The 51,738-nt window shown below is 39.2% G+C and overlaps 7 protein-coding genes across 13 annotated transcripts; 6 read left to right on the top strand and 1 right to left on the bottom strand.

Annotated features, from left to right (window-relative positions):
- The first annotated feature begins 514 nt into the window (after positions 1-514).
- On the top strand, positions 515-16,393 carry LOC149001086 (LEAF RUST 10 DISEASE-RESISTANCE LOCUS RECEPTOR-LIKE PROTEIN KINASE-like 1.2). Of its 4 annotated transcripts, none has more exons than XM_089140739.1 (4): positions 515-1,492; positions 14,483-14,518; positions 14,647-14,937; positions 15,039-16,393. In XM_089140739.1, exons 1-4 carry the CDS (start codon positions 682-684, stop codon positions 15,962-15,964), a joined length of 2,064 nt encoding a protein of 687 aa, XP_088996865.1. In that variant the 5' UTR covers positions 515-681; the 3' UTR covers positions 15,965-16,393. The 4 variants fall into 4 exon arrangements, with proteins under 4 accessions (XP_088996865.1, XP_088996866.1, XP_088996863.1 ...); XM_089140740.1 differs by lacking the exon at positions 515-1,492 and adding an exon at positions 3,133-5,260; XM_089140737.1 differs by lacking the exon at positions 515-1,492 and adding an exon at positions 6,483-8,816.
- Positions 16,394-17,735: 1,342 nt separating this feature from the next.
- Positions 17,736-20,926, top strand: LOC149001085 (LEAF RUST 10 DISEASE-RESISTANCE LOCUS RECEPTOR-LIKE PROTEIN KINASE-like 1.1). Its single transcript, XM_089140744.1, has 4 exons — positions 17,736-18,781; positions 18,980-19,042; positions 19,163-19,429; positions 19,581-20,926. Exons 1-4 carry the CDS (start codon positions 18,013-18,015, stop codon positions 20,504-20,506), a joined length of 2,025 nt encoding a protein of 674 aa, XP_088996870.1. The 5' UTR covers positions 17,736-18,012; the 3' UTR covers positions 20,507-20,926.
- Positions 20,927-22,153: 1,227 nt separating this feature from the next.
- Positions 22,154-25,111, top strand: LOC149001084 (LEAF RUST 10 DISEASE-RESISTANCE LOCUS RECEPTOR-LIKE PROTEIN KINASE-like 1.2). Of its 2 annotated transcripts, none has more exons than XM_089140743.1 (4): positions 22,154-23,155; positions 23,451-23,483; positions 23,593-23,826; positions 23,977-25,111. In XM_089140743.1, exons 1-4 carry the CDS (start codon positions 22,351-22,353, stop codon positions 24,930-24,932), a joined length of 2,028 nt encoding a protein of 675 aa, XP_088996869.1. In that variant the 5' UTR covers positions 22,154-22,350; the 3' UTR covers positions 24,933-25,111. The 2 variants fall into 2 exon arrangements, with proteins under 2 accessions (XP_088996869.1, XP_088996867.1); XM_089140741.1 differs by having other exon boundaries at positions 23,581-23,826.
- A 2,232-nt stretch (positions 25,112-27,343) lies between these two features.
- Positions 27,344-30,377, top strand: LOC149001083 (LEAF RUST 10 DISEASE-RESISTANCE LOCUS RECEPTOR-LIKE PROTEIN KINASE-like 1.1). The gene is made up of 4 exons (XM_089140747.1): positions 27,344-28,222; positions 28,418-28,450; positions 28,717-28,959; positions 29,559-30,377. The coding sequence occupies exons 1-4, from the start codon at positions 27,433-27,435 to the stop codon at positions 30,353-30,355; spliced, it is 1,863 nt and encodes a 620-aa protein (XP_088996873.1). The 5' UTR covers positions 27,344-27,432; the 3' UTR covers positions 30,356-30,377.
- Positions 30,378-32,531: 2,154 nt separating this feature from the next.
- Positions 32,532-35,418, top strand: LOC149001082 (LEAF RUST 10 DISEASE-RESISTANCE LOCUS RECEPTOR-LIKE PROTEIN KINASE-like 1.1). Of its 3 annotated transcripts, XR_016170820.1 has the most exons (6): positions 32,532-33,430; positions 33,544-33,576; positions 33,689-33,931; positions 34,063-34,845; positions 34,878-35,090; positions 35,284-35,418. XR_016170820.1 is itself a non-coding variant. In XM_089140746.1 (5 exons), exons 1-5 carry the CDS (start codon positions 32,578-32,580, stop codon positions 34,895-34,897), a joined length of 1,920 nt encoding a protein of 639 aa, XP_088996872.1. In that variant the 5' UTR covers positions 32,532-32,577; the 3' UTR covers positions 34,898-35,132. The 3 variants fall into 3 exon arrangements, 2 of the variants coding, with proteins under 2 accessions (XP_088996872.1, XP_088996871.1); XM_089140746.1 differs by lacking the exon at positions 35,284-35,418 and having other exon boundaries at positions 33,701-33,931; positions 34,878-35,132; XM_089140745.1 differs by lacking the exon at positions 35,284-35,418 and having other exon boundaries at positions 34,878-35,132.
- A 1,083-nt stretch (positions 35,419-36,501) lies between these two features.
- LOC149001081 (50S ribosomal protein-like protein) lies at positions 36,502-37,500 on the top strand. Its single transcript, XM_089140750.1, has one exon. It carries the CDS (start codon positions 36,810-36,812, stop codon positions 37,341-37,343), a length of 534 nt encoding a protein of 177 aa, XP_088996876.1. The 5' UTR covers positions 36,502-36,809; the 3' UTR covers positions 37,344-37,500.
- Positions 37,501-40,131: 2,631 nt separating this feature from the next.
- LOC149001080 (nicotinamide adenine dinucleotide transporter 2, mitochondrial-like) lies at positions 40,132-48,653 on the bottom strand. The gene is made up of 9 exons (XM_089140749.1): positions 48,211-48,653; positions 47,774-47,866; positions 45,654-45,760; positions 44,358-44,406; positions 44,042-44,154; positions 41,988-42,082; positions 41,070-41,158; positions 40,891-40,985; positions 40,132-40,770 (listed from the first exon to the last, which is right to left on the bottom strand). The coding sequence occupies exons 1-9, from the start codon at positions 48,281-48,283 to the stop codon at positions 40,546-40,548; spliced, it is 939 nt and encodes a 312-aa protein (XP_088996875.1). The 5' UTR covers positions 48,284-48,653; the 3' UTR covers positions 40,132-40,545.
- Between the last annotated feature and the right edge of the window lie 3,085 nt (positions 48,654-51,738).

Here is a 51,738-nt window from a genome sequence, read left to right as displayed (position 1 = left end):
GAGCTCAACATTCCCGGAGTTACTAAGTTCAACACCCTGGCCCTGCACACCTCCTCTTTCCTGTTATTATTCAATGGCCAAATCCATTCAAGGCTAATAAGAATATACATTCTCAATCTTCCTATAAAAGAAAAAGGATATACACTCTAATGATATGATATATCATATCATAAGATACGAACGTTTATTTTCGGGTAATCATCAAATCAATCACAAGGATTGAGATTTATGAGCTCAGAAAATGGAAAAAGATAAAAAGGATAAAAGGATAAAAGGAAAAAGTGGAGTAGAGAGAAAGATGCAAAAGGATCTAAATCTCATTATTCTTACTTACTGCCTGCCAAAATATAATGAATCTGAAAGCAAGATTATCCTTTTTTTTAGGAATAATGATGATAATAATGTTAAATCTTGGAGAACTTTTACTAATTTAGTATAAAAGAAGAAGATGTTGTTTCCTCTCTCCATCCATCCATGTAGATAAGGATCCGGATTCTCTTTGCATCACTTATCAGTCAAAATTGGAACTCCCAAGCCAACGAATTCAAAAGAAATTAAAATAAGTAATAAATAAAACCAAAATGGGTTGAGTGATCATGGCTAATAATAGGTAAAGGTCATTCACATTCTTTTGATTGTTAACAAAAATTTCTTCGTCGCAGAGCTTTCCTCTGCTAGGCGATGATGCCTCCAAAACCCATCCATCGTTTGTTCTTGCTCCACCTCTTCTTCCTCCTCCATCTACTCTTGATGAACGGATCGAATAGCAATGCCCTAATGAGCTTATATTCCAGTCTCTGCAATTCATCTCATGATTGCGGTGACGGCGTTGCCATCAGGTACCCATTCTGGCACCTCGGCGATTCAAATCCCCAAATCTACTGTGGTTACCCTAGCTTCGGCATCTCCTGCTACGGCGTTAAGCCCTGCATCAATATCTCTGACGATTACTATTACATCAAAAGCATCAACTACACCGCCGAGACTTTCACTGTCGTGGACATCAATGTCGTAAATCAAGAATGTCCAAGGCCGACTCAGAACGTTTCGCTCTCATCCATTCCCAGTCTAAAGTACACCGAATTGGATCTCAACCTCACCTTCTTCTCCAATTGTTCTTCCCACCCTAAAACAACCGCCCGGTTGTTTCCCTTCCCGTGTCTCTCGTCGTCGTCCTACGTATCCATGGAGGCAGAGATCCTGGGTGGTGGTGGTGGTGGTGGGTTCGATTGGCAACTCCATTGTGAGTTTAGCGTGGTGGTGCCGGTGACCAACAGTTCTGAGAAATTGACGGCGACGGGACTGAGCACTGATTTTGCCGGCGCCGTGAAATCTGGGTTCCAGTTGAATTGGGGAACAGAGAGACTCTGCTATGAGTGCGAGGATTCCGGTGGGCGTTGTGGGTTTAATGCGACGGCCGACGCGTTTCTCTGCTTTTGCCCCATTAATGGAGGTGGGGGAGCCTACCGAGGTCCCACTTGCCCAGGCCCAGGTACGTTTCCTCAATAACATCAAAGCCCACACTTATATACATATATATATATAACGCGCTTCTTACCTTCTCTCGCTGGATAATGGAGATGGTGTTTATTTGGATAACTACTGCCGCCTCTCAAGTTCATCTTTTTCTAATTTTTTATTATTATTTCTACCACAAAAGTATTAATTTATTCCATTATTTTACTGTTTCTTAGTGTAATAGTTGTTTGTAGTGGGAAGGCGTTCAAGGTTTATGTTCACCTAATAATGATGATGATGGCTTTAATCTGATTGATATTTAAATTGACAACATTAGATTAGTCACTAGCCTGTGCAGGTCGGATTCTAGGAATTTGCCTGTATATGTAGATTTAGATCTCCATAAATGATAAAATGTATCTAGATCCTCTTCAATTCCTCATTTAATTAGGAAAATATTTACTTTACATATAATGATAGAAGCCAAAGAACCAAAAGCTCGATGGATAGGATCAACCTGAAACAAAAGAGTATAGATGTTTTCCACGTGGGAAAAATATAATTATTAGAATTTGATTCCATAGTGGTATAGATATCTTCTTGAGATTTTCATTAAAAAAATATCTGATAACATGTGATTAATCTAAAAAATGCAATAAATATTATAATGTGTGGATGAGAAAAATCTTACAATAGGTGTCTGGAAACTTAAAAGATTTTTTTTTTCCTTCTAATTTTGTAAGCTCATTAGTTAGAGGATTCAAATTCGGTGGTTCTGGGGTGCTTCCACTTTTAGATTTCATTTGGCACCTCCACTGCAACTACTACTGGAAGTAAGGACCTTAATTAATTAATTAATTGCTTTGGTTTGCCTAAGCAAACGTGGTATCCATGATCCATATCTTTTCTATGGTTATTCTTAGATTTAATCTAATTATTCAAAACCAATTTGCAGTCTTATAGCATTATATGTAGTCGCCTCTATTTCCAAAAACTATAATTTTCAGTTATCAATTAATATGTATGTGTCAATTTGTACCAATTAGGACCACGAGATAAGATAGAGGCTTCCATGTCTTTTGTTCCTCTTACCTCACATTGATATGCACTGAGGGAAAGAATCATTTTCATCATGGATTAAGAAACTTAGTCTCCCCCCCCCCCCTCTACTTTTGTTAATTTAAATATCTATGCTTCAAAACCCGGCTGGCTTCAGTAGGTTATAATTTGACACCTTAGGTAGTTTATCAAATTGTTAATTAATAAGTTCTAAAATATGCTAAAAATAGTTACAACATCTATATTGAATCTAGGCTAGCGGCAGAGGTGTCTTCTGTTATGATTATTTTTTCATTTTCTTTTCTAGATTACACAAATTGTTTATTGAGAAAAATCTCATATTAGAAAATTTTTAGGAGCAGAGTTGATTTTATATTGTAGATACAATATGAAAGATATCTCTTGCCAACAAAATTAGATATTTCAACATTAATTTGCTTCCATAATAGAGGATTTTTTTATTTATGATCTAAGGTCATATCACCTACTTCACCTACAAGCTCAAGTATTTGAGTTGGATAATTTAATATGATTTAATTTGGTTTATATTTTACATAGTTATTTTAAAAAAGAGGTTTTATTTCCCTCTAGAGAGAGTTGGAGTGGGGAAAATCTACTTTATGTCTAAATCGTTTAGGATCCACGCACCATCCTTACTAGGTATTTTTAGTACTAGATATTACATTATTGTAAGCAAGGAGATTCGAATAGTTAATTATATATATATTTTATATTATTTGTTAGTCATACAAATATGACCTTATATAACTTGTGTTTGGTTCTAATGATGAGAGACCAGCTTCAGCCTCAAACTTTTGATGTTTAGTCCCTTAGATGGTTGTAGGTCTATTTTGGTTGGTCCAAAATAACTTAGATTATTATTCTTCTCTAATATAAGTTTATTTGTTAGATTGATTGATGATGCCTAGGATGCTGACCGTTTAATATTTTGAGCACCCGTGATAATGCTCCACCATTAATTCAATTATAGGACTTATTTAATAATTTTTATTATTAAATGCAGTTTCCTAGACTTTTCGAGACCTTGGAAAGCAATATTGGTAGAAATAAATAGTTGATATTTTAGTTATGAGTATAGAATGATATAGACAACAACATATGGACCACACTCAAATTGATTAGTGGTAGAATTAGGGGAGTGATGAAATGCATTCCCTGTGGAGGTATGTATGTATGATGGAGTGATTAAAATAACGAAAAATAAAAAATAATTCGGATTTTAAATACTTCCCATATTTATTGATTGATAAAAATGTATTTTCATTTTTAATACCATTAATTAATTAATTAATTAATTTCTTTAAAAGGAGTATCTATTAATATCGATAGTTCATTTCCAATTATATTGTTTTTAGGGTATTATGAGCATAACAATTGTTTAAAATAAAATAAAATAAAATAAAATAAAATAAAAGCACACCTAATCAATACTATAGTCAAAGATAATAATGATAAAAAAAGTAGTTGAAATTAGTATTCGCGCACATTAAGGATGTTGGGGACCTGGGGTCCCGTCCCGAAACTAGACTGGTCAACTTTGGAAGCAGGCAGAGGCAGAGTCCATTTGGCGAGTGGAGATTTCAAATCTGATGGATGGATTATTAATATTATTAGTCCAGAGTTCCGGACTCCAGATTACATTACACTTCACACCAACGTACTGTGCTTTAATTTGTTTTTCATTTTGCTTATCCTTCTTTTATTAGGTATCCCTCCTCAGGCCTCAGTACCAGACTACCAGCCACCACCACAAGTCTACATATATAGTATATATTCTTTCACCAAATTAAACTAACTAACTAGTCCACAATTCCTTTAAATTCTTCGGTAGTTCGGTTCCGATATGTCTATGATCATGATGTCGATCATCAGTACCTGTGCCTGTACCTGTTAGCTCGAAATTAGAATCAATTCCTTCCCAAAATGAACACCAGAACCTTCATGTTATTCTTCTTCTTGGTCATCATCATCATCATCCTCGTTAGCATATCTGCATGTTGGGGGGGTGAAGTAGTACGAGGAGCTGGAGATAAGTATAAAGACTGCGTCGGCACGTTCGAGTGTGGAAACATTAGCGGAATTGGATATCCTTTCTGGGGAGGGTCTCGTCCAGACTACTGTGGTGTTCCTGCTTTGGAGCTCAAGTGCTACCCAGAAACTAACTCGGCGACGATCGAGACAGGGGGCATAACGTATCAGGTTTTGAGTATTGCTTGTTGGCCGGCCAACACACTGACGATCGCTCGAATGGGTTTCGGTAATGGAGTCTGCGTGCAGGGGGATCAATTCCATAACACCACCCTCGATTTCAATCACTTGGATTACACGAGCAAGGATGTGAATTTGACATTGTTCTATGGTTGCGACTCTTACGCATCACCCTTCGGTGTTGGTCCAACTCCCATACATCAGATATGCAGCAGCAGCGTCAACGGAAATGGAATTCCCGGTTGGGTCTACTTTAACATCAGCAGTGGAGGAGGAGTGGGATCAGACCCAATCTCGGGATGCGAAAGCAGTATTGTGGTCACAGTGCTTGAAACATCGCAGCAGGGCCTCGGCCCCGTACCGTCCAGTCTCACAATCGCCGATGCGATAAACAAAGGGTTTGAGGTGAAATGGACTGCCGATGTGGTCAGCTGGTGTGAATATTGCAGGGGAAATAGTGGGAGTTGTGGGTATAATTCCACTTCGAACCAACCCATTTGCTACCCCAGCTCGAGTAAGTTCTCCTCTTTCCGCTTTCCATAATTTTTTGTTTTGTTTTGTTTTGTTTTGGTAGTCCTTCATGAATTTATAGCTAAGCTTAATTTTCCCTCTTGGCAAGGCTGGGTGGTAACAATTAGAATCAATAAATATATATAAACATATATATATATATATATATATATATATATATATATATCTGAACCGAAATAAAAAGCAGTTAGGAACCACTAAGCAGGTAAGAATTGCTGGATTTCAAACCCTTGAGATCTATCTATCTATCTAGATGGTAGATGGTGGATGGTAGATGATTGATGCCGTGAGGTTCACGGCGGCTGGGCACCATATGACTGACTATATCTATATATGCCGGCATTGACCCTCCTCCCATCATCATAAGTAGTCGTTGAATAAAGAGAGAGAGAGAGTGAGATGAGATGAGATGAGATGAGATGAGATTGAGTGTCCTTCCTTCCTTCCTAGCTTGGACCTAGTCACCTTGATGCGGGTGAAGAAGCTGGAACCTCCCTCTTTGCTTGTTTCATCAAGTTTTACACTTTTACTTGGATGGATGGTCCGTTTCGCAACTTATTTTCCTTTTTGTTTCCGTCGGAGAGAGAGAGAGGCTTGATCCGGAATTAATCAAAGCTTTACACCACCGGGAGGGGAACCACGACCTCTCCGTTGAATACATACTAATTAATTTAAGAGAGAGAGAGAGAGAGATACAGAGAAAGAGAGAGAAGGGGGAACCCCTCACCGTGGCCTTGGTTTCTCCGACACTCAACATTGGAATGTTGTTATCCATGCATGAATTGTGTCATGTCATGTGCTAACAATGTGAGGAACAACCCACAAGGCTAAAGTGATATTATCATCAATAATTTATATATAAATCTATCTATATTTTTATTCTTTTTCCAATTAAATAACGTGCTTTTATTTAATAATAATGAAATAGTATTAATAATAATCATAAGCTAAGCCTAAAAGAATAAGCGTGAGGAGGATTTAAAAATTTGAACCCACTTGAGCGACGCCAGGGAGGGAGGGAGGGAGGGAGGGAAGGGTATCTTAATAATACATAGGTTGCACTTTGCAGAGCAAAAACCAAACACACCACATACATTTTGAGTCTAATATTCTTCGTCACAAGTTCATTTTCTTGTTAGTTAGTTTCTTCTAATATATATATATATATATATATATATATATATTCTCATCTTAATTGGACCCATGCATTCTGTTTATTCTTTTCTTCTTCTCATGCCATCTCTCCGTCGAGTCACATATCGCTCATTGTCAGTCAATTCATGTTGTGTTCAAGGCGATGCAAACAAAGCAGATAGAATAGAATAGACCCCCACATGACATGACTTCCATGAGAGGTGGGCCTCCCTCCCCATTTGAAATTTAAAGATTTATTAGTTTGAGTAATTTTTAGCAAATCCATGTGCCCATTTAAAGTTAGTTTTCTTGTTTGTTTCTTGTAATTTTTTTTCTTCTGTTTTTCTGTCCTCTGTCCTCTCTGAAGCAAAATTGGCCAAAGAGCAATAGAGGTGTTTATATATTGGGATGTGATGTGACTATTACATGTGCATCGAGAAGAGTTGAACCCATAGACTTAGAGTTTTCATTCTTTCTTAAACCATGCATAATAACCCTACTACACAGATTAGAGCCTTCCACTATAATAAGAAGAAATTACTACTCTTTCCCTTCTTCATAGGCCGTCAGGCATTGATTGGCTTTTTAATTTGATAAACTCGCCGATCCCAAGCCAACAACCATCAAGGTAAACCCTGTCGCGTGGCTTTTCTGTCATGTATGTTCTTAGCAACTACTTTCCAACTTTCCATCAAAGAAAAAGAAAAAAAAAAATGCTCTAGAATGTCTTTGTCCATGGTGGCGGTCCGCTCCAAAAGTATCCACGTGTTTCCTACTTGTGAAAATTCTTTTCGATTAATCTAACCATTCATTATTCACATACAGGAGTTAGAAGTAGAACGAGTCTCCCTCCCAAATCCCAATTAGACTTTAGGGTCTTTTATATATATTATATTATATTATATGTATGCCAAACTTATTTTATGATTTTATTAGGCTCGACGACACATGTTCTTCACCTAAAGCTAAAAAGTCCAGTCTGGTGGGTGTCCGGCCTTTTCTTTCCCAATTCCAATGCAGGACAGGACGGGACAGGACAGGCTTATGAATTATGATCATCACCAATACAGAAATGATGGTCAAATGGGAATTATTTCTCCTCTAGTGTCCAAGGCTAATTCAGGGTTTTAAACAGCTCAACCTAACACACGGCTAGCCTCCTTGCATGGAATGCAATCACACACTTTTAATGGATTCAGAGGATTCAAATAAGAATTAATCCCAATTAGGGGATGATGCCATTTTCTCCATCCAAGAAGTTTCCTGGAAATTCCAAAATTCCAAAATTCAATTCAATAGTGCCGTTATTTGCTTGGTGCAAAGGCTGGCCTAGCCTGGCCTGCCATATAGTCAATAGTCATAGAAACCCAATTTTCAATAATAATAGATTATGCAAGTGAGGTGACGTCCTTATTTTATCCCCAGACAATCAAGAAGCATTCATTCTCCATAACTTGATCAGGTCTCTGTGTGTGTTCTGTATACTCTTCTTCGTTGGTTGGTTTTGAGTATTGATCCAAGAGAACAATATATCAAGTTAATTCTTCCGATGCATCCTCAGCTTTTCTTCTTGTTCATAAGCGCCATCTTCTTCTTCTTCTTCTTCTTCTTCTTCTTCCCGTTGTCATCTTCCTCGTCTGAATATGACTACAGATATTCAAACTGCTCGCCCTCTCTGTTCGACTGTGGAGATCTCCTGAAGTCGATCAATTACCCTTTCTACGGAAATGGAAGACAAGATTACTGTGGGTACCCAAAATTCGATCTTCTATGCGACGAAAAACCGAATCCTACGATTACGCTCGAGAATCAAGACTATGATGTTTTGAACATCACTATTGATAAAAGAAACATGAATATCGTCCAGCATGGCTTATCTGAAGATACAATTTGCCTTACTTCTGGTGGAGGCCTTGCAAACACAAGCTTCAATTACACCATCTTCAGTTATGCTTCTGGTTACACCAATTTGACTCTCTTCTTTGGTTGCACCAGCAACTCCTCCGCCTTCCAGCTGCCCATTAATGGCAACCCGAATAAGCAGCAAGCTCAGGTAGGTGACGTTACTTGCCCTCTTGATGGAGGTGGTGGTGGTGGTGGCGTCGTTCCATTTACGGTCGGATTCGACCCAGTCCAAGCGAAACAACATGCCACTAGTGGAGGCTGCAACAAAATTGTCAACGTTCCTGTTCGTGAGGTGGATGCAGTGAAGATTTTAAGCAACTCGTCAGCTCTTGGTAGTATTCTGGTGCGTGGATTCGTATTGCAGTGGTCCATCATCGTTGATGAGAACTGTACCGTCTGCATGGACTCGGGTGGGACATGTGGTTATAACGCCACTTTGGCCAAACCTACCTGCTTTTGCACCCATCAAGCTTACGATACAAAGTGTCCCCAACTCCAAGGTAGCTTCTACGTCTTGTTCTTCTCATCTCATCTCATCTCATCTCATTTTCATTTGGTTTCTATTCTGTTCTTGGCTTCTTGGCTTCTTGGCATCTACCTCAGGAATCTTCGCCACGGTTTAAATTAAGAATCAGTGATTGACCGATTCTGAACCGAATCAGAATCGGTTGTGACTCATCTCAATTTCTATCGCTTCAAATAATTGACCCACACTCAAACGTCGTCGTTAGGGTATAAGTTAATGACCACCATCAACCCCAAGTAGGATTTGGACTCAAAATTCTAGTTTTCAGAGTGGGTAAGGGGGGCTTGTCTTGGTTAAATGTTTGACTTGACTAATTCTGTCCCGTTTGATTTTATAGAATACTCCTTTTGATAATAATATAGAATCATATTATTTTTAGTCTTTTGATTAAAATTAGGGTGTGGATATGTCTAATCTAGCCCTAACTTATAGGATTAAGCTTAGATTTTGGATTTTTTTTTTTTATTTAAAAATTATTGTTAACTTTTTACTAGGGGTTGAAAAGTATTATATATACTATAGGGAATGTCAAACTAATGACCTTTTTATTAGGAAATAAAATGCCAGTCGTTACTAATTGAACAACTCTTCGATGATAGATTTAGGATAAGTTAGGAATTTTAGAAAGCACAACCTTATTGCAACCCTACCTAAAACCTTGAGATATACTCAATTTTTGATATGATGGAGGTTGGATTCTAGAGTTGAAAGTCCCTGGTAGAACCACTTGAATTCTGAAGCATAAAACTGTTATTAGTAATGATCAGGGGGTTGTCCAACATATTGGATTCATTCATTTGGTGGCACGTTGGATCGAAGTTGTTTCATGTGAATAAGTAATGTTTTGGATTAGATTCTTTACAATTATTTGAGGTCCAGTGAGAGTGAAAAGGGCAGGGAACAGCTGATGAGGCCAATCAGTGTGTTTGGAACCCACTATAGATGCAGGGGTCTTTGGTTTTTCTCCTGATTGAGGGGGGGAGTTAAATGCAATGGATTTCTTGGGAAGGATTTTGACATTTGACATGTGGTGCCATTCCAATGGAGGGGAGAATAGGATTGATTTTGTTGACAAATTTAACAAGGTTCACTTCAATGGAAAAATAGGATTGAACAAAGAACGCCGCTTTACCCATTCAACTGGGAAAGAATTTATATTGGAAATAGACCGTAAACTTAAAAAAAAACAAAAACAAAAGTTGAAAAAGACATTGATCTCTATCCTGATGGTAACATCCTGACCCTTCAACAATTGTGCTATCGCATTGATGAGATTGGCAGATTTCAATTTTGGGCGATTCAACCGAGGTCAGCTCATGATATGATTTGACCAATGTTAATCGGTTTCACACTGGTTCATATCTGATCCGGATTAGAATGCCCAAAACCAATTTCACTGACTCTGGTTCCCAATTTCACACTGGTTTTGGGTTTCTGTGTTGTTCTCTCTCTCTCTTAATCTAATCAATTCACTTTGGAATATGCAAGGGGCAATCTTGCTCTCCGAAGTCTCAATTCATCATATATATACTTGCCGTCCGTGTCTCTATGATAAAGCAGAGCAGGAGACGTAGTACGTGTTTCTTTGAATCTTTTTTCGCAAATCCATCGTTTTGCGTTCAACAAAGCAAAACAAAGCAAAGCAGATTCAAACCACCCACCATAATTGCCACTGTTGCACACTCGTATTTTCCCAAGATGCCCTAGCTTGCACTGCAAGGGAACACCATTGTCTTTTAAGACTCAAGAGTCAATACCCAATGGAAGAGTACAAACTACAAACATAGCTTTCTCTCCTCTCCTAGTGGGCTGGTCCTAGCACTACCTAGCTAGCTAGCCACTTTGGATCCGTATAAGAGAAAAAACCCGAAAAAGATTATTCCAATTGTGTGGTTCATGCTCATACATCTGTGTATAAAAGGTGATTCCTTTGAAAGTTGATTAAGGCTAGCTTTTTGTTTATTTTTCCTTCCTTCCTTTTTATTAATCATATTCTCAATATTGGAGTTTGTTAGATAGTGAAGAATTTCTTTTTCTTTCTCTTTTTCTTTCTGCACTGATGATGTGATCGTTAATTTGATCAAACTCTGGATTCATGATTAATTCTTCTGATTCCATACTGATCATGTTCAGTTATACGATGTAGATCGATCGATATATGTCCAAGGCTCCAAGGCAAGGCAAGGCAAGGCAAGGCATATATAATATATATATACATATATTATGCTTGGATGGAACAGAGTATGTTGCGTCCAGATGCGCCATTAATTATTTTTACAAATATATATATATATATATATATATATTATATATATATATATATATATATTTTTATATTTTTTTTTTTTTTTTTTTTTTTTTATTTTTTTTTTTTTTTTTTTTTTTTTATTTTATATAGAAAGATGCTTTTGTCCTTGGTTAGTTGGGGACTTTGGAGGGAAAGGGAACTTTTACCAATTTCTCTATTCTAATCTATTCTAAGAGTCTAGATCTCCAATCAATGGAGACATACCTGAAATTAGTTCAAACCAGTGGAACAAAGCGAAGCTGAAAAAAAATAAGATGGTGTCACAAAGTCAAACTCGCACCAACCCACAAACCAGCAATCACCGATTCGCCATTCAACAATGATTCTTCTCATCATCATCTTCCTTACATCTCCCCAATCGCGCTTCATCTGTTGTTACTACCCTATTCCTCCTCCTCGCTTGTGTTGTTCTTCTTGATCCCTACTTCCCAAGAATGAGTTTCTCATCTCTCGGTGACAGGCACTTGTTCCCTGTATTATTGATCAACTCCATCCTCTTTCTCTTCCTCCTCCTCCTCCTCCTCCTCACTGCGGAAGCCAAATCAAAGGAGGATCCGAAATTCGAAGCTTGCGAGCCTCAAAGCTGCGGCCATGGGAGTCCAAATATAAGTTTTCCTTTCTGGATTCCTCTGTTGCATAAGAACTACTGCGGGTGGCCAGGCTACGAGGTAAGCTGCATGGACAACGATACAACAGCCCTTTTATTTTCCGACTCAGAATACCTCATCAAAGACATATTTTATGATAACCGGTCGCTTCTGGTGGTGGACATCGAAGCAGAAGAAGCAGAGTCGAAGTCGAAGAATAGTTGCTCTGTTCCCCTGCATAATTTCTCCCTCGACGGCACTCCTTTCCAGTTCGGCCACACTCTCGAGAATCTCTTCTTCTTTTACAACTGCTCCAAAACCATCAACTCGGCTGCTTACCAATCCTTCCAAATTAATTGTTCCAACAGTAGTGTTACGGGGAATCATTCGTACGCCGTGTTCGAACAAGATTTGGGTTTGCCAGACCTGAATTATATTCTTCAGACATGCAAGTCCACAGTAAGTACGCCCGTAGACATAGACGCGAACAGTAAAGGAGCGAGCAGCTATTCGGATTATTTGTTAAGTAGAGGAGGAGGGTTGCTGCTGAAATGGAGTGAGAATACTAATTGCAGCCAATGCGAAGCTAGCGGTGGCCGATGTGGATATTACCAGAAACAGTTCTTGTGCCTTTGCCCCACTGGATCCTCCCATGCCCAAATCTGCACTGCAGGTAAGTGACTCATCATCATTATCATCCGCCATCGCCAATTCACCTTCTTTCTTTCTGGTTTTTTTCTTTCTTCTTTTTTCTTTTTCTTTTCTGATTAATCATCCGTTAGTTAAACCATATAGAAATAATATTGATATGTCAATTGTCAAGTAGGGCGGGCGGGTTTACCTGCCGTGGACCTGGTGGTCCAGTTATTGTATGCTATTCTATTCTATTCTATTCTATTCTATTCTATTCTCTTCTCTTCTCTGTAGAGTTGGGGTGGGGTCCCAGTAGAATTCAGGATCTAGGCATCTGTCTACTTTAGCATATATCTGACGGTCAGGATGTAATGTCCATTTGCTCAAATAATATTAAGTGATTATTCATTAGACAGTGTTGAAACTTGAAAGTTAGAATAATAATATATATATATATATATATATATTTTGGTAAGAAGTTAGAATAATAATATTAGTACATGTATAACGGGTAAATGAGAAGAGAATCAAAAAATAATTCAAACTTGTTAGGTGAACCTTGGTTACCGGAAATTAATTAATCATAAGTCACGGGTCCTCCTCATTGCATCCGTATTTAGTTATTATTATATCTTAAAATTCGCTGAAATGGGTCTCTGCCTTTATTTGGACGGCTGTGACTTTCCCTCCCAGTAGCCAGTAGTCGTTGTTTAACCTTTTTCTTTTTTTTCTTTACTTCTATTTTATCTTTAGGCATCAAAGAACAGCCGTAAGTCCTACGAAACCTGAACCCAGAAAAAAACAAACAAATCCTACGAAACCAAATCAAATCCGAACCCTTTATACTACTGCCCCGTTGTTTTTCTCTCACTTTCTCTCGCAAAATTCAAAATGCAGCGGACCTAATCGTTCCGGGCAGGTTCTCTTCAGTGACATATTTATGTAACAGAACAGACTACTGCTGTACTGCAATGGCAAAAGTATTCACAAAAACTAGTTTACTGATGAGAAAGGAGCTAGGTTTCATACTGGCTGATCTGTAGAGCAAATACAACAGTGGCACCAATAGTTAAAACCACGAATAAGATTCTCCATGCACACTAGACAAGAAATACATGCATGCTGATTTGGAAAACAAAAGTTATATAGCCAAGCTATACTTGCTTGGAAAAAGTTGAAAGTAGTTTGTATTTTTGTTGACATGATTTAGTGTTAATCTTTATTGATGTGATTGCCCTCCCATTTCTCTTCATTATTGACATGACTCATTCATCTTCCTCCTCTATTGTATAAAGAAAGTGATCAGAGGATCATTTCCCACTCACCTGAATCCAAGTGGACGTATAAAACTTGTCCTCCAGATATGTTCCATCATTTATTTCTCGTGTTTTCTGTGCGTAACGGGCATGTCATTGTGAAAGGCCTCAATCTTAATATTTTATTAGAATGGCTTAGGTCATGTTTCTTCGGTTAACATGTATATTCTATGAAATGGGTTATGTTTGATGAACATGTATTAGTCATTAATTATATCCTCGACCAAGATTTCACAGAAGAAAGAAAATTCACGATTGAGGATTTAGATGATGTTATTATACAGTAAAGTCATACATCCATCTTTTTGTACATAATTTTGCTTAATTATGTTATTGGAGCTTGCTTCATGTAGTTTGGATACAAACTCAAACCGGTCCATGAATAATGTTCCACATACATAATGCATGTGAGGTATCCAAATGGAGTTCATCATGTGGGGCCAATCTCTAGTGGATTTTATCTGTAAGTCTTGCATTCAGCTCCACTCGAACCCAAGTGATATTTCAAGGGGGTTTCACTTTAATGTTTTATTAATACTAGTTGTTGTCTCCCATTTATAGTATTACTTGATGATCCCAAATTGAATCTATGACATTAGTCCACACTTACTTACAATCCCGATTTCTGAATCACTTATATTTGAATCTAAATCCTGCAGAAGTTCTTTAACAAACTATTCTAACTATTCTAGCTCAACTTTTTTTAATCACTGACGATATAGAGATTTTGGTGGCATTCAGAGTTTAATGTCCAAACAAACTAATGTGTGTTTTTTTTCTGATGATTGTGGGGCAGGCAAACATCTTTCTGCTGGAGCAAAGGTTGGGATAGGTAATCCTCGTCTTTATATTCTATTCTTTAGATTTAAATGTTCCAATTCATTGTTATAGACTTAAATCTCTCCTAAGATATTTTACCAAAAACTCCTACTGATCATTCTATTTCATTCTCCCTCTCAGCCTTTGGGTGCATTCTTGGGGCAATCCTTTTATTAGGCGTGTGCTTTATCATATACCGACGACGCCATCCCAAGGAAGGTCCCTTCACCCCATTCAAAAGCAAAGGCACCTCCATTTCTACGACTCCTCTCTCGAGAAAATACCCTTCCAAGGCCTCCTCCAAAGACATTGAAAAGGGCAGCACCTACTTCGGAGTCCATGTCTTTACTTATGCTGAACTTGAAGAAGCCACCCACAACTTCAATTCCAGTAAAGAACTTGGAGATGGAGGCTTTGGCACTGTATACTACGGTGAGCGAGCTAAAACATAGTCCCCTACGTATTTTTAAGTCCAAGATTTCTCCTGCTTTAGAACCTTACTGGAAGCTATTTCTTCAATTTTTATTGTCCAGGAAAACTCAAGGATGGTCGCGAGGTTGCCGTTAAGCGCCTTTACGAGAACAACTACAGACGTGTTGAACAATTCATGAATGAAGTTGAGATCCTCACGCGCTTACGCCATCAAAATCTTGTCACACTCTATGGTTGTACCTCAAGACATAGCCGTGAACTACTCCTTGTCTATGAGTTCATCCCTAATGGTACTGTGGCAGATCATCTTCATGGTAATAGAGCAGAAGCTGGGTCAGTGACTTGGCCAACCCGAATGAGCATCGCCATAGAGACTGCAAGTGCACTGGCCTACCTCCATGCTTCTGACGTTATACACCGTGATGTGAAAACTACCAATATTCTCCTTGACAGCAATTTTGGTGTAAAAGTTGCAGATTTCGGGCTCTCTCGTCTCTTCCCCAATGATGTCACCCATGTCTCCACTGCACCACAAGGGACTCCAGGATATGTAGACCCTGAGTATCACCAATGCTACCAGCTTACAGACAAGAGTGATGTTTATAGCTTTGGGGTGGTCTTGATTGAGCTCATATCATCCAAGCCTGCTGTAGATATCAATAGGCATCATCAAGATATTAATTTGGCTAACATGGCTATCAACAGGATTCAAAATCAGGCATTGCATGAGTTGGTTGATCCAGCTCTCGGGTTTGAAACAGATAATGCAGTAAGGATGATGACAACATCAGTGGCAGAGTTGGCGTTTCGTTGTCTGCAGCTTGAGAAGGAACTGAGGCCTTCCATGGATGAGGTGTTGGAGACCTTGAAGGGAATTGAGAAGGAAGACTACACAGTGGAAAAGCCAAAACTAGTTATTCAGACGGACAAAATAGGACTGTTGAAGAGTATTGATCCACCATTTTCACCAGATTCCGTTACCGAAAAGTGGGTCAGTCGATCCACGACACCTAATACCAGTGCCTAGGCTTGAATTCCTTTTCGCAGTATGCGTTGAAGACTTTTCAGGTACATGGGAAGAGTATGTTTTACTATTATCACAATCAGATTCAAATGAGTTATAAGATTGTAATTTACCTTTAATTTTCCTCTGCCTGTTTTTTCCCCCCTTAATTTTGCTGTTCTCAAGGTTACACCAGTAGCATCACCGGTAGCAGCAGTATTATGGCTTGAGAACGTGCATTGTAAATAGTAAATAGAAAGAGCGTGTGTGTCATTTCTGATTACTTTGATGTGTAGAAAATCTTTGGAAGTATACTGTGATCGCAGGAATCTTTTTCTGCCTTTTTTTTCCCTTGTGAACTCTAGAAGACTGTATTAGCTTTCTGTTATTTGGCATTAGTTTTCCAACACAGATTATAATAAAACTTATCTGCTTGAGAGTTTAAACAGCAAATGCATTGATTGAGACTGAAAGAGGAAGTGGATTAAATGCTGTACATTCCATAAATACCTATGCCATAGTTTTCATCCTTCTTGCTTTTACCATGCCTGCACCAATGAAAAGAAATGCTATCACTCAGTCCTCTTTGGGTTTGGGTTTTAAGAAAAAGACCTCTAAAGATCAAATTACCCTTTATTATAGATTGCCACTTCTTCTTCTCACTATACCTTCCCTCTAATAATTGATTAGTTATAATTGGATTGGTCAGTTGATGTCCTAGACTAATCCAACTTGTTGCTAAAAGTAACTATACAAGACTAGTAAGAAAAATCAGGTGCCTGTAAGGTGGATAGAGCAGAAATATGTATAGCTGAGACTTGAGAGCTGAGATTGAGGGGATTAAAAGGGTAAAAGAGCATATCGAAGAAAATCTTTTATTGTTACCATGCGTCTCTCCGATTGAAGTTAGAATCCTCTTCATCTGCAATTTGCTATGGAATCATTGAATCTTTAAAGCTGATGGAACAAAAAGGGAAGTAGGCTTCCAAAGAGCGGAGAAATGCTATATTGGGAACAGGGGAAAACCAACGCTGGGGTTTGTTTTCGTTTTCGTTTTCGTTTTCGTTTTCGTTTTCGTTTGGAGCGGGGGAGGACCTAGAGTGAAGTCACCATCCGTGGCTCCACCATTGGCTCCACCATTTCCAATTTTCCGTTTTCAATTAACGCGTTTTTCCTTTCTCTTGTCTGCACCTTCTTTCACTTCAGTCTTTCTTTCAAACTTTTTGACTGTTAATCAGTCAGACAACAAGTCCAACAGCAAATAAAGTAAAGCATACTAGAAAGAGTAGTAGAGTAGACAAGCATTCGCCACCAGTTCCTTACTTCCTTATCATTGCTCGATAACAAGAATAATAATAATATGGGTGTCGATGCTTATTTGGTGCTGTATTTGTTGTAGCATTATTTTTAAGGGTATATTGGGCTTGACCCATCCCTTACTCAGGATGATCCTGTCTATTGCATGTATGACAGTTTGGTCACTTTTCCACTCCTTGGTTTAGTGTGAACCTTGTGCTTTCATGCAGCTGTGTGTATTTTTCTTTCTTTAATGAATGAATTATTGTTTACCAAAAAAAAAAAAAACAAGAATAATAATAATAAGTACCTAACTATTGTTTATGTTATGTTTATCACCAAGAAAAGTCTCCCAACCCCAGGCGAGACGTTTCAGAGAAGAGAAGAGGCCCCATGGCCCCATGGCCCCATGGCTGGCTGCTGATGACTTTTCAATAATGTAAGGTGTGTGGAAGACTAGAGAGAAGACTCGAGATGGAAGTCTAAGTCTTGCTTTGCCGTTCAATTGGTAAAGACTGATTGTTTTGTTTAATTAGCTTACGCTTCCACAATTGATCATTCATTCATGGGCGTCGATATCATATAGGAAAACCCTATCTATCTATCAGCTTTCCGGTCAACTAGCGCCTTAATTGGTTCGTCTTTCCTGGCAGTGGCGATTACAAATACATTATATGGATGGTTAGGGAAGAAAAAATAAATAAAAAATCGGAGGATTGTTTGTGCTGCTAAACAATCTTTAGATTGAGATTGTTTGTAAATCCTTTTCCATCGGAATGGGTTCTTCTCATCTCTGGGTTATTCTTTTCTTCTTCTTACTAATTGCTTCACAGCAGCTCTCAGTCCGATCAGCTGAAGATTACCAGTACGGAAGCTGTGCTGACTACCAGTACTCCTCCTTCGACTGTAGGAATTTGAGCACCCACAACTTCTTCTCTGATTCCCTAGAGGAGGAATGTGGGCTAGGCATCATTCATTGTGTGGACAAGTCGCCTGTACTTACTATTTCTAAGGATGATGATCCACACAGGTTTGAGGTCAAGAGCATCGACTACTCTGATAATACGATTGTAGTTCATGACCGAGATTTCACGAAATTCATAGGACAGAACAAGTGCGATGCCCTTTACAATTTCTCTCTCCCACGGCCTTCCTCCTCTTCCGTTCCAATTTCCTTCCAATTGATACAGCAGCCTCCTCAGAATAATATTACCTTTGGAATTTGCAATTACACCCACGACACACCCCCCCAACACGATTACAATCAAGGCCGGGATGGTGTCAGATTCTGCGGAGAGAATCGTGTTCTGCACTTCTTCAATCAACAAACCCCAGGAAAAGAGTTACTCCATCTAGATGGCTGCAAATTGGTGGATTTTCCAGCAAATTTGTCGGTGCAGGCGAATGACCTTTTCGATCGGTTGTCTAAAGGGTTCCGTCTTCAGTGGCAACTTAAAGCAGCCTGCCGAGAGTGTCCAAGGAACAATGCTCTCTGTTTGAAAGATAACCAAGGACAACTCCTCCGTTGTGAGAATGAAAATCAAGGTAAACAAGATGCACAAAATTGTACTGTAATTAGCAAATATTTTAAATGCATGTCTTCCATCTGAAATCTGTCTCCTTGGTTCTTCAACATCCCAATGCCCTTTTGGATGCTTCTTTGATTCTTGTCCCGTGCGATATATATATATATATATCAATGATACCTCCTAACTCTAAACTAATGCTGTGTGTAATTTGTAGGAAGTGTCGCAGACACAAACAACTCAAACAAGTCGACGGTGAAGAAGAAAATTATAATAACAGGTAGTATTTAAGTTTCCATCTCTTTGAATCATGAAGTTGCAGTTTACCTTGGTTGGTTGCTGTCAAGTCATTAGAAAAATATCTGAAAACTCTCCTCTCTCTCCTTGGTTATCTTATCAGGCGTCGTCTCAGGAGTTGGGGGGTTACTCCTTATTTGCCTAGTAGTATTCTTTCTCCTCTACAATCGACACCGCCGGAAAGGAGCCGGTTTTGCCCTTTTCAAGACCAGAAACTTGTCTTCGTCTTTATCCCCTCTCTCTGCAGCCATCCCTTCCTATTCCAACTATGGGGTCCCCGTCTTCACCTACGAAGAGCTCGAAGAAGCCACTAGCCTCTTTGATTCCAATCAAGAACTCGGCGATGGAGGATTCGGCACTGTATACTACGGTAAGCACAAACCAAACCAAAGCAAAGCAAAGCAAAACAACAACAAGAAATACTCTTTCTTCCTTCTTCCGTTTTCTTCTTCACTTCACACAGGAAATTACATTTGATGCAAACCACCCAGTTTTCCTTGTTTTCCAAAATCCCTAAACAGGGAAGCTACGGGATGGACGAGAGGTTGCGGTGAAGCGACTCTATGAGAACAACTGCAAGCGAGTCGAGCAGTTCATGAATGAAATCGGAATCCTCGCCCGTTTGCGGCACCCGAACCTCGTCACTCTCTATGGCTGCACTTCACGTCACAGCCGCGAACTCCTACTGGTTTACGAATTCATCCCCAATGGAACCGTTGCGGATCATCTCCATGGAGACAGAGCAGATTTTAGCTTTCTTCTATGGCCGACTCGATTAAGCATAGCCATAGAGACAGCGCAAGCACTCGCATTCCTCCATGTTTCTGGTATCGTTCACCGTGACGTGAAGACTAACAACATCCTCCTCTGCCAAAATTTCCAAGTGAAAGTTGCAGATTTTGGGTTATCTCGACTCTTCCCAACCGATGTTACCCACATCTCCACGGGTCCACAGGGGACTCCAGGCTACGTGGATCCAGAGTATCACCAGTGCTACAGGCTTACAGAAAAGAGCGATGTTTATAGTTTTGGAGTGGTCTTGATTGAGCTCATATCGTCATTGCCCGCTGTAGATATCACTAGGCATCGCCATGAGATTAACTTGGCTAACTTGGCAATCAACAAGATTCAGAATCAAGCTGTGGATGAGCTGATTGATCGGCGACTGGGATATGAAACCAATGTGGAAGTCAAGGCAATGACGACATCGGTGGCGGCTTTAGCATTTAGGTGTATACAATATGAGAGGGAATTGAGGCCTTCCATGTTTGAGGTGTTGGAAGTGCTTAAGGGAATCCAGAATGAGGACTACCTGAATAACAGGGGAGATATTCCCATGGAATTTGCAGTAGCTGAAGGGGCCTCGAAGAATACTAGTACTGATACTCCAGTAACTCAACCACCGCTACGGTCGGCCCCAGCAGTTTCTCCCAATTCTTTGAATTGATTAGTGGGCGAGGAAAGGAATTATTAGTTCTCTGGTGCATATTAGACAACAACTCGGATTCTGCACGCAACCACTATGTACACATCAATTTCATTTCTCATTCATTGTGGTAATATTTTTGCGGCTGTTTATGCTGCTATCTCTATGGTTCCGTCCACGATTTGCTGTTTGCTTCTCTCTGGTACAATATTAGTAAAGCTGATATGGTCTGCACATACATAAATAAAGGCATAAAGTAGCGAAGGTACCACTATTGTATGAGTCTTAATATTGGATAACTCAGAAATGACCTAGCTCATGAACTCCCCCCAAGGCAATGTCAAGACTAGAACGCAAAATTTCAGTACCAAACACCTAGTACAAGGTGAGTATGTAGTGTTTTTGGATCCAAAAAATATACTCTTAAGACCAAGTTCCTGAACTTATTATGGCATATAAATACAGAAGAAAGGGAAAAAATAAAAAGCGAAAGAAAACCATTTCGAAACCTCCCACGTCTGATGAATTCTGATTTTTCCTCCCTGATAGTTTTAGCAACGGTGAGACAGCTAGGAAGAAAAAGGGAAGGCATATATAGCATCCCTCCCTTGAACTCTATGGCTTGACATCAAGTGGTGCTCTTACATCTTCCATCATACATTATGTGTATCTATCTTTCCCCTTAAAAAAAGACATATCTTATATATATCCAAGGTACCTCTACCCTTAAAATGATTGTCCTCATCCTTTACAAAATTAAAATTACCAATTCCAATTGGATTCGAAAACTGGAATTGGTAACCGGAAATTGTAAATTGAAAAAAAAAGAAGACAATCACCAATCAATATTCGGATAGTTTATTGACTCGGATTATTATCGGTTATCCAATAAAATGTTGGATTCGAATTCGGATGCCTTTTTTAAATTTCTACCGGATTCAGATAGTGGTTTTGTTAATTGGATTCGGATTCGAATACTGATGTTTCTGAACCGAATCCAATCCGTTTACAGATCTATCTACCTTCCATGTGTCTTAGGATAAATGAAACATTTTAAATAGAATAACATAGACATATATATATATATATATATATATATATATATATATATGGAATGACGCGTTTAATACACCACCGACACATCATTCAGTCTTTACCAAGAAAAAAATATACATACCCATTAACCTCCTTGGAACTATTTTCGCAGAGGACACCTTTGGGTCTGGGTGCTACACCGGTGGGTACTCTTTTTAAGGATTTTGTTTTGGCCCTGTCCGATATATTTACAAAACTCTTCAATTCAAAAAGTACAATCGTCGGATCAAGATCTCGATCTGGATCGAACTACAGTCCTACTCCTACTCTTAATAATCTCAGCCACAACTTACCAAAATAATAATAATAATAATCTCAGCCACAATAATTGGAATTGAACAATCAATCCCACCGTATACTTCACGCATGGCTATGTGATGACGTGTATCACACCACTTATGGTGGTGGTTCTTGCAGAAGATCTGTCTGGGATTGTTGACCGGTCCTGAAGAATCAAGTCTTCTAGCTAGGTGGTCAATTGTAATGAAATTGGTGACATATGCTGTTGGCTGGCTGGTATTAGCCTATTAGGATCCAAATGAAACTAGTGGTTTCAAATTATAAATTTTAAAAGTCTAAGTCAATTTGCGTGTTTAGTGGGAAGAATAGGAAAGGACTTGGTCACCCTCAGTGGTGGTGAGAACCCAAGTCCAGAAGACTCTTGAGAGAGGAGAGGAGAGGAGAGGAGAGACTTGCATTGGCAGGCAGATATATGCCCAGCAGCTAGCTAGCTCTAGCTGTTTTGAGCTAATACAGTGCGCGCAGATCGAATGAATCAAAAGATGGGCTCTCGGATATGTCCTTTGCCCTTCAACCCCTTGTCATTAGTTTATGTTTTTTCCTTGTTCCTTGTGATATTGCAGCTTTCTTTTCTCTCGGCTAGAGCACATAAATTTGCAGATATTTGTGGTCGTCACTCCCAACCCTCCTCCTGTGGAAACTTAAACATCAGTTATCCCTTCAGTTTTGGGGGATGCGGATTAGAAACCATCCTTTGTATAAATGATTCCACACGGACCACACCACTGCTTTTCTATGATAAAGAATATAGTACATACGCGGTTCATAGCATCAATTACACCACCAACACCATGTTAGCCCATGACCGGAGGTTCACCGAAGACTGGCAGAGTGATGATGAAAAATGCAAAGCCCTCTTCAACAATTATACAATGCCACCCATTTTCCGTTATCTTTCTGCTCAACTGATAACCCCCAACCTTACTCTAAGAGTATGCAAGCGCCGCTCATCAACTGATGACTGCAAAATTGAAGCCTTACCAGCTGATGATACACCTCCACCTGCATCATCCAGTTTCCAACGCCGGCAATATGACTGCAAACTGGTTCATCTGCCTGTGGATGTGCCAAAAAATTCCACATTCCAACATGGTCATCCGGTTGATCATGTTTCACAATTGCTCTCTAGATCTGTCGGATTTATTCGTCTTCGATGGAGCCTTCCTCAAATATGCCATCAGTGTCAACGGAATAGAACAGTATGTTATGCGCCACACCCAACTTACGATAATCGGTTCTGTATAAATCCCAAGGATGGATGGAATCAAGATAAAGGTAACTGCTGAATACTTTTAGATTAGAACCCCCCCCCCCCCCCATCTCCTCCTTCTTCTTCTTCTTTTCTTCTTAATTTCCCAGTAGTTCATTAATTGAAAAATGTAATTTATTTTTGCACAACAAGAAAGGTAAAATAAGGTTGGAGGTTCTATACTCTTGTGCCATTAGATTATCTTCTAAAGTACGTAGTTTCTAAACTATTTGATATAATTTTATTTTATTTTTATTAATTCCTTTGGCTCATACAGTGTTTTTTTTTTGTTTTTTTTTGGGGTAACTTTTGTTAATGCAGCTTACAAGAGCCAAAAACAGATTATTCAAATTGGTAAGTCACCCTTAATTATACTTTTTATTCTACAAGAGCCAAAAAAAAAAAAAAAAGGCTTCTAATTAATATTCTCCTACTGATCCATTAATCTCAGGTATTCCCGTAGGGGTCGTGGGAGGAATCCTTTTGGCAAGCTTCGTTTTCTTCATCTTCTACAAATATCGGATGGCACAAAACCTTGGCCAAGTCCGCAGATTTATCTCCTTGAAGACAGACCTGGAAAAGGGCAGTACCCACTTTGGAGTAGCAATCTTCTCATACGCAGAGCTTGAGGAAGCCACCAATAATTTCAGTTCTACTAATGAACTCGGAGATGGCGGCTATGGCACTGTTTACCAAGGTAAGGAATAAGATACATCCCATGTCATTAATCAAATTAAGGCAATCTTTATCTTATCCTCCCTACGTACCTAGCTAATCAGTATTCGCTTTCAAGTAAATTAAAATTATGTCCAGACATTTGATGATGAATTGTTCTGTTCGCAATTAGGCAAGCTTCGAGATGGAAGAGTTGTTGCGATCAAGCGCCTTTATCCTAAGAACTCCAATAAGCATCTTGAGAGGTTCATGAATGAAATCGAGATCCTCACTCGTCTGCGTCATCAAAATCTTGTGGTTCTCTATGGGTGTACTTCATACTACAGCCGTGAACTCCTCCTTGTTTATGAGTGCATTCCTAACGGCACTGTTGCTGATCATCTCCATGGGCACAGGATGATGGTTGGATCACTCCCATGGCCTGTCCGGATGAGCATAGCTGTGGAGACTGCAAGTGCACTATCCTACCTTCACGCTTCTGGTATCATACACCGTGATGTGAAGACAAGAAATATCCTCCTTGACAATCACTTCCACGTGAAAGTTGCGGATTTTGGGCTATGCTGCTTGTTCCCTATTGATGCTTCCTACATTTCCACTGCTCCTCAAGGGACTCCAGGCTATGTTGATCCTGAGTATCACCGATCCTACCAACTTACAAACAAGAGTGATGTATATAGTTTCGGGGTGGTCTTGATTGAGCTTATATCATCCAAGCCCGCTGTAGATATCACTAGGCATCAAGACGAAATTAATTTGGCAAACATGGCACTTAACAAGATCCAAAATGGAGCATTGCAAGAGTTGGTTGATCCATGCCTTGGGTTTGAAACAGATTGCAATACAAGGACGACGGTAACAGTTGTTGCGGAGTTAGCATTTCGTTGTCTCCAACAGGAGAGGGAGTTGAGGCCTTCCATGGATGAGGTACTGGAGATTTTAACAGCAAGTGTGGTTGATAAGGACTACAAAATGGATAACGCTGCAAAGGTTGTTGACAATATTATAGCAAGTTATGATGTGGAATCACTCAAAAATACACCACCATCAGCAGCAGCTTCGCCAGATTTTACAACTACTAATCAATTGATCAGCGAGCAACAGATACCAAGTACCAATATTGGTTAAATTGGAGGTTTTAGTAGTTTTTTTTTTTTCTTTTCCTATTACATTTATACTCCTAGAATTTATTAGGTAGTTCACTTTAATCAATAGTATTTGCCAGGAACAATAGTGGTGGTTTTAGTTCAGGGGTAGATAAAATGCTCTCGAAATAAAAGAAGATTTTTATTAGTGTTTTGAAAGAATAGGTCATGGCTTCCCAATATGAGAGTACAAATTTGAACTAGTTGTAGGACCCAAATGGTTCCAACTTCCAAACTCTGTCAAAGTCAATTTACGTGGAGTTTGGAGATACCCAGCTCGATCAGCAAATCCAAGATGACCAGGTATTAATTAAATCTCTGTCGTTTGGTTAATTTCTAACCTTCAAAGGCTCCTTAATTTGTTATTGCCTTTCTTTTGTTTTGGTAAGAAGACACTTGATTGAAAGGAAAATCTACAATTACAACTTATAGAAAGAAAATCAAATAATATAAATAGCCTAATAGGGGGTGTGTACATATAAAAAAACATCTTGAGTTAGTGCTCCTTCCTTGGCCAACGTGTTAGTTACGAAGTTGGCTTCTCTTGGAACATGATTGAATGAAATAAATTCAAATGATGCTGCCAGAATGCTAATGTCTTTGATAATAGGATAAAGTTTCCAAGACACCTCTTGGGGGTACTTTTGAATGATAATAATCAATGCCTGATTATCACTCTCCATCATTATTCTTATCACTTGAAAATCATGCGCCCATAACATTGTCTTTCTCATTGCCAATGTTTCCAAAGTAATAATATCTTGAGATATTGATCCCTGTCCAAATCCAAGTAACATTTTTCCAAACTGGTTCATAGCAATGCGGCCATATCCTGCTTGCCTCTACTCCTGATATAATAAGCCATCCACATTGATTTTTATAAAGTGGGGAGGGGGGGGGGGCTATCCATTTGATAATCCCATAAGTTGTAGAAGACACAAGAACTCGAGGCTGAGGAGAGTGGTAAAACTGTAGGCCCTTCCAAATCTTGAAACATAGCTGTGCTGGTTGAGAGTGTTGTTACCTTTCACTTCTTCATTATTACACTGGACCTTCATCTCACCTTAGATAGAGCAATTCAATTCTCAAAGTAAAGTTTTCGATTGAAACTAGTTCTGTGGAATGGTAAACATCAGCTATCACAAGAATGAGCAAGAACCTTGAAAGATCAAGAACACACTAAATGAGATCCGTTTGCTAAAACTGAAGTTTGATTTTATCTCCTTCACCCATACATTAAGAGAAGGAAATCATGATGCTGATAAATTAGCCTCCCTTGCTGCCTCTCACCATTCTACTAACTTTATTTCTTCTATCCCCCCATATTACATTGCAGTTTGTAGTTTGATGCCACTGGATGTTCCTTCCCTAGAGGTTTCAATTTCAAATAAATGCCACATTTTACCAAAAAAAAAAAATCAGCTATCAATTTATTCGTTGTGCATGTAAATGGTTCTACTTCTACTTCCACATGCATCAGATATCTATCACCCCGAGGAGATGGAACGAAGAAAGTACATATATATGAAGTCCAAAGCATCAATAAATGTAATATCCCCATGAACAATTTTACTATGACATGCATTATGTAGTATCATGTGTCTTTGGTTTACCATCTAAACAGATCGTCGTTAATTAATATAACTCTTATTTTAATTTTAATTTTAATTTTTTAATAATATAACACATTAAACTGTAGGAACTGTTAAATGATTCAGATTCATTCGAACCATGCAGTTTCTCGCGATCAAATTAAAGAGTCAAGCCTTGTCGGTGAATTGAAAGTTCAGATCATTAAAAATGGGATGTATCTCTATTTGATTTCGACAGGTTAATGATCATGTATATTTTTAATTTCCCAATTACAGAAGAAAAGAAGAATAAAAAAAATACATAAGAGTTTTGTCTTACCTGGATCAATTTTGTTTTTCATGAAAAAAACATTTTAAATAGGACAAAACTCGTATCTCGTGGATTTGGTTTTGAATTGAGTTGGATTTTATTAAAGTAATACAATAAAAATCAATTGGAACGGTACGTACGTTGTGAGTGTTGTGACTTGTGAGTGACGGAAACCGGCCGGATTAAATTAAATTCGATTAAAATTGACAAGAAACGGACCGGGAGAAAGGTTGGACCGATCCAAGTGTAATGGTGGTCCGTTTCAAATCGACAAGAAACGGGCCGGGAGAATTGAAAGATTAAAACCATAAATTTCTTACCGGATTCACCAGACCAAAGCAAATCGAATCCATGGAAATAGATGCCAGCCAAATAATTTCCACTTGGGATCCTTGCTTGCTTAGAGATCAATCTATCGGAATTGTCAAATAGCTTCTTTTATAAGAATGAATATACGAAGAGCTAGCTAGTTTGGTTTAGTTTAGTTTAGAGAGTTGAAATTAAAGAGATCTTGCTAGGCCAGTTGATGCCTAGCTTGTTTGTTGGTACTTGGTAGTTCAATTAATTTTGCAAGGGATACGATGCTCCGCTTGCCCTTGAATGGCTTCCTTGACGTTCTTCTCTTCCTGGTAACGTCGACGTTGCATCTTTCTTATCATTCTTCAGCTAGATTAGATTCACAATTGTCATATTGTGGGGATCAGGAGCTCTGCGGTGAGGTAAACGTCAGTTATCCCTTCTTCATCAACAACTGGGGCTGTGGACTAGAACGCTTTGATTGTTCAAATGTTTCCACTGCACTGGTGATCGATTCCTCGGATCAGAAGAATGATGAAAATGATGTGTTTGAGGTTCACAGCATCGACTACAGCAGCAAGACGCTATTAGCTCATTACCTGAGGTTTACCAAACCAGACTTGCTCAACGATAATGACAAATGCAAGTTCCTCTTCAACAATTTTACCACCATGCCGACTGTTTTTCATATTCTTTCAGTTCAGGTGATAAGCCCCAATCTTACACTAAGAGTCTGCAATGACATCGATCATTGCAAAGTTGAGGCATTACCAGATGTAACAGTAGATGATGGACCTGCGCTTTCACCCGTTAATAATGCTCGGGATGATCTTCGTGGCTCTCCGTCTCACTGCAAACTGGTTCAGGTTCCAATGGATATTGTGCTACCTACCTCAATATTCCAATATGGCCCTGTTCATCCTGTCTCGAAATTATTTACCGTTGGGTTTCGTCTTCGCTGGATCCTACCCGAACCATGTCATCATTGCGAAAAGAATGGAACCTTGTGTGTCTGCTACGACGATGAAAATGTGATCTGTTCAAATATAGAAGATGGATTGAACCCAGTTAAAGGTATGTAGTAACTGCTAATGGCTCCCCTCAGATCGAGTAGTAGAACCCTTTTAATTCTTTAAACATCTTTGGTTCGTTTTGTCGATCATGGGTATTTTTTGTGGATTATATTTGGGTCATCGTCATCAATTAGTTTATCTCCTAACCTTCACTGTCTACTAAGCTAAAGGAAGTGATTTTTGCTTAACGATGCAGGAAACACGACCCAAACACCGTTCATCGGAATAGGTAATTTATTCTACACCATAATGCGACATGAATTTTTCTTTTTTTAGGGGATCAAAATTATGCGACATGATCAAAGCTTCAAAAATTAACTTCCTGCAACTCTCTCTCTCTCTCTGTCTCTCTCTCTGTCTGTCTTTTGGTCTTTTATTTGGCTAGCTTATATATTTTTAATCCAAAACTCATGTCGATCAACACCCAAGTTAGTCAGATTCATAGCACAGGGAGTTAATGAAAAGTTTCTAAGTATGTTCTTTATCCATTCTTAGGTATTCCAGCAGGAATCGCAGCAGGAATTCTTTTGGCAAGCTTATTTGGCTTCGTAATCTACAAATACCAGACCAAAGACAAGCATAAAGTACGCCGCAGCTTCTCCTTGAAGGCGGACCCGGAAATGAGAGGCATCCATTTTGGATTCCCCATCTTCTCCTTTACTGAGCTCCGGGAGGCAACCAATAATTTCAGTTCTGATAATGAACTCGGAGGTGGTGGCTCCGGTACTGTATTTTATGGTAAGTTATTATAAAGAAGAAATTAAACCCCCCCCCCCCCCCCCAACCCAATGTTAACGTTCCTCTCCTCCCTGCTGAAATTTTTGTGAAATATATTAGTGCTTGATATATCATCCAGAAGTCTTTTAGAGTTGATTCTCCACGTACCTAATGCTTTACAGTTTTGTAGATTAAATACTAAGACTTTGTGGGCAATCCAGCATTAGCATTTAACACGGTAGGAAAGCCTGTTTGCTTGTTGTCCTCTTTAAGATGTATATAATATATGTTCACTTGCATATCCGTAGGGAGTTTTGAGATGTATTTATTCTAATATAACTGCTTATGTCAATTATCTAATATGACATTGGATGTGTCCTAGCTAGTTAGTATTCTATTGCATGGGTCGTATGTTTCCATTGAAACTCAGGGGAGAGCTCGTGGGTTCAACCCTTGTGGACGGCATTTCCAGTATATATGTCTCCCCATTAATTGAAACTCTTTAGACTTTTGGTTAGAATATTCCTAAGTACAGTTACTTTAATTATATATGTACATGTTGATGACTAGTATCTATGCTTTGACATGCATTTAATGGTTATGTTTTTATTCATAATTAGGTAAGCTCAAAGATGGACGGGATGTGGCAATAAAACGACTCTACCATCACAACTACAAAGATGTTGAGCGATTTATGAATGAAATCAACATCCTCACTCATTTGCGCCATCAAAACATTGTAACTCTTTATGGGGGTACTTCATACCGTAGCCATGAACTTCTCCTTGTTTATGAGTTCATTTCGAATGGCACTGTTGCTCATCATCTCCATGGTGATAGAAGGAATGATGGAGCGCTCCCATGGCTTGTCCGCATGAGCATCGCCATAGAGACTGCAAGTGCACTGTTCTACCTTCATGCTTCTGATATCATACACCGTGATGTGAAAACAAGCAATATCCTTGTTGACAATCATTTCCATGTAAAGGTGGCAGATTTTGGGCTATGCCGTCCTTTCCCTAATGATGCCTCCCATGTCTCCACTGCTCCTCAAGGGACTCCAGGTTACGTTGATCCTGAGTATCACCGTTGCTACCAACTTACAAACAAGAGTGATGTTTACAGCTTTGGGGTGGTCTTGATTGAGCTCGTGTCATCCAAGCCTGTTATAGACATTAGTAGGCATCGAGACGAGATTAATTTGGCAAACTTGGCAGTGAACAAGATTCAAGACGGAGCTTTACAAGATTTAGTCGACCCAAGCCTTGGTTTTGAATCGGATCTTGCAACAAAGAGGACAGTTACACTTGTTGCCCAGTTAGCAGTTCGTTGTCTCCAACATGAGAAAGAATTGAGACCTTCAATGGACCAAGTATTGGAAATCTTAATAGCAATTAAAAATGAGGAATATAATTAAGCGGGTTGGATGATATATATACATATATGATGCAAATTAAGCTGCTAGCTAGCTATATATAATTGAGGTCATGCCTCATGCCTCATGCTGAGTAGTAGTAGACTACATCTAATAGCTAGCTAGTTAGTGCTTGAATTTCTTTTCCACATGAGAAGAAATTAAATATATAGTAGTGTGATCGATGGCTAGTTTCATAAATCCAAACCCACTTTGTGTGATTTTGTTTAATGAACATATCAAAGTAAGGACTCTTTACTTTAAAACAAAACTCCAAGTGTCTAATCATCTGGCTACTTTTTCTTTCTTTCTTTCTTTTTCTTCAACAATATTCGTTTTATTAGTACAGGGATGGATCTTTCTTCAACCATTCAATTATTATTATTTTGGTAATTAAGAACGATTCAATTATCGAAGCCCACAAATACGGGTTATATATAAATGGCTTCCATATCCTATATTGGGTGGGTGATGCACTGATGCGGGCCTGGCATGCAAATAGAGTTTAGTGATTGAAACACCTAAAAAAAAATTTTTTTATTTTATTTTATTTTGAGATAGAGTTTAGTGATTGCGCAGCAATGAAGTTAAGTCCATTCCTTTTCATCCATATATCAAAAAAAGAAAAAAAAAAAAAAAAATAAATAAATAAAGATAAAATGATGCATTGAGATGTGGTTTATCGCCTGGCAGGACCACCAGGATTGAAGTGCAGTGTGCAGTGTGCCGTTGCGTAGAGATTTGGTTGATGAGAGTGGTGACCCGTGACTGACTCCGTGAGTCGTGAGAGAAATGGGCCAATGGGCAATTCTGTGGGTGGCACTGGGCACTGGCCCACTGGCCCACTGGACCGAGTCGGTCAAGACTTTCTCGATCGGAATTTGTTGCGTTGCGTAGCGGTGCGTAGAGATGGGGTTTACTCGTACTCGTACTCGTACTCGTTAGCCGGGTTGGACTTGGACCACTATAATTAATTAATTTAATTAATAGCATATTTTGTTTTCCCTTTCTCATTGGGATTAAATTAATTAAACAGGATTATGGTGGGTGGTCAGGTCAAACCACTACGATTGGCTGCCTGCCTGTTTATTCGATCTCGACGATGCAACGACTCATGACCTTCACCAGATGGATAGTTATATTATTATTATTGAGAAGAAGGGAAATTAGTTTTTGTATCCCATACACATGACTGACTACATGAGAGTGTATGATTGTTCTTCCACTTGTCTAATGTCTGATGCATCAAATGTGAAATTGACCATCTATTTTTAATTAATTGGTTATTCTATATTTGTTTGCAGATATTGCCGTAGCTAGCTTTGACAAGTAATATTTTTCCAAGTTGAATAAATTTTTTATTCTATATCTTCACGAATGTTGATTGGTTTGAAGAGTTTAATATAGTTCCACTTCTTCTTTTAAATAAAAAAATATTATTCATTGTTTTTTTCTTCATTTTGATTGATCATTCTATGTCTAAAAGGGAGAGTAGACACCCATATATGGGTTGGTGAAAACAAATGGTCGGACATATTATATACAACTTAGCAAACCAATGAAAAACCAAAAACCAAGAAGATGATACATCGCATAGGTTATTAATCAAAATGGAGTTGAATTCATCAATCAATTCGGAGTTCCAAACTTCAATTATTCTTATTAATAATGTCCAAGTCAAGCTGCAGATCGTGTAAACCACGATAAATCGTATCGTCTAACTTAACACAAGAATAAGAATATCCCTTTGATGTTACCAAAATAAAAGATAGAGAGACAGAGAATATCCCTTTTATTATTATAATTACTTTATTCTTTTGATTGTTTTTTTTCCTACTAGCTACTTTTGGAATGAAAACAAAAAACTTGAGTTTTAACGTCTTCCCGTCACTCTTTTCTCTCTTTAATTGTGATTTCTTTCTCCAATACTCCATTGCATTGCATTGCAAGGCAGATTACTATTATTGGATGAGTTGGAGTTGTTTCTGGAGGGGATCCTTCTTCCTTCCTTCCAGACTCCAGACTCCAGACTCAAGTCCAGACTCCAGAGTTCCAGTAGTAGTAGTAGTAGCTGATCGATCAGCTTTAATTATATTGATGAATTTTGAGTTCCAGTAGTAGTAGCCGCTAGCTAGCTGCATGAGCAAGGGGGGAGGGGTGGGTGGGATATATCATATATGGAGGGTGGTTTTATCTGTCTTGTCTTTCCCTTGTTGCTTCTTGTAATGGTAGTTGTAGTAGTAGAATTAGGGTTGCCGCAGCTTTTCATTGTTTCAGTTGGAGCAGATGATCATCGGCAGGTCACATATTGCACCGGTCAGGGTGAATTCTGCGGGAGGTTAAACGTTAGTTATCCCTTCTTCGTCAACAACTGGGGCTGTGCATTAGAACACCTTCACTGCATAAACGGTTCCACTCCAGTGATCAATTCCCGGCGGGATTCCGAAGACTCTATTGATTATGTGGTTCATAGCATCGACTACACCACCAGGACCGCCTTATTTCATTACAATAGCTTCACCCAAGCCTTGCTCAACGACGCTGACAAATGCAAATTCCTCTTCTACAATTTTACCACCATGCCACCCATTTTCCATCATCTCTTAACTCAACTCATAAGCCCCCGTCTCACACTAAGAGTATGCATCAACAACAAATTCAACATTACTACTACTACTCTCAACCAACATCAAGAGTATTTGAATATTAATGGTGGTGGTGGACCTGGTGGTGGTGGTGTCAATTACAGCAGCGATTATTGCAAAGTTGAGGCACTACCTGTTGTAAATCCGACTGCACCTGCACCTGCACCCATTAGTCCCAATGATCATCGTCATAGCTCTCCATATGATGATTGCAAGCTGATCTATTTTCCCGTGGATGTTCCACCTTCTACAATATTCCATGCTGGCCCGCTTCTTGTCTCACAATTATTCACTTTTGGGTTTCGTGTTCGCTGGAGCTTTCTCCCGCTCTGTCATCAGTGTGAAAATAATGGAACACTCTGCGCTCGATACGACGAAGAGTCTCAGTTCTGTTTCAATCCGAAGAATGTTCCATGGAATCCCGGTCATAAAGGTAACGATCCCTGTTCAATTAAGGCCATTATGAATTAGCTAGCCAGATTATTTATTTTAACATTTTCCTTGATTTCGTAACGATTGATCGAATTGGTTTGTGTCGACTGGCAGGGAACAAGAAGCACAGAAAGATTATAGCACTAGGTAATTTATTCCCACTCTGTGAGGTCACGACAAGAATCCTCCCCTGCTTCACCTTGTTTTCCTTTCTTAGTCTTTCAAGTATGAATCTGTCCTATATATTCCATATTTTCAGGTGTTCCCACAGGAGTTGCAGGAGGAATCCTCTTAACAATCTTATTTTCCTTGGCTATCTACAAATTTCGGGTTAAACACAACCAAGGGGTACCCCGCAACTACTCCTTGAACACGGACCCTGAAAAGAGCTTCACCCACCTTGGAATTCCCATTTTCTCCTATGCCGAGCTCGAAGAAGCGACCGATAATTTTAGTTCTGTTAATGAACTGGGAGATGGTGGCTCTGGTACTGTATACCAAGGTAAGTTAAAAATTTCGTTATCCCAACCCTCTCAATATCCCTCTCCCTTTCTCTTCTTCTTCTTTGGATAGTTATTATCTATCATGCCTTGCAAGCTATTGATCAATTTTGTTTTCTTGACAATTAATCAGGTAAGCTCCTGGATGGACGTGTTGTCGCTATCAAGCGGCTTTACCACAACGACAGCAAAAATGTCGAACGTTTCATGAATGAAATTAAGATCCTCACTTGTTTAAGCCATAAAAACCTTGTATGTCTGTATGGGTGCACTTCGTACCGCAGCCACGAACTTCTCCTTATTTATGAATTCATTCCAAACGGCACTGTTGCTGATCATCTTCACGGTGATAGAAGGAAAGTTGGATCATTACTCCCCTGGCATGTTCGCATGAGTATAGCCATAGAGACTGCAAGTGCACTATCGTACCTCCATGCTTCGGATATCATACACCGTGATGTCAAAACAAACAATATCCTCCTGGACAACCATTTCCATGTGAAAGTTGCAGATTTTGGGTTTTGTCGCATGTTCCCTGCCGATGCTTCCCATGTCTCCACTGCTCCCATGGGGACTCCGGGCTATGTTGATCCGGAATATCATCAATGCTACCAGCTTACGGACAAGAGTGATGTTTACAGCTTTGGGGTGGTGCTGATTGAGCTCATCTCGTCCAAGCCCGCTTTCGATATCAGTAGGCATCGAGATGAGATCAATTTGGCAAGCATGGCAATGAGAAAGATTCAAAATGGAGCACTGGAAGAGTTGGTTGACCCATGCCTTGGGTTTCAATCCGATTGCAGAATAACGAGGACCGTAACTTTGGTTATAGAGCTAGCATTTCGTTGCCTCCAAGAAGAGAAGGAACTAAGACCCTCCATGAATGAGGTGTTAGAAGCTTTGATGACAAGTAGTGGCGGGGCCGCCGTTGAGGATCAGTACTGCAAGGTGGTGGTGGTGGAGGATAAGGAAGTGGACAACAACGACGCAAAGCAGGTGAGGGATATCCTAACAACAAGTTATAATGATGAACATCTGCCCGACGAGGCTATAACACTACCACCACCACTACCACCACCACCAGCTTCAATGGATTCCGGCTCTGAGAATTTCATCCTGCAGTAACCATGAGGTCCATGACAGGAATGTAATGTATCTCCGGTACGTAGTTTCCCTTGTTAATTATATCACATCATTTTTTTTTTTTTTTTGGTAACAAGAGAAACACTTCATTCATTAATTAAGAAAAATACAGACACATAAAAAAATACAACGGATAAGTGCATGAAAACACAAGGTTCAGTCCGAACCAGGGAACGGAAATTGACCAAACTGTCATACATGCAATTGACAGGGTCATCCAGGCTAAGGGATGGATCAAGCCCAATAAACCCTTAGAATGAGAGCTGTAACAAATACAGCAGCAATTAAACACCAACACCCACAAAGGGGAAAGTACACCACGAATGTGGAGATTAACACGCCACAAAGGCGGACACAAAAACAAACAAGCCCGGAATCGTGGTTGTCGCGTTGGAAGCATCAATATTGTGGAGAAGATCTGGCCCTGCCATCCGTCACTGCTGTATAGGTGTACCTGTAAAGCCCGCCGCAGAAGAACTTGGACTAGAGAGAAATGGGAGCAAACAACAGATCTGGAAGAGAAGAGAAAGATCAGCAAGAAAACAAACAGAGGAAAGAGAGATGGCGACAAAAAAGGGAGAGACAGAGATAGGAGACAGGAAACGGGGGAGACGGAGATGGAGATGGGAGACAGAGACAGAGACGGAGACGGAAAGACAGAGGCGGGAGATGGGAGAGATGGAGACGAGAGAGACTGAGGTGGGAGAAACAGGAGAGACGGGAGACGGAATGTATGAAGATGTAGCTCGCTCTCTAATGTATGCTTAATTAATTAAATCGAAATGTCATATGCACCTTGGGATGGGATGGGATGGGATGGGATGTGAATCTCCTTGTTAATTAAACAAAGCCATCATCAATTAAGCCAATTTCATTTTTAGATCGATCGAATCAGCTGGCCTTTTATTATTAACTAGCTAGTACTAGTACATTTTGGGCTTTAATTCATTGATTAACGTTAACCTCACCTGCTAGTGCTGGGCCGGGTAAGCCAGCAGCCTAAATGATCGATGCCGTCCAGGTCTGGACTCTGGAGTCTGGACACCATCAACAAACCAATTAAGACTAAGAGGCCCCTTACAAGTAACAACGCAACGGTGAATCCGGATCATCACCCCATACAAGTTACATCCGCAACGGTGGGGTCAGCAGCGGAGAGCATCATCTCATCTAATAATATATTCTTCTGGTTTCTGAATTCTGAGCACTAATTAATCTTTAATTGCGTTTTAATGGGTGGCCCCCACTCACTGGAACTGAAAAATGAAAATATAACTGAAACTGCCCTGCCCTGCCCTACCCTATCATCCATCACTTCAAAAGGAAAGGGTAGGAAAGGGTAGGAAAGGGTAGGAAAGGGCAACCAACCAAATACAATACTACAGGATTCCGTATTCCACATCTCATTTCCACTCCATTTTCTTTCCATTCCATTCCGTTCCATTCCGTTCCATTCCGTTCCTGTTCATAAAACAAAACAAAGCAAAGGGAAGGAAGCAGGAAGCAACCATTACTTTCTTTCTCTGTGTCTCTCTCAACTCAGTGCCCGCCCGGAGGAGTAAAGAGAGTGCAGATGGAAGCCATTAATCAATCCCTGGGGGACACAAACAACCGGTGTTTTTTCCTCTTGTAAACGCAATTAAAACCACGAAGAAAAAGAGAAAGAGCGGCAGCGAAAGCAAGAAGAAAGAAATCCTCCACCTCCACCTCCACCTCCACCTCCACCTCTACCCAGGAATGGCGACATTGCAAAAATTCAAGCTGCTGCTGGCTACACAATGCGCCATCGCCGGCAGCCCAACACGAAGTCCCACTCCCAACAGCACCCGCAGCCCAATCATCTATCTCCGCCGTCGTAAATCCCTCAGAATGCTTCTTAGCCGCAGCGGCGGTGGAGGTGGCGGACGACGACTGCGTCGGGAGGAGGATTCGCCGGACCAGCAAGGAATCGTCACTCGTTCACATCCTCCATCGGAAAAGGAAAAGAGGAAGGATTTGCTGAGCCGCACCCTTAAAGATTTGTTCATTTCTTCTCCTCCTCCTCCGCTTCAAGCCGACAAGGTCACGAAAGCTGTCGTGAAATCCTTATTCCCTTCCTCGATCATAGATCGTCAAAACGAAAACGAAAACGAAAACGACGCGGATCGGCGCTTGACTGTTGTTGGCTCACCTAGACCACCGTTGTCCTTGGTTTTTCGGTATCGGCTGCTGCTGAGGAGAGCTTGGAGGCCCGTACTCGTTGCCATTCCCGAGTCCAACGAAACAATCTAACACTCACACACTCTCTAGATGATCTCTCTCGTTGTCGTCGGTTTTAGAAGATGTATGTATAGATATTAGATATGAAGAAAAATAATAACAGAATTCAGAATAGAGATCTCGAACATCTGGCTGCAGCCAATTTATTTTTTCTTATATCTCCAATGTACCCACTAAAGAATTTATAGATATTCGGTTTTTTTTCTTCTTTCTTTCTTTCTTTCTTTCTATTTTAGTGTGGTGTGTCCAACTCCAAACCCAAGTTGCCATTGCATTGCATTGCCAGTCGCTTATGTGAAGTGAAATTGGGTGAAAACTGTGGAAGGAACACAGTAATTAGGATGTTCTGAAAAACATCTAGTTATGATGATTTGATGCATTTTGGTGTTCATTAATTACCTTTCATCTTTCGAATTTGGAAGGTGGGTCTTTGATCATCTGACGCGGACAGAGACCAAGTAAAAAGGTGGTCAGAGTGGGAGACAAGGGGCTTTTCTTTTCAAAAATAAAACATGTAAATACAAGAAAAAGCATATGCATGTGTTGAGACTTGAGAGGAGGGAGGTTGGTGTGGAAGCAGATGATACAAAACGAGGGTTAAAAAAGTAAACCTCTAAATTTAACCAAACCTGAAAATTAATGTTCATTAACCATATGCCTGCTATAAATAAGTTCATTCAAGAAAATGTTTGCCTTCTTTTACCAAAAACAAAGAAAAAGAAAAAGAAAATGTTTGTCTTCATACTGGCATTCTGCTACTTGAAGCTGCAGCTAAGTCTAAAATTAATTATATATCAATAACAGCTAGCAGAGAGGGCTTTTAATTATGATACTTAAACTATCAAGGATTCTGAAGGAATTTAACTTTATAAGGAAGGCTATAAATATATATGGAACATGCCAGATTCTGTTGTTGTATAGCCCGTGAGCAGTGAAGTGAACCATGCATATATAGTAACTTATTGTCATGTGGGCCTGTGCCTGTGGCAAAGGTAAACAAAGAAGAAGCATATATATATATATATTGACCAATTTTAATGAAATACGCGGTCCATGTCGCTATGAAGTTAATGCCGAATTCTTCCACTCATACTCATAAAAGGCAAAGGAAGTTCCTCGATCTTTCCAACGTAGAAAAGACACACACACACACAAACAAACAATTGCACCGACCTTCTCTTTCCAGTTGTGTTGTTCTTTCCTTACCATCACAATGCCATTTATAACATTCTCAACCTCTGCTTCTTATTTCCTTGCTTACACCTCTCGTTTTATTCTTACCCATACCTGTTTTTCTTTTCAATTTGTTCTGCTATTCTCTACCTTAAATTTGTTTATACAGAAAAGGAAGTGGATAGAATAAACAATATAAAATTTGTTAGTGCCCTTACAACCACCATCTCTTCTGTCCTTGAAAGCTTGAAGTAATATATATATATATATATATATATATATATATGCTCAAACTGCAACCAGTAAGAATAGGAGCATAGCTTATCCAAGTTGGACCAGTCTTGCCCCATTAGTTCATCATCTCCACACACAACTCTTCGCTTGCCCGCCAACTCCTCCAACAAAAATTGAGTGATATAGAAACTGCATAAAAAGTGGGAAATGAAATGATTGAGAGCAACATTGTTTCCTGGTGAAATGACTGAGGGAGAGTTTTTTTTTTAAACCCTTATTTTTCGTGGTGTTTAGGGGAGTGGCATTTTTTTTTTTGTATAAAGATTTTTCATTAAAGGATCAAAAGACCGAGACAAGCTCGTGGGGACAGCAAAAGAGTCATCCAGCCACGGAGTGGTAATAAGCCAAGATGTCGAGCTCGGAATCGACAATGCCACCTTTGTTAGTTTATCGGCCAAAACATTGGCCAATCTAGGAACAAAACAAAAAATGCATTTCTCAAGTTGAGGAGTTGCATTTTTATCATAGGTAGTTGTAATTGTAATGGAATGCTGCTTTTACAATTTGAACCATCCCATACTCCTGAAGGCACTCCCCTCTCGCTGACATCCAAGATAATTTGTCATATTTCCATTCTGTGGTGTTTGATCATGTGTAATTCATGTTTTCTATTTGAATAAATTTTTCTTTACCCAAAAAATAATTTTATACGAGAATCACAAGAAAAACATTTTATTGGAAAACTTTTCATTTTATTGTTGGGCAGAGAAAACTTTTCATTTATCTTCACTTTTATTAGCAAAAGAAGGGCTGTCCTTCAGCCCCCACGACATACAACATATTCCTTCAGGTTGAGGATTAATGGGATGAAATGGGTGCCATACATGATATGAGAGAGGATTTTATATTTTGGAATTCCTCCCCTAAAAAGGAGTAATAACGACTTCAAATATGTTAGAAAATCTAATCTTTCCAACCAAATGACCTGATATTCCATTCTTATTTTGAATTGAACCCAGAAAAGGAAATTACAACAGAAAGTGGGAGTCAATGATGAACCAATAATCCACTCATACTGTCATATTTCTCCCTTCAAACCAACGAAAAGCGGCGTGTATCCATTCGCAAAAATTTCTCTCTTAAGCCAAACCAAGGTGCCTGAATATAGATTAATTTACCCCTTTTCTTGAAAAGTGAAATCCCTCAAATTCTCAGGGAAATAAATCTACCATCAAAGTTCCATTAGAAAATTTGTAAGCAAGCTCCTAAGCAATTTTCACTGCAAGATACCACCAAAGGTTCAACACTTCGTTGGCAACGACGAGCACCTCTGGTAATATATGTAATACTTCCCCCTCCCCCTCCAAAAAAAGAATAAATAAATAATTTCACCGCAAAATTGTTTTCACATTTGACATAAAATTCGGGCCAAGAACAGAGGATTAATTAGTACAAAATTGATTTTGTAAGCAATCGTTGTTTATCCACACATACTTTTCACTACTGGTACAGGAAAAATATCTTAGTTAGGAGTTCTCCCCCAACAAAGAAAGAAGGTCAGTAAATAAATGATGCATACATTATTTGCTTGCACATTTGAAATGATTCCCCTTAATGGTAAAATGGAAGGTGGAAGAATCAGTCTCTTGCAGTTAGTTGTTGCCCTCTACCTATAGGAGTTGAGATGCTTCTTTTACTAGATTGAACCTTTGAAGGTTGGAGCATTATCCATCATCATTTGTTTATCCAAATCCTCCATTTTCTTTCTTGGGCTTCACAGTGGTTTTCATTGGCCTTGCGTAAGCTTCTACTCAGGAGGTAAAACACGCCGTAAAAATCTCTGGATCATCTCATAACTAGTAAAAGTAATAACTGCAGCTGGGGTTGTTCTCAAAAGATTAGTCGCACAGCCCCGGTAAAAACCAGGGACACCTTCCTTTTGGAAGATCTTTTTGATGCAGTCCACAACACCAGCATACTTGATCTCAGCATTGTGTGCTTGCCCTTGCTCTTGCAGCCTAGCACGCACAACCTGATTGCATGGTAATTGCAGGTTGAAACATTAAGATACGACCAGAATGTGACACCACTTAGTAGGCAAACGTATCACCCTTACTAGTCACATGTTTAATATACTCTACTGAAAACATACCTCATGAGGATAAGTCATAGTGGATGCAAGTATTTTAGCTATTGAAGAAGCAATGGCAACACGTCCGGGACCAAGTTTATCAACGGTTGTCTCATCTGAAAAGTTTTAAATACCACGATTAGCAACATGTAGTCCAAGAAACAACTGTAGATACTGTATTCAGACAGTATTGTAGTTACCCCGTCTTGCTAAATAAGTCTTGATCTTTTCATATGCTGGAAATTGGATGGCGACATGGCTTACCCCTGCTAATGAAGGCAAAACACCACTGTTTTACCACATGAAAATAGCATCAGATGCTGAAAGTATTGAATCTAAACATTTATTTGGGATGAAGTACACAACTTAGACAATAGGACTCTAAGCTGCTCCAGCTTCCAAATTCCAAGTTACCACAGCATGAACATGATAGAGCTTCTGATATAATTTGATTCAGAAGCCATGATGAGCACAAGTCACGAGGAATTGTGATAAGACCCTGGGTCCTTAATCAAATGTGCACCTAAGTCCCTCTTCCAGCAGAACCCCTGCAATTGTCGTGATATACACAAGCTCTCTCTCATGCACACACCCAGCAGTTGTTCAACCTCGATACAAAGCTTAAATGAAAATGGGAAATGGCATTTCGTTAACTCAATAAAAATGGCAACACTCCAATACACAGGATTAGAAGGTTTGTATCAGAAACCTTCTAATACAATCCACTGCTAGCCCCAACCTAGGGTTTTTCCCTCCCCGCAAGCAAGCTTGCCTAAGCACCACTCACCCAATCCAATCCCCCCCCCCCCTCACAGTCCCTCTCTTCCCTTTAATATAGTCCCAGAAAAATCCTAACAAATGCAATCCTAACAACCTACTTTTCCATGTAGACGAGCATGAGATCACTTCCCATGTTTGGAATTGATACCCTTCAACACCATCCTTACTCTAACCCTACTGTGTATGCCCTTCAGTATTGGTGTCCTAACAAAGTGTCAAATATGAAAATTAGAACAAGGCAGCAGAAACGATGCATCATTTTGATTGGAACTGCCGCAAGTTTGATTCTAAAAAGTGAACACATATCTTTGAACCATAAATAGTAAGGAAAGACTGACCTATACAACCCTCGGATTCCCTCTTCATGCAGAATCCTTCTCAAAGCAGAAAATATGCTAGTGTAAGGCACCACATCTGGTCTCATTCCCTGTGTCTGAAGAAAGAAGCAAATAAGTAGAAGAAATAAGAAAACCATTATAAGAAATAAAGAAAGTTAATTCCTATAGCCAGTACCAGTGCACCTCTAACCAAACCTATTATCTTCTGGCCACATTATAATACATTGCACACGATAGCAGAAGATGAACATAGAACATGCATTAAAAAATCTTCCACTGTTCAAACCCTATATAGTGGTCACAGAGTGGAACTTCAGATGTTCAAACCTTACAGTGTGACACTGGAAAATAGGGAACTTGCATATGATGATAAGCTTAAGAAAGAGAAGACTGACTTGTGTCTCCAGGAGTTCCAACGGTAAACAAACTACATTTCCTGAATAAATATAAAAATAATTTCATGGAGCACAAGCATGGAATTGATATGAAAATAAGAACCCAGAAGTCTCATTCTAAAACCAGTCAGTGACCCAGTATTGGGGTATCTAGCAATGGGAAACATTGTGGCAAATGGCAATACTAAATGAGCCAGAGAAGGAATGAGACCATAAACTGCATTAAACTTTCATGTTAATTGGAACCGAAGTATGAACTAAAAGCACATTATTCCAAGAAGTACGAATCCTTGCCACTAAACCTGACAACTGCTTTCATAGTGTAATGTTAATTCATGGGAAACATGGGGAATTTGCACCTAAAACATCAGAGATCAGACTAAAAGAAAAAACAGAGGTTTCATACACAAGCTAGAACCTTTAGGCTCCGTGATATCACGTCTATTCCACAACCACTAAGAAACAAATAATAAATTCATAGCTTAAGATATGTAAAACTACAGAGGAAAATGGAGCTAAAGTCTCTTTACATTGAACAGCTGATAGATACACTTCTACATGCTAGTTAGTTGTCAACTGCAGTGTGGACACTGAGATTTAACTGCCCTGAATTTTGAAGTTATAGATAGATTGTTTGAAGTATGAACTAGCGCCATGGAACAAATCCTAATGCATCCTTCTTTAACTAGGAGTATATTGATCCAAAATGCAAAAATTAAAAACCGTTTCCATGGTTACAGACAACCTGAACATCCAGCAGAAGGCTACAAAGAAAACATGAAACCAATTCAGGTATGGTTGAACATGTGCAACACTTTCTGTTAACACTTTAGGAGGATTGAATGTTCTCTTTTTTATGTCTCCATAACAAAAAGCAAAGCACACGTGATAAATATTGCTGCCTACCTGATGATTGTTGGGTTTTCTTTTTTCTTTTATCTGTTTGTTGACTTTTTTTTTCCGGGGGAATTTGATGTTTTCACTGCTTTATCTTAGATAGAATGTAGGTTCACTGATGGAAAACCAGCTGCCAAGAAAAAGGTGAGGAGAGATCCTTTGGACACACTAATCCTTCTTTTATCGAAGTCAGATATCAACCACACCAACGGAAACTAGGTCATTGCTGTCACTGACGGAGATTGTAAAGCCAAAAAGGCCCTTTGACTGGATATAACTTCTAAGAAAGCAAGGTTCTCAACCAGGTAGTCATCATTCCTGAACCTGATCTTATCTCTTTATCCCAGTTACTCTGTTCCTGCTTATAGTTTTATGGTGCATCCTTCGTGCATTGTACATTTAAACATTATAACAAATCATCCTGTTTATCAGACCTCACCTTTGAACTTACAATTGATCATCATGGTCCCATAAACTTCTACCACATCTGTCCTTGATCAACTAAATTAAATCATGAAAAATTAATACCCCAAATTAAAAAAAAAAATTGCTTTCTGCTTCGCAGAAAAGCATCCTTTTGACAAAATATTTTACAAAATGTTTCTGATTTAAGTGATTGGAAAGTAGAAATAATTGAAAGGTCTGACCAATGCATTGATTCAGAGCTTCTGTGTGCTCAAGAGATTAAAGCATGGTTGCAGTTAGGTGAATTTGTAAGACATGATTATCATTTATTAAACAACTCTAATAATATGGACATACTTGGAGTCTAGTCTTGACAACCCACAATGGATTGGTCACAATGGCTGTGGCAGCCCCTGCGCCTGAAGCAGCTACAATACTTGCACCAAGTGTAAGTTGTTCATTCTGATCCACTGCATCAATCCATTTGATATCCGTTAGACCAAAGTACCAAACTAACTTACTGCAGTCAGTGAAGGTTCATAACTTGCAAATAATTAAGCTTAAGTAACAGTATAACACGTCCTCAAGGGAAGAAGACACAAATAAGCCTTCTCCTGACAAAATAAATCTTCATGAGAAAATAAGGAAACAGTTAGAGGAAACTTGAACCAACCATCTGAATGAAGTATGCCCTTGAGGTGCTCATAAACTGTGAAATAAACCTAAAGAAGGAAATTAGCACTTTTCAGCATTTATTTTCAAGTTAAAAAGAAGCATCTCCTGACATATATTTTGAAACAGAAAAATACAGTATCTGCATTCATTCACATTCATATATTACTATCAAAAGAATATCAGATCATCCATTCCAATTAAGGAATTTTATTTATTACATCCTAACAAATGAAAAGCCGGGAAGAACTGATAAACAGTGAAGTGGGGATATAGTCATAGTTGTCTGTGTCAAAGATACAGAAAGTGTTGGAGGGGACAAACCACAGCATGACCAATATGTTCAAGACACCGGCTAGGCAACAAGGAACCTCTCAGGCCATAGTTGTCACCATGCCAAGGCAAACCAAAGTGTTCACAGGGGGCAAAAATTAAGGTGACATCAGAAAGGATCAATCCATAAAAAGCTGTTCGTGCAATGCCTCAACAACTATTTTAGTAGAAATAAGAAGCCCATAGGGTTAGTTACATATGCATTGGACCTTTGATCCAATGAGTTTTCCTTGTTACCTTGATGGTCCTACAATACAGGTAGGAGGTAAGTTAAGAGTCTATTTCTTTACTTGTCATTGAAGTGTTTTAGTTAGGCTCGAATCTGTCCTTGTTTTAGTTGTTTCTTTCTTATTTTACCCGGAGTACAGGAGAATTAGACTACCTCCACAGCAAGCTAATGATTGGACTTATAGATTGAATCCTGCTCAGAGTCTTTTAATTTTAACAATAAAGGACTACACAAATGAAATTTGATAATCTAAGGAGAAGCTTTTGAAACCTAGGTCGAATTCCAGGTGGCAGTTTTGTTCTGACAGAAAACCTGCAAGTCAGGTGGATTTCCTGATTAATCCAAGATGGTTGTGTTCCATGGTTTTTATCAGTAGTTCTGATAGTATCCATAAATATACATAGGTTACGTCTTACATGTGTTTAGGCCTGTATTGTATAAAACAATATTCTCCTATATCTGATCATATGTTAAGAAACTGAGTTGGCTTCACAACCGCTTTCAATAAGTAAATTTCCTTCCCACGTGAAAAGTAGTTCTAGGAAAGCCTACAGTAGATAAAAGTGTCAGGTCCTAATTTTTTAAAAGGGAAGAAATTATCGTCAGATCCAAAGGGAAAAAGTAGAAGAGACCACATATCCTAGAAAATCCTTCTAATGACTCAAAAGGACACATTCATAATTTTTTTAATTTTTTTTGGGGGGGAGGGGAAGCCCTAAGAAAGATAATACTCACAGCCCAGTTTGGAAGTAGTGCCAGTATTGTTGGAGAAAGACCACGATACATTCCCCTCAGACCCTCATTTTTAACTATGTTCTGTAAGCTCACAACAATGATACTCCCTGATTTTAATCACACAATAAATAGCATCAGAAAGTTCAGATATCAATAACCCATAACTCAATAACGAAATGTATGAACACAAACAGGAATGAGTGTAAGTATATACAACATAAAACTTAATAATGTCAATCTGTTCTTAGTTTGTCTCTCTTTATAGTCTTCCCCTCCCAACCAAACACCCCCAACCCCCCCCCCCCCAAAAAAAAAAAAAAAAAGAGGATCTTCCATTAGCAGGGAAAAGTACTAATATTTCTTGAGAATTAGACCAAACATAAAATATGTCCCAGGATGGAACCATGACTATCATGTCAAAGAGAACCTCAAGCTAATATCCTACAATGTCGAACTCTACAAGGAAGCTGGGAAGAATTAACTGAAATGTTCTCAGGTCCCCATCTGAATAAATTATAGAATCCCACATGCACATGCACTAAACAGACATCCCATCAAGTATAACAAAATTCCACTGCAAAAGATGAGTTCATGTAAATTGCAACAACAAGAGCATAAAGGACCCTATGTTATGTTGTGACCTGAATTCTTGTACCCGTTTCGGAAAACAAACCCGCACCAACATATTTTGGTGGGCAACCCCAATGACCAGTTTTTGGAGATCTGTGGTGGAAGCGGAAGGCTGGGCCGATAGGACCTAACCTGATGGATCAACCCGTTTACCCAATGGAGTCTATATATATGTAACTTACGTTCGCCTACCACATCATTCAGAGATTTTGGGATTTTCGATTAGGGTTTTGGGTGAGAGTTCTTGTAACGTCATTCTTCGCGATTGGTTGTGAGATCTTTTTTTGTACTTCTTCCACATAGTGAAAAGCTCTTCCTCTTCGCCCGTGGACGTAACACCCGCATTGGTGTGTGAATCACATTAAATCTCTATTTGTTTTCGTTTTCTTTCTTTTTCGATTCGCTATTTCATGGTATTCGTTTTAACACCCTCAGTGTCCAATGTAAAGTTTCATTTTTCTTTTGAAGTTTCTCTCTTGTTTTCCTTTTATCCTATCTTTGATTGTTCTCCAAAACAGCACCCACACCTTCAACTGGCCAAGCAGTGGCAAGTGGAAAGTTGTCTAACTTGTCTGAGGTTTGAACCGGGAATGTTTGTCTTGCAACCAGGATTCCAAAACCAGTTCCCATATTCTTTCTTTTTCAAAACGGAAGTCGATCATATTAAAATAAGAAGTAAAAAAGTATATACAACAGAGTATAACAAGACATTTTCTTCAAAGGATGTTATTCCCTAAAACAGCATGGCACATAACCCCAGATTATGAGTTCTCACTCATACCCTTTTTTTATTCTTAATCTTGACTTCCGCATCGCCCCAGCTCAGTTCCCATTTTATTCAATGTGGCCAAAACCTGATTGTAACTGAAGCATGCTCTTTTGCTGCTGATTTCACAAGAAAGTCTGCAATCAGGTTTGGTTCCCCGTTAGCAATGAGTTATTTTCAACTCGATATCTCCCAGATATTTTGAGAGCACTTGCCATTGTTGCAAAATAAATCAAGGCATCTTCCTCTTATTCACTGCCATTACTTAACACAGAAACTGAATCTGCCTTCATCCAGAGTTGTTGTATGTGATGTGATCGCACCACTTCCAATACTTTAACCAGCCCTTCAAACTCTGCTTTGAAGTTTGTCTTCACTCCCAGGAGGACGCTAAAAGAACAACAACATCCTTGCCTCTAATATCTATTATCAGACCCCCTGCCGCTGACTGACCAGGATTTTCCCATAGTTGGTTTCTGTTCAACCGATACTTCAAATAATAATATAATAAATACGTAGTTTCTGTTCAAACAAATCTCTGTACCAAATTACAAGATTTCTATATAAAGCATTCAATTTTGTATTGACCAAAGAATAAGGTTACTTTTGTCTTCCAAAAAAAATAAAAATAAAAAATAAGGTTACCGCAAACTGAAAGAACCATTTCTACTAAATTACAGATTTTTAAGCCACAGAGGAAGCAGATATCTGGAAATTGTTGTACCTTTGTGACCAGCAGGCGCTTTGGGCAGCCCATGGACCTGGAGTCTAGTCTTTATCACATCCAAAGGGCATACGAAGGTGGCAGCAAAGGCTCCTACAGTGCGACATGATAGAGAAATTATGATTAGTGGGAGAAAAACTTGCAAACGCTTGAAAGTCATCCAACGAAACCTTATCATATATCATAGATCATAGAAAACCTTTGCAAGCTTTCTTTCGGTAATTTAGACCAACCAAATAGGATCTCATCCTAGAACAGCAGTTGCGACATAAAATTCGAAATAGCAGAGATTATATGTAGCACGGAGTAACGAGAAAATTGAAGAACAGGAATAGTAATAAACCTAGAAAGCAAATTCGAAAATTCTAGCAGACAGTAAAATTAGTGAATTATGGTATAAAAAATAAAAAAGGAAGACGGTTGGCAGAGAAACAAACCTGCGGCGGCACCGGCAGCAGCGTTGCAGAGAAGATCTCTGGTGGTTGGACCATTCGATGACTCTGCAGTCATCCTGAAAATCGAGACAGAAGAGAGAATTCGAAACCTGAGAAGTAAAGAAATGAATTTGGGTGCCTTCCTGATTCATAGATTTGACGGAACAAAAGCAAGGTTGCATGGGTTAGAGATTTAAACAAGCCATTCGACGGACGTTGCACATTACACTACATCTACACCTACACGTGGAATTGAATTCTGGTTGAAGCAGAGAAGACGATGGGAGATGAAAGTTAAGCAGAAAAGAAGCAAGAGAAATAATGGAGAAATGGTTCGTTCAGAACTCACAATTCAGGAAACGTAATAAAAATTCGTCGACATTAGCCCCCATGTATGTAGAGACCAGAGAATCGGTTTATTGGGCGAACCATTCTCACTTGCATCTGATTTATAAGACGAGTTGGTCGTTGGTCGTAGGCCGTGGCCCGTGGCCCGTAGGGGAGTTTTATTTATTAGAAGAAGAGTTTGCTTGACGCAATGGTATTGGAATGGACCTTATAATTAATTTACAAAAGGGTCCGTCCAGGTCCAGGTCCAGGTCCAGGTCCAGGTCCAGGTCCAGGTCCAACACGGCACAAGTACAAGTGTAGAACCACCCTGACCCCGTGCTTTGCAAGTTTTAACAAATATATTTAACAAACTCTTTTAACAATTTTCTTTTTCATTTTTCTTGAAACCCTTATAGAGTAAAATGGTACGATTAACCTTCCATAGTGTACTAAAAGTCTAGAACCAACGTTTTTTTTTTTTTTTTTCTTCAAATTGATAAAAGATGGTGAGAAAGGGAGTTATCTGAAAAATAAAAATAAAGTCTTTAAATTATTGACGATCAAAATCCCCAACTTTTGGACCACTTCAATTAGAGGGGTGGTCCTTTCCACCACTATTGATCCGTTTCACATTAAATGGAAATGATTTTCAATGGATGAGGGGAATCACCTTCGGTACATGCATGGGAGCAAAATTCTTCTTATTTTTAAAAATTATTACTACCTTATTGGTAGAGAGAGAATTCTTTCTGCCGCATACTTTGTAGGTGCTTTTTAAGGGGTGTGGTGCGCGGTAACATTGAGAGTATATAAAGAGGTCTAAAGCACAGCGAGGTATATATATAAAAGTATATAACCATAGATACTAAAATTTAAACAATTGAGTTTCCATTCTTCGTGGTGAAGACTGAAGAGAAAAGCCTGTTGAGCCATCACATTATTCTAAGATGTATCATATTCCTCTCAATGGAGAGTGGAGACCAAGCGCCCTACAGAACATGTGGTGGAGTCAAATCTCACTTGCAATGGACCAGATCGAGAAGGAACGGTACAAATTAAGTCTTCATCTTTAGAAACTTAAAATCAGATCAGGAGTAACAATTCAATGATGCAACTCAGTATTAGAATGCATGGTGGCTGAAGTGATTTTTCTTCCCATTCTAAAAGATGGAATTGATGACTAATTAAAAGATGTACATATTGCAGCTTCAGAAAAGCCTCTGGCACCCAATTTTGCCTTTCAACCAAGGCAAAAAAAGCATGCATAAACTCCCAACATAACAAAGATTTTACTCAAGTCTTCCCTAAAATGTGTTTGCATCCACCTCCATTTCTTTCAAAATCTTGAATTATTCCCTCACAGACGAGCATTGCTTGTTTGGGCAACTCAGCACTAGTCATAAATCTCTCGAGTTCATCAACAGCCGCCTTTCCATCCAGAGCTAATAACCTGCAAATTAATAGAACTGGATTATTACTCAGCTGGTTCTAGTGTGGCCCAACCAAACTCCACTTCTGTTAACCACGACACCAGTTACAAGTAAAGGTTCTCTGATAATACTGTACCCATTGAGTAGAGATGAAATGGTTGAATCCACAAACTGCTGCGTGCTTCTCAGGTTTAAACTTTCGCAAAGCCTCTGATTCCTCTGCAATTAATATTTTTGATGTTGGTTTTCTGCGAAGAAGGAATCCGAATAATCCAAAGGAATAATCTTTGTCACAATCCGCTTGTTTAGTTTCATCTGTCTCCTAATCTTTGACTCCTGGGTTTGTTTCCTCGGTTCCTCGCTTGCATAAAAGATAGCAGACCGATGGTGTGTTGTGTGTACTAACCCCAAAATCCTGCAACCCAGCTAAAAGGGAAGAACTACAACAAGGAAGATACAAGCCTTGTCAGCAAAGAGAAGAGAATTACCAGATACTGTTTGTTGGTGGGATCGTGGGTTTCCCAGAACTTGTCACATAGAGACCGGTAAGGTATCTTCCGTACGTGTGTCGTATATCGGTAAATGACTTTGACTGCTTCAGTGTGACCCGTGGCCGTGAATCCTTCATGAACCTGCAAATCACGAATTACGTACCACCAACGAAGAATCCTTGAGACAAGAAGGAAAGATCTTCAAAATGGATCTCTTTAATTAGACCTTTTCAAGTTTGGGTTTTTTTGTTTCTCCACAATATCCTGTAGCTATCTTCACGACTCCTCCTACACGTCCAAACGCGGCTTCAACGCCCCCAAAAACTAGCTACAATAACATAACAGTCACGCATTGATTAATTGAACGAGACACAAACTGAGACGAAGAGATATAGAAAGCTATTTCAAGGGCCAGTACCCCCAGCAAAAACTGCTTCACCGAGAAACTCCAATGGAACAGCGAGGGAGGAGGATTTTGTTTGATTCTCAATTTTGGTTTGAGGAAGTAATTTTGATACATGTAACTACCACAATGATCCAATTGCCTATGGGCTCCGATTGATTTTCTTCGATTCAAAGCTTCTTCCTGCATCTTTGCGATCACTCTGAAATCTGAAGATAGTATATATATCATCTTGACAGGATTTAGTGGCTTCAGAAAACGAGAAACAGGTAGCAGTTGATACTTTCAAAGTTCTTTTTGGTGTGAATGAGTGATATTTTCAAAGTCAAACGGGGTTTGGAAGTTTGATTTAGACATGCAAACGGATCGGCTCGAATACACCAGTATCTGAATTCATCCGAATGGCAAAACCGTTATTCGAATCTAAATCCGGCCTAAATTTAGAGAAGGCATTCGAATTCGATTCCAGAACTTTATCCAATATCTGATAATGTTAAGGAAACTTCCTAATGTAAGCCATGTGGCACTTATATTTGTAATCTCAAATACTATAAATAACACGATTGACTCTTCAGATTAATTACTCTGAAGATTACTTTAACATGGTATCATTGAGTCGGTTCTTAATACATCTGCTGATCTTCATGGGCTTGCTGATTTTAATGGGTCTTCTTTGCCTGTTACGGACTCTCATGCCTCTCCTTCAGTTGGGCCCCCGCTAATTCGTAAGCATCATATGATAACACGTAATATGGATGGTACTCGTGTTACTCGTATGCCTCTTAGCTTGTCTTCTACCAAGCATCCCATATCTATGGCCTTGATGTCTTCTGTTGCGTGAACCTAGTTGTTATTCACAAGCTGTTAAAAATGCTGA

Source organism: Hakea prostrata, chromosome 11 (genome assembly GCF_041222555.1).
Source record: "Hakea prostrata isolate BN-2017 chromosome 11, UWA_Hpros_2, whole genome shotgun sequence".
NCBI lineage: Eukaryota > Viridiplantae > Streptophyta > Magnoliopsida > Proteales > Proteaceae > Hakea > Hakea prostrata.
This window is presented reverse-complemented; position numbering and strand designations above follow the sequence as displayed.

Bases quoted from the DNA above. Each gene is read 5' to 3' on its own strand.
- LOC149001080 (XM_089140749.1), bottom strand. From the start codon at position 48,283: ATGACTGCAGAGTCATCGAATGGTCCAACCACCAGAGATCTTCTCTGC. The intron at 44,155-44,357 runs GTTGGTTCAAGT...GGATTGATGCAG, and splicing joins GGGCATACTTCATTCAGATG to TGGATCAGAATGAACAACTT. The intron at 40,986-41,069 runs GTAACTACAATA...AAAACTTTTCAG, and splicing joins GACTTATTTAGCAAGACGGG to ATGAGACAACCGTTGATAAA.
- LOC149001085 (XM_089140744.1), top strand. From the start codon at position 18,013: ATGGGTTCTTCTCATCTCTGGGTTATTCTTTTCTTCTTCTTACTAATT. The intron at 18,782-18,979 runs GTAAACAAGATG...TGTAATTTGTAG, and splicing joins TTGTGAGAATGAAAATCAAG to GAAGTGTCGCAGACACAAAC. The intron at 19,430-19,580 runs GTAAGCACAAAC...ATCCCTAAACAG, and splicing joins ATTCGGCACTGTATACTACG to GGAAGCTACGGGATGGACGA.
- LOC149001086 (XM_089140737.1), top strand. From the start codon at position 7,961: ATGCATCCTCAGCTTTTCTTCTTGTTCATAAGCGCCATCTTCTTCTTC. The intron at 8,817-14,482 runs GTAGCTTCTACG...ATTGTGGGGCAG, and splicing joins AAAGTGTCCCCAACTCCAAG to GCAAACATCTTTCTGCTGGA. The intron at 14,938-15,038 runs GTGAGCGAGCTA...TTTATTGTCCAG, and splicing joins CTTTGGCACTGTATACTACG to GAAAACTCAAGGATGGTCGC.
- LOC149001082 (XM_089140745.1), top strand. From the start codon at position 32,578: ATGGTAGTTGTAGTAGTAGAATTAGGGTTGCCGCAGCTTTTCATTGTT. The intron at 33,932-34,062 runs GTAAGTTAAAAA...ACAATTAATCAG, and splicing joins CTCTGGTACTGTATACCAAG to GTAAGCTCCTGGATGGACGT. The intron at 34,846-34,877 runs GCGGGGCCGCCG...CAGTACTGCAAG, and splicing joins AGCTTTGATGACAAGTAGTG to GTGGTGGTGGTGGAGGATAA.
- LOC149001083 (XM_089140747.1), top strand. From the start codon at position 27,433: ATGCTCCGCTTGCCCTTGAATGGCTTCCTTGACGTTCTTCTCTTCCTG. The intron at 28,451-28,716 runs GTAATTTATTCT...ATCCATTCTTAG, and splicing joins AACACCGTTCATCGGAATAG to GTATTCCAGCAGGAATCGCA. The intron at 28,960-29,558 runs GTAAGTTATTAT...ATTCATAATTAG, and splicing joins CTCCGGTACTGTATTTTATG to GTAAGCTCAAAGATGGACGG.
- LOC149001084 (XM_089140741.1), top strand. From the start codon at position 22,351: ATGAATCAAAAGATGGGCTCTCGGATATGTCCTTTGCCCTTCAACCCC. The intron at 23,156-23,450 runs GTAACTGCTGAA...TTGTTAATGCAG, and splicing joins TGGATGGAATCAAGATAAAG to CTTACAAGAGCCAAAAACAG. The intron at 23,484-23,580 runs GTAAGTCACCCT...CATTAATCTCAG, and splicing joins AAAACAGATTATTCAAATTG to GTATTCCCGTAGGGGTCGTG.
- LOC149001081 (XM_089140750.1), top strand. From the start codon at position 36,810: ATGGCGACATTGCAAAAATTCAAGCTGCTGCTGGCTACACAATGCGCC.